General features: G+C 41.7%; 2 protein-coding genes across 4 annotated transcripts in view; both read left to right on the forward strand.

Moving 5' to 3' along the window:
- The first annotated feature begins 10,655 nt into the window (after positions 1 to 10,655).
- On the forward strand, positions 10,656 to 55,304 carry SLC22A15 (solute carrier family 22 member 15). Its single transcript, XM_052794607.1, has 12 exons — positions 10,656 to 10,850; positions 25,288 to 25,500; positions 28,571 to 28,703; positions 30,634 to 30,798; positions 31,805 to 31,934; positions 34,314 to 34,529; positions 35,868 to 36,008; positions 36,785 to 36,870; positions 38,967 to 39,087; positions 40,056 to 40,128; positions 43,465 to 43,653; positions 46,742 to 55,304. Exons 1-12 carry the CDS (start codon positions 10,764 to 10,766, stop codon positions 46,826 to 46,828), a joined length of 1,641 nt encoding a protein of 546 aa, XP_052650567.1. The 5' UTR covers positions 10,656 to 10,763; the 3' UTR covers positions 46,829 to 55,304.
- Positions 55,305 to 65,965: 10,661 nt separating this feature from the next.
- MAB21L3 (mab-21 like 3) overlaps positions 65,966 to 71,410 on the forward strand; it is a 16,842-nt gene continuing 11,397 nt past the window's right edge. Inside the window, exons 1-3 of one of the 3 annotated variants that reach the window (XM_052794878.1) lie at positions 65,966 to 66,080; positions 66,466 to 66,649; positions 69,918 to 70,058. In XM_052794878.1, coding sequence (XP_052650838.1) covers positions 66,602 to 66,649; positions 69,918 to 70,058 — 189 coding nt within the window. In that variant the 5' untranslated portion in view covers positions 65,966 to 66,080; positions 66,466 to 66,601. Of the gene's footprint in view, positions 66,307 to 66,373; positions 66,650 to 69,917; positions 70,059 to 71,410 lie in introns of those variants that run through there. The other 2 variants (XM_052794876.1, XM_052794877.1) reach the window with 2 other exon arrangements.

Below are 71,410 nucleotides of genomic sequence, written 5' to 3' on the forward strand. Positions count from 1 at the left end.
TCCAACAGAGCCGCTTGTGTGAACTGTCTCTTGCTCAGGAAACTTCTTCCCTTGGCTCCACACAGGTGTCCTGGAGATGGGTCTGGGGGTGGATGGGCAGAGCGATCCCAGGAAGAACTGCAGGGTCTGGGGCCAGCTGACAAGCACAGCCTGTGGATGTCCACATTTTTGGGGGGAGGCATGTGTATCCTACCTTCTCTGCTTGCTACTATCAGAAAGAATTCATCCATGGGAAAGCAAACTCGGTTGGATGGGCTATTCTCAAAATCCAGAGCTGCCAGAAGGATGAAATGGAGCAGAAGCACTGCCTGCAACCTTCACTGAGAAGTCTATAGATATGAAGGCTATGTGTAGCTCGAATTCAGCACCACCACTACCTTTGGCAACAAAAGTGCTCTCCACCTTTCATTTCATTTATAGCAACAGTCCTAAATCAGATTGCTCCAACTGGCCAGCTCTGGGCTGAGCAAAGTGGTTTGGGAGCTGGTTACAGAAAATCATGCATCTGAGAACCTTTTACGCACTTTCTCCCTGTGTTTCCAGCTAAGGAGCTTTCCCCGGGAAGTTCTTCCTTTGTGCGCTGTCCCAGAAGAATAGTGGGAGATCTAACAATGCCCACCAAAGTTTATAAAACTACAAGTGGTATGGAGGATGTGAACTCTCCTCCATTTCACCAAATGAAGAACATGGTGTTGGCAGGTGGTGGGTTCCAGGACAACAAAAGGAGGTGCTCTTTCACAAAACACGCAGTTACACGGTGGAAATCCTTGCCGCAGGGCCCAGTGAACAAAAGTGTTGGTAGGACTTCCAAAGGAGATTGCGCAAGGCAGAAAACCTGTCCAGACCTACTAAGCATAAAAGCATCAGCTGTGGCTGAACCAGCCACATGTTGCAAGAAGACTGGGAAAGGGGGCTGGGAAGTCTTGGTGTATGCTTTCCCTCTTCCCTTGATATCTGCAACTGGTCGGTGGTGGAGAGAGTACTGATCTTTGGTCAGACCCAGTACAGCTACTTTTATATGAAGTGCGTACTAATGGTACTCTAAGGGTTAACAGGACTAGGTAGGTCCTAGAATGAGCTCATTTCAAAGTCAGATAGCCTACCCTGGCTGAATTAAGATCTCCCTTTCCTTTATCATACAAATCCAGAAAGACCAGAAATTTGGTTGCTTCTTGCTGAATGTATTTTAAATTCCTCTAGAAATCACTGTACCAGAAGAGCATGTATTTTTAATGCAGAGATATCCTTCTCCTCTTGGAGGACAAAGGTGACTCTCAGATTTCAGCATCGTCCACATTTTCTAAAAAGTCTTTGAATTTGCTGCACAAGACTTGGGTTCTACCATTTCAGTTTTCTGGAAGGATTTCCCCCATTCAGCCTAAGCTAACTCAAATTTGCTTCTGTGCTATAGGCTTAAATAGGTATAAAACCACTGCATGCATTTACATCCAGGAATTCAACTATGTGATTCAGACTTGGAATTGCCACATTCTCTCTCTGCTCCTCTCCCAGGTTTTGCCACCATAAACAAATTTTGCAGCTATTCTGTACCTGTTACAGCAATTTAATATTCCCCAGCAGTCTGGAAAATGTGACCATCGTGGCCAAGTGACCCATATGCTGGTAAGCTTGGTACTTAGCATTGCCACGTTGAGTAAGTCAATCCTCTAAGAGCAGCTGCTTCTCTCACCTCTGGTAGAAAAATGTTTTTTGGCTTTCATTGTATATTATAGCTCCATGCCTGTATAGCGTGGTACAGTGATGGGCACAATGACTGATAGTAACAGCAATTAAGAGCTAGATCTTTACAAGTCTGGATGGCAAATTTGCGTGTCTTTTGCCAGAAACATCTGACGAGGCTGCCTTCGTATTCTGACAGAGATTAATCCGGGCTACGGCATTCAAACCCAGATTTCAGACACGCCAGCGTGGTCATATTTGAATAGCATAGTTAAGCAGCAAGACACGCAGGTTCTTGCAATGCCCAACTCGACAAATAAAACGCGCGGCGACCTGGAGTTCCTCCTTGCTCCCCCGCTTCAATTTTCCTAACTTCAAGGCTGAACTCAAGCACATGCAGAAAACGTGCCGGCTGAGGGAGAAAACCTGCCACAGCGTTACGGGGAGATTGACACAAGGCCGGGGGCCGGCTCCTGCTGTCGGCCCAGGCTTCGTGGAGAGAGCCAGACCCCGGCTCCGACCCCGGCTCCGGCTCCGGCTCCGACCCCGGCCCCGGCCCCGCCGCCCCGGCCCCGGCCCCGCGGGCGCGGCAGCGCTCGGCCGCTCCCTGCTGGCCCCGGCCGGCGCCGCAGGCACTCTTTGTTCCCAGCGCGGAAAAGAACCAGACACAGCCGTTTATTTATTTATGGGGGGTTTTTTGGTGTTTTCTTTCTTTTTTTTTTTTTTTTTCCCCCGGTTCTGAAAAGTGATTTCGGCATCTTCCTCCGTTCTTTTGCCTCCCGCCTTTGTTCCGTCTGCATCGGGCAAGCGTTGTAAGGCTTGGGGGGAGACTCACCCTCACCTCAGAGGGGCACGCTTTGCTTTTTCCTCCCACCCGGTTCTTTTTCCAGCATTGCGGATTGCTGAGGATGCTGAGCAGCAACATGAGAAGCTGTGCCCTGGACAAAAAAAAAAAGGATGCTAATCCTGCCCAGCTGAGTTGCAAAGCCCTATCTTAGGAATTACTTCAGTGGTTAAGCTCAACTTTCGTGTCTGGGTGATTTAAGCTTGTGTCAAAGCTGGTTTTAACTGCATAGTAAAAAAGAGGTGAGACCGAAGTGTTTCCTTCCCAGGCTCACCAAACAGCTACTAATGCTCAGACTGTGAGCGGTGGGACAGCCAGCCTTGGTACAGATCTGACCTTCTCCAAAATTCACATGTAGCCACCTCATTTCTTTGTACAGCCAGCTGAATGTTTTGATCCCAGCTGCATGTCCATCCTATTGCAGTGGTTTGCAGGTTGTCCTGAACCAAATGTATGGGAAGGTCCTGGCTGAGACCTCCGGGCTTCCTGAGGTCCATAGCATATAGGCAGTCAAGCATCTTTCCTGCTGTCAGGGCACTGTAATATCAGCTATCGCACCATCTGCACTTTCACATCCAGGATACGTAACAGCCCCTGCCATTGCCTCTGCTGGAGAAACCCCATATAGTCCAAATCCACTCCATTTGAAAGCCTTCCTCAGGGCCTCTTTCTACCTGAGTGCCTATGGAAATCTGCCAGTACATATTAGCTGTAACGGACAGTTCGGTGCCAGCGTATTTATCTCCTTTATATTGTACCATTTACACTCAGTGGCAAAACCCATTGTCTCCATGTTTTCTGCATCCAGCTAACTTGTGTATTCATTTGGATTCACATGGCTGTCTCCCTGTTTCACTGTCCCTCGTTTCTCTCATTGACTCATGTCTTGCACCAGACTCTAAATTTCTGAGGCAACAATCAACTTGGGAAAATAAAAACTAGGATCGTGGATGGCTGAGAGACCCTTCTGACTGTAGGTGTCCAGGAGCTGCAGGGCAAAGCCAGCTGTTTCTCTGCGATCAGCTGTTTCTCTGGGATGCTGTGCTGGGTAAGGGGTTTGGTGTCTTTCTTTTCCCCACATATCAACTGGAATGTCTGAACACAAGGATGACTTTAAACCTCCTGTTTCCTTGGGTAAAGGGGAAGCACCTGAAATTCTCCTTTTCCACTGCCTATCTGCACAAGCTTCAAAAGCGTCCTTTGCTGTGAAACCCTGTGTGCACTGTCCATTCCTGGTACTACTGAGTGAGGGTCTTCCCTTGCAGACACCTTTTGTTGATGCTCCTACAGGATCCCAAGATCACTTTGAGAACTACAGCTCTTTAGAGAAACGAAGTCCCCAAGACCTTTGTGTCTTGGGAACTCCCCCAAGGTGCAAACCTTTTTGCTGGAGAAATGCCCTACTACTACCTATAGAAAACCTCTCTGTGGCATCCTTATTATTGACATAATGAGTATCCCCTACCTCCCATGTCCAGAGCTAAAAATGCAGAATCCTATCACCCATGGATGCTTTCTCTTTTTTGTGCAGAAGCCTAAGGTATGTCTACACAGTTCAGTAGATTATACTTCGGATAGCCCTGAGCTAGTGCCAGCCAGTGCCTGGCAGTCCCTATAGCACAGTCTGTGCTAACCCATTAGGTCAGACAAATAGGGCCTCATGACACTTTGTATGTCCCTGCCACAGTGCTCTTAGGTCTTCAAACTTCTGCTAATTTTGACTGTGAGCTTCTACCTGACACTCAGCAGCACCTGTCTGATGTCTGGCTGTCTTCACACCTTCATTTCTGAGGGGTTTTCCTAAGTTACCTCACTTCTTTTGCAAAGGCAGGACAGGACCAAAAGCCTTACTTTGCAGTTTGGAGTTGCTGTTGAAGGACAAGTTACTCATGTGATAATGTGCAGCAGCAGTGATTAAGAAATTTGATGGGGGACAAACATACTGAGCAGAATACCAGTACTGCACTACATGGCACACCTGGGGTAGGAATAGGTGCTGAAATCCATGCGGTTGTCCTTGCTAAGGGCTTTTTGTGTTTTGAGGGCATTTTGAGGAAGCTACCACCTGCCAAGTGCCCTCTCTGCCTCCAAATCCAGAGTGCTGTTGCTTCTGCCAGACAAGCCACCTGTAAGTGCTTCTGTGTACTTCTGTGGGATCTTCGGCAGTCTCCAGAGCGAGAGGCACAGTCCAAACAAGTCTTCTGTACACTGGTGATAAGGCAGAGAATGAAGGGTATAAATGTCAAGATTATGAGCACTACTCCAGCCAAAAGATGACTGCTTGGAAAGAAAAGAGCCTAGGAAGAACACATGGGTTCTCTCAAAGGCAGTGCGGCACAACTGTTCGAGACAACCATTTTGAGATACAAGCACTCACCTTTATGTTCAACATTGTTAGTTCTGTCTCAGTCACAATGGCCAATCCTGCCTCTTAGGACTACATTGTTTTTCTTTTTTTATGTCTAAGTTTTTAGTATGTTTCGGCACAAAAGTGTGGTTCGTTATCTCCTTTGCTCAGCCTGAAACCCCTGAAAGTGTTTGTGGTGAAACCAGAGCTCCCACCCCAGGGTAGACACTGCAGGTAATGTCTAAGTGATGGGAAACTGAGCAGGATCAGGACAGTAGTTACAGATGCCGTTGGCCAAGAAGGGTGTTGGATGCAGATGTGCACCTTGGGACATGACCAGGGGAGACACCTTGAGAGCAACTATCCACTGTCAGAGATACGTGATGTGTGAGGAAGCTCAGATCTCTCTGGAACCTGAACTGGAGCTGGTTTGCAACAGACAACCGTCCATCTAGCAAGAGATAGGGAATCAGCTTGTAGCATCATTCACAGTACAGCCAGAAATTCAGCAGCCCCAAGCCTCATCTAAAATTGAAAAGCGCCTCCAAAGGAACTGTTTGTTGCTTTGTTTGTAAAAAGTGCAAACGGCACATCAGAGAAGCAAAAATGCCTTGGTGGATTGTTTGGCTGAACACTTAGTCAGGGTATATTGTAATGAGCCATATGCTAGCTTTGCATAGTATTATGGGGTAAGCCAGCTGCAACGTGCAGCTGATTACTCTGGTTGGAAAAATCTTCATTTTCTGTAACAGGAGGCCAGCAAAGGCAAGCATTCTGGCAGGTACCATCAACCCCTCTGACTGCTCCTGTCATCTTGCTGTGGATCAGATGAAGCTAAGAGAGCAAGAGAACCTCTGCTTTATTTCCACCCTAAAGGAGGGAACCTCCTTTAGCCCTAGGCTTGTTTAATAGTAACTGTTTTTATGAACCATAACCCTTTTATATTTTTATGGAAGAGGTTTCCACCACCTCTTCCCGCAGCTGCCATGCTCATTGCCTCAGTCAGAGCTCAGTCGTTCACCATTCAGCATGCAGCTCAGCTGATGTGGTGGAAAACTCCTGTGAGTTAAGGGGATGGAGGTCAGGAGGGGATGGGAACCTGATGAAGTGCGAGATCACAAAAGTGCCTGTGCAACAAGAAAGCAAATGTCCTTTTTGACCCAAATCCCACCACCTGCTGTGGCCAAAAGCTGATGCCTAGGCAGGAGTATAAGAAGAGAGGGTAAGTATTTCCTCCAGATATCAGCTTTGAACAATTTGTCTCTCAGGGACTTTGCGGAGCCAGAGGTGTTTCCTCTTTGCATTAGACAAACCTTGGTGGACTTTCCTTCTGTGTACCTATCGAGCCTTCATTTGAACCCTCTTGACCTTCTGGCATCCACAGCAGCCTGGGCTAAGGAGTTTCACAGCTTAATCACAACATCCACTGGCGGAGAGGCTGAAAATTCCTCCATCAGGAACAGATCTTCTTTAGATCTCAGCTGTGCTAAGTGCTGAATCAACAATTTTTGTGGCCACCCTTTGAATGGGCCAGAAATCCCCACCTAGAAGGTGGGAACATCAATAGTTCTTTTAAGGTCTTTTTTCAAACTACTGTTGGTTGTGTTTCCAAGGCGAAATTAACAGCCGTGTCAGAATCTACTACAAATGAATACAACAAATCCGGAAACACAATGCCAATGAACCAGAATGAGTTTTTAGCTCTAAGATATCTGATTTAACTTTTTTTTTGAGAGAGGAACTTAGCTTAGGGTTATCCCTTTGCATTTACATATATCTAATGCTTCGAATGCTCTGGGTCGTCATTACATACAGACAGAAAGGGGCTGAACATATATGGAACTATTATTTCAGAAAAGCTGAAAAAGAGGCCATACAGCTGTCTCAGTTTTGGGGTGCCCACGTGAATTTGACATGTAAGCCTCTAAAGACCAACAAAACCATGAAGCCGTAGTAACAGAGGGGGGGTTGGGAGCGATGTGGGAAAACCTAGGGGATACCATATTTATGTCTGAGTAAGAAGCCTGAATTACTCTCATTAAAAGAAAAATTCCCCACAGACAGGATTGTTAAGACTATTCTTATTTGACATGGTTATTAATGAGGAGGAGGAGGGAGCAAATTACACATTAATGAACTTCACAGACAATAATACTCTGGGAAGATCTGAGGGCTCCAGTGAGGACAGATCATTGGCCAAGTGGAGTGCAACGCTATCATTATGTTGACAAAATGCTGAAACCTCTGAACATCGTATCCAATCCTTTCCAAAACCACCGACCTCACGGGGCAGACACCTTGCGTTGTCAGTGAAAATCAGGAAGACAAAAAAGCCTGTTTTCCTCTAAATTCACCGCCTGGCCATTGCAGAATGTGACATGAGGTGACCTGCACGTCTGGGGTTTAGGGTGATGGTGAATGGGTATTTTACTTCACCCAGCCAGTTCTTCCTCTCCACCCTCTACGCTCCACCTGTGTTCCTTGCTTCATACCTCTGGCCGGTGTCCCATAGATACACTCCCGCCGAGAACCATCCTTCAGTCTGAGTCTGAAACACCCCCCTTTCTGCCAACACTCAGGTTTCACTGCAAAAAATGAAAAGCGAAATCAGTAGTAGAATCAGGCATTTTGGTGGTGTGACCAAAATCTGTGAGGTGTAGAATGAAGTGGGAATACAAGAGGCTCAGTCATAGCTGGGACATGCAAACTACAGAATCATAAAATGGTCGAGGTTGGAAGTGACCTCTGGAGATCACCTAGTCCACCCCCTTTGCTCAAGCAGGGTCAGCTAGAGCACGTTGTCCAGGACCATGTCCAGTTGGGTGTTGAATATCTCCACAGCTGGACACTCCATAACCTGTCTAGGCAACTTGTTCCAGTGTTTGACCACCCTCACAGTAAAAAATCGATAATAAATAAATAAAATTATTGTATTCGGATTGAGTTCCATGTTTTTTTAATTTGTGCCCATTGCCTCTTGTCCTGTTGGTGGGCACCACTGGGAAGAGCCTGGGCTCCTCCTCTTCATTCCCTCCCATCAGGTATTTACACACATTGGGAAGTTCTTCCCGGAGCCTTCTCTGCTGCAGGTTGAACAGTCCCGGCTCTCTCAGCCTCTCCTCACATGACAGATGCTCCAGTCCCTTCATCATCTTCATGGTCTTCTGCCGGACTCTGTTTGGGAAGCACCCGCACCAGAGGAGATGGCTCCCCGACAGCTCTTTTCCCCAGGCGTAGGGCATCGCTGCATGGTATGGACATGCCCAAAGCCAACCCGGTGACTTTGGGATGGTCAGGACTGGAAGCTGCCGGAGTCGGAGGTGTTATTTCAGCAGAGCCGCGGCAGGAGCAGAGCAAGGGCATCGTCTGGAAGGCAGCACCACGAGGAGGTGAATACAGCAGACAGCTGCCAGTTCTAACTGCTGCCCACGCAGCAGGCAGAGCCTGTAGCTTGGGTGGCTGTAAGGAAGCAGGGAACGTCGGAGGGAAAACTCCCAGGCAGGGGTGCTGGAGGTCCCAGGCGAGAGGGAGGAGAGCGATTTGGGAGGCAGTACCCTCCTGACCGGGAGCAAGCACCGTGACAGCGCTGCCTCTAATTCTGCTCACCTTGGCTCCAGAGTCGAGGAGGGGCTGAGAGCTGACAGCAAAGGCAACAGCCCTCCCTGCTGCTGGGCAAGCTGGAATAAAGCCGCGGTTGCCACAGAGTGCGGCTGAACTGCCTGGGAGGGTGCAGGGGAGAGGACCGTAGAGCGTCCTGAGCAGCGGGACACCTCCTCTGCATCTTAGCCGAGTAACAGAATGAGACAAGTGCGGCTGGGTGAACGCCAGAAAGGTCCTGACATTTCAGAAATCCTTTGCTGTTTTGCTTTTAATCAATCTGTATTAAGCCTCAAATGTGAAAAGAAGTGCTTAGGGCAAAGGTGAATTTCATATTAAGAGTAAATTGCTCTGATGCTTGTCAATTTGCCGAGATTTTTACGGCAAGGAAATGGTATTATTTCCCAGGCTCCTGGCATGGTCCTAAAGGTCACACCTCATGACACAACTCTCTTCCTTTCTCTTGAGCTGTTGTTCATACAAGAAAAGCCACAAGTATAAAGATGTTGCTGCTGCTTTTTGGTACCAGGTAAAAAAGTCTCAACAGTCTAGGTTGTTACATGTTCTTGGAGCTTTATTGTAAAGGTGGAATGAAAATGGACTGTGAAAAGCTCATTGCCACTTTACATGAATGTTATTATTTCACACATGTATTAATCTCCCTTCCCTTCACGTTCCTTCACAAACCAGCCCCATTACTTCTAAGTGAGAACTTCTACCACACGTTCACAATGAAGGCTCTCCAAATAAATGGCAAATACTTTTCATAAAACACATTACAACTACAGTTTTATGAAGACTGCTGTAACAGAGAGAGGCATGTCCTCACTAGGCATTTAATCAAGAACAGCAAGATTTGTGTAGGTCCAGAACTGTACTCTAGAGGCACCTACACAAAAGTCTCACACCAAATTTGCTTTTTTTCAACTACCAGCAGATACGCTATGAAGTATAATTACAGAATATTCCACAGCTGAGGTATGTCAGCATTTAGGGGTCCTGCATGAATTGACAGAGTTTAAGCAGCGTGTGCTATGTGGGTACAGCTTCCCAGGCACAGGGCTGACGCTGTTCAATGAAGGTGCAAACCCACTGAGCGCAGACTGTAACTTAGCTGTGCTCTTCTGATGAAACTGGATCAGAGCTAAGCTGCTGCATGGAGAATGCCACAAAACCCAGAACCACCTCGCTAGCGTGGACCCACAGCAGCCTTCTGGCCAAGCCCGTAGGCGCTAGCGCGTTGCCTTGGTCTAACCAAGGGTCCAGGGGCAATACCTCTTTCCCCCTCCCCTTCCAAACTACGACCAGAGCTGCTGCACCTCATGAGGAACACCACCCCCTCCGCCCACCACCCACCTCCCCAGTCCTGCGCCCGCTCGCCGCGAGCAACCCAGCCACCCCAGGCACCTCTGTGCTGCTTCCCTGACACCCCGCACAGAACCCTCACAGACCCCCTCAAGTCCTCTCACACACCCCCCCACACACACCCCACCTCACGCCCCCCTCACAGACCGCCGGCAGTGCTCTCACACACCCCTCACGGACCTCCTCAAGTCCTCTCTCACGCACACACCCCCCCCCCCCCACCCCACCTCAGGCCCCCCTCGCTAACCCCTCACAGACCCTCCGCAGTGCTGTCACACACCCCTCACGTCCCCCTCAGAGACCCCCGGCAGTGCTGTCACACACCCCTCACAGACCCCTCACACCCCAACTCACGTCCCCCTCACAGACCGCCGGCAGTGCTGTCTCACACCCCTCACAGACCCCTCACAGACCCCTCACAGACCCCTCGCAAACCTCCTCAAGTCCTCTCACACACCCCCCCTCACACCCCACCTCACGTCCCCCTCACAGACCGCCGGCAGTGCGGTCACACCCCCCTCACAGACGCCTCACACCCCCCTCACAGACCCCTCACACTCCCCTCGCAGACCCCTCTCCTCCCCGCTGGCAGCCAATGGCAACCAGAGGAACGGACGAGCCTCCCTTCCTTCCCCCCCCCCCCCCCAATTCCCCCGCTATTTAAATCGGGAAGGTGCGCGTGCGCCGACGCCCGTTAACGGCACCACGCCGGCCGCTGCGTTTCCGCTTCCCTGGCGGGCGCGCCCTCCCCGGGCGGGCCTCTCCCCGGCGCCTGCGCATGAGCGCCGCCTCGCGCCTCCCGCCCTTTCCTCTTCATCTTCCTCCTCCTCCTCCTCCTCGGCGAGGGCCCGGCCGTTGCTCCCGGGCCCGGGCCGGGGATGCGCTGCTCGGCGGTCCCTCGTAGGAGCTACTCGGCGGGCGGGGAGCGGGATGGAGGTGGAGGAGGCGTTCCCGCTGGTGGGGCAGATGGGGCCCTACCAGGTGTATCTGTGCGTCCTGCTGGCCGTGCTCCTCCAGGTGAGAGGCCGCCTCCCCTCCCGCCCCTTTTCCCGAGGCTCCTGTGGGAGCGCCTGTGGGGGAGGCAATGCCGGGAGGGGGGGTGTGTGTGTGTGTGTGTGTGCCCACCCCGGAGTGTGGGTGCTGTGGGCGGTTGTCCTCTCAAGTGGTTGGGTGGAGGTGCCTGGTGTGAAGGTTGGTGTCGGAGGTCTTCTGCTGGGGGCTGTAATTGGTTTTCTGCTCTGGATTTAGCCTTGCAGCAGTTTGCTGTGCTCCTGGGGCAAAGGTGACCCCCGTCCAAAGGCGGAGCGAACTTCTGCGGGGTGAATTTGGGGCAGATGGCTTGATGCGATCTGTGCTGCGTTGCCTGAGAAGTTATGCCTTGTGTCGCTCGGTGAGCAGATTGGGAGTACGCGGTTTGTCAGGTGAAGGGCTGGTTGAGGTTGAGGGGATTTCCACGCGCTGCACTGGAAGACAGTGACTTCTGTCAGAGACTCTGCTGGGAATCCTACACAACCTAGAGTTAATGGCCAGGCTAGTGATCTCTAGGTTGTGTGTGGCTTGTTTGTGGAGGAAAGGTTTGAAAAGCTACAGCTGGTCGCTGATTCCTGTGTGTGTAGAAGCTCTCATCAAATCAGCTGACAGGCCATGACTGCTTATGGTACTTTGATTTGCCTTAACTTTTAGAATGTAGGGGCAGTGTCTCTACATTAGGTATTTGGATGAGGCTCTACATTTGCGGCAAGGGAGATTTAGGTTAGATATTAGGAAAAATTTATTTACTGAGAGGCTTGTCAGATATTGGAATAGGCTGCCCAGGGAAATGGTTGAGTCACCATCCTTGGAGGTATTCAAAAAGCGAGTAGGAGGGGTACTCCAGAACATGGTTTAGTGGGCATGGATGATGGTTGGACTCAATGATCTTGAAGGTCTTTTCCAACCTAAATGATTCTATGATTCTATGATTTTGGGTAGTCAGGTTTGTATTCTGAGATACAAACCTGCAACTCTTGCGTTTCGTGATGAAAATGGAGTCCACAGTAACAGTGGAGTGCTATAATACCATTCAGAGACTGCATGACCAAGTGATGTGTTCTGTAACAAGGTTTGTAGTCTTTACCTCCAGCTTTGCTTCATCTTTGTGCCTATTCCTATGGGGGTGGGGAGGGGAGATGAGGACAGTATGTGCACCTTCACAGTTAGACCTAGGCATATAGTTTGAATCTGGCAGAAGTTTGGTTTACTCCACGTTAACGCTTCAAAAACTTAATTGTAGTGAATTCAGCTAGGCTGACAAATGCTGGCTTATGGCCATTGTGGAAACTTACCAGCTGCAGGAGGGAAGAGGGGAACTTAAGTGTCCTCCTGCCTCTGCTGGCCACTATTTTGTAGCAATCAAGAACTTCCAGTCATGAGCCATGAGACCGAAGATGTCTTCTCCTGGCAGCTAGGGGACTGACAGAAGTATTAAGAAACTTTGTGAGATGACCAAAGACAATTCAGATGCTCAGTCCTGTCATGTTGGGAATTCTGTACTTGGTTGCAAAGCTATTTAGCTGATTAATCCTTTAAAATTGGATATTGCTTAGAGCTTGTTCTACTGGCTAGAAAATTTGTATGCTCACTGAAGATGAGGGATTAAGGAAGCAATAGTTATTTTTTCTTCCAGTGCTGGTCATGTTCTGGAATGAACTGCAATGATGATGACAAGTGCTCTGTATTCCCCGAGTTTTAAGTAGTATGGGTCAGCTGTTCTGTAATGCTTTTGTTTGTTTTCTTTTTAATGGATTAACTTCATTTCTCATGGGTGAAGTAAACAGAAAGATCTTTACAAATCCTGGAACTAATTCAGAGTAACTAAAGAAAAAAAGGTACCAGGTTTGCAGCTCTGTTTTTTTTTTTTTTCTCATGTTTTCTTAATTCTTGAACTTTACCAGTGAGCATCATCCCCTGACTGATATATTTTGTTTGCTTCAGATCATGCAGGTGCAGGAGTTTGTAAAGGATTTAGATGTGAAGCTTGTTGTCTTTCAGTCTGTGAATAGATTTAGACTTACACAACTGGTTACTGCTTGGGTGGTTGATTGCTCTCTGTGTTCCTTTATTGGTGCCAAGTTACATAATGTGTCACTGGGATGTGCAAGAGCAAGACTGAGGGCAGGTTCCACGACTGGTGTTAGTCTTTTTTCTGGTTTATCGTCAGTCTTTGGAGGATGGACCCAAAGGTAAGTAATGTATCTGGTGTGTGTGATGTAGAATTAGGTAGTCATGGGCTCCTTTAGTGGATTAGATGTGGCTAGACACTGCAGAATGAGAAGTCCTGTTAGTCTATGTCACTGGCTTTGCCATGGACTCATTATTGCTTATTTCCCTGTCCCTTCCCATGTGCTCCCTCAGTTGGCTTGTATTTTCACATAGGCCTATTGGTATAAAAAAAATTCCTATGTTCTTAAAGATAAGAATACCACATGGGTGAAACCTATTTTTGTCTTTGCTCTGTCAAGTCCCTTCATCTCTGATGCTAATGTGCTGAGCTTAAACTTTCTGCTTTCCCTGCCCTGTAAGATTCCCAGCAGATGTTCTTGCTTTCCTTGTAGGCTTTTGTGCTTTTCCATCTCTGCAAGTTTCTAATCCCTTGAGTTTCATACTTTATATGTATTTTCCCCTCATCTTGGTGTTTTTCTTCTCATAAATTTCTACAGTAAGCTCCTTCTGCCATGTAGCCTTACTGATATGCCAACGTATCTGTCTCTGAATTCTAATTACAAACATGGTTTAGCTCACAGAACTTCTTTGAGGCAAGTTGTACCAAACACTTATGTTGGTATGGGTGAGACTTTCTGCATGATAGTCAATTTTCATGTGGGCTTGAGTGAACTGGTACTTGACCTGTGGAATGAGCTTACTGACACTCTGGCAAAAGACCTCCAGGTTGCTTGTAGTCAGAAAAATGGTTTTGTATGTCATCAGTGTAAAACTAGATTAAGTGTAAGTCTTGTGGGCTACTTCTTTCATCTTCTTCACTGATTTGTATTAATTCTCTGCTACCTGATGCTGTTACTCATTAACTGGTTGAGCTGGTACTGTATGCCTGGCTTATTCACTACCAACTTAATAGGACTTTGGAAGACTTTTAGGAATGTTCTGTAGCAGTGGTTGCTAATTATATAATGGAGTGACAACTACATAGCTAATGTAGACCAACATTTTTTCCAAAATCTATGGAATTACGCAAAGACCAAACTTACCTGAAGAATGTGGGGATAGACTAATGATGTGAATTTGAGGCTGGATTAGTCTTGCATTTCCAGTGTATCTTTAAGAGAGTGCATGAGGAATAAAGGGAGCTGATAACTCTTAAAATACTGAGGACTTGACTTTGAACTGAAAGTAATTGCTTGACACCTATTGATTACTAGAAAGGTGCTCACTACCTTTTGAAGAGATTACATTGAAGCATTATTAAAGAATGGTGTCTCTTGGTGTTTGTTTAGTGTGTCTAGCAACATTAGACAAAATCTCACATCTTGATCAGATGCTTGAGAGTGTACAAGCATATTAAAAAAAGTTTCTTGGTCTCTTGTGACTCAACATACAGGGTTGAAAGAGGTTTGCCTTTGACAGTGAATCTGAACTACAGGATTCCAAACTGAACCTGCAAAATGTGAGAATGGAAGTGTGTCCCTACTACATTTTTATTAAAAGTTTTTTTAAAAACATGTTAGAGTTTAAAAAACCCAAAATGTTAGGGTTTAAAAGGGAGGTGGTGTTTGCACAGCTGAAAAAGGCTTTGTCTAAAGTTGGGTAATGTGAGTTGCACAGCAGTATGGATAATTACCAAGGGTGGTGTTTCCCTCTGTCTTGGAGACTTAATACTAACTGCAGAGAAGGTGGAAAAACAGCTAAGATAGTAACATCAAGTTCCTTGAATAATTGTTTTAAGGCAAAGGCATTCTTGATGTAGTGCAGCCATAATGAGTAGTGCTGCTAACACCTCTGCACTGTTGGCAGCAAGATCGTGTATGACTTCTGTCATTAGGATATCCCAATGCAGAAAGCTGGTCTTTAATCAGCCCATCTGCACAAATGTTTTGAGGGAAAGCAGATTCTGGGTCATGTGGCTTAAGTAAGGCAGGCTCATCCCAAATCTTTAGAAATAATTCAAAAGAAGTAGTGTCTGTCTTCAGATAAGATACAGATGTGATCCCATACATAGCCTTGTTTAACTCTGTTTCTTGACATTTCTTATCTACCCCCATACAGGTTCTACCTCTTTAATAGCATGAGACATTACTCTGTAGTTGTAGTAATAGTAATGAAATACTTTGTCAGCGAATCTTCTTTAACACTTGTGTTTGTGTGAGTCTATTAAGCTGTTCTTTGAACTAGCCAGAATTGATCATAAATTGGACATCTTACTCCCGGTTCTTGATGAGGTATACTCTTAGGAATTTATCTGAATAGAAAGTGCAAAACAAATCTGAAATTAGTGAACAATTTAAAATGAAGGAAAGAGATGGGTATTACACAAATTGCATTACAATTTCTAGTATAGGGTGCTGAAGGTGTTCCAGGAGCTTCGTGACAGGCATGCTGTTTACCCCAAGTTACTTGCGCTGTAACTCAGACGTAGTTCAACTGTATCTGTAAGGTATGTAAGCAAGGTGGCAGATATAAAAAGGATTTATAGAATTGCCCTGTAACCTTTCTTCACTTTGATTACCTCACTGTTTGGCTTTTTTCTTTATGTCTGTGGGAGAAGTAAGACTTCTAAGTCCCTCTGGTTCTCAAGAAAGCAGTTGGAGAATGTGTGTCAAATGTGTGCAGCCACTTAGGTGGAAGGCTGGTTTCAAATGAGGCATGAATACAAACATAAGTAGGGGCCCAAATTTTTACTTCTTGCGGTAAGCTGCTTATTCCCATAGCTTTTTGTGCATTGTATCTTACTCAGAACGTGCTTATGCTAAAGGATGGTGTTGCTTGCCTTGTAGAAGTGATGAAGGCTTTTAGTGTAGTTGCATCACTGAATATAATTCCTTGTTCTGATATAGCTTATTCCTGCTTGGGAAGGCTAACTAGGTGGGTGTAAGTATGTAAACTAATCACATGGAAAGATATGCTGCTACTTATTTAGCTAAGAATATTTCTACCTGAAAGTCGGTGTAACTTCTAAGTGAAGACCAATCCTACCATTTGCTCCAATTGGGTGGGAGGAATCTTTTAAGGAAAAAAAGGTAGTTCTTTGGTTGCATGTTACATTTCACTTCAATGATTTGGATGCCAACCAAGACTCCTTGGTCCTTTAATGGCCTGTAAATAAAACATAGCTGCCAGAAGAATCAGAAATATAGTCAAGACCCAGTGTGGTTGGTCTGTCTGTAATTACTCCTTTCAGATCCTTAACTGTTCCTTAAAAGAAACAATCACTTATCTTTTCTGATATTACAGTTATAACTTTAAAAACATGACTGCAGCTGATGCAGACATTATGCTGTATTCTGCAGAAAACCTGAAATAACAATGCTGAGTTGTGACATGCTTCCTTAGCAGTGGGGTCCTTAACTCTCAGATATAACACAGAAGTCTAGATTCTAATAACTGCTTACTCACTGATTAATTTTAAGTAGCTAACTTACTATCATTTTTTCCAAAAATAATCCTGAATGGAGGGGGTCATGAATACCTTATCAGCTGCCTACATCTCCATCTTCTCTCAAAATTATGCTGTGTCTTAATCCAAACCAGTGCATCATCCATATAGCTAAGCTTTAAATTTATGCTTGTATGCCGGGGGAAAGTATGGTCAGAGCAAACTTGAGGTGGAGAAGAAACATGAGCTGTAGCTTTGAGACCTTCCCTTCTTTAGCTGTATCTGAACTACAAAGTACATGTAGTTGAGCTCATATTTAGGTGGTTCTGAGTGTCTTTCACAATTGCTAGGTCTTCTTGCCCTTCTAATGATTACTACATTTGCTCTGACACTGAAACCACATGTTCTGTGTGTAACCATATAAACACATCTAGTCAGCTTTTGCAATTTAACTTACAAGGCTGACTTCAGTTTCTGTGCAGTTCAGTCCTAGAAGACGCCTGTTCAATGTGCTGTTGTAAAGACCTTAACAGAATTATTGCTGATGGGCATAGCAAGAAGCATGAGTTTTGGGAGAAGCACAGAGAAGTAGATAATCTGAAGGCCTAGTAACAGAGGGAAGGCAGCAGATTGTTCTGCCTATTTAAAAGACAAACAAACAAACAAATGAAACTTCTATTAAAAAAGTGAAGGCTACATGCTGTGTAGAGTGCAGTTGTCAGAAGGAACTTGCTCTGGGGCTCTTTAGCTGTAGCTGAATGCCTTGCTTTTGCAATGTCTTTTTAACAACTGGGAGTGGAAGGTGCCTGGGAGGCACCGTGTCAGTGGTGATTGACATCTTTATATGGAGTGTGGGTAAAACATATGGGGAGATATTTTCAGATTATTAACGATAACTTTTTTGTTACATTGAATATTTTGTGCAATGGGATAGTATTTGGATTCAGTGGGAGCTGAAGCAATCCCATCTTCTGCTGTTAATCAAGATGGCTTTAAGCCTGGCAAACTGTTGAAACAATCCATCTAGCCAGTCTGTCCTCTGAGCACCCTCAGAAGATGAGCCTGGGAGTTAACAGGCATAATTCTACTGGACAGGAAGGACTATGGATTGAAAATATTTGTATTATGACACATCATCTCCCTTTCCTTCTTCCCTGCCCATGTGTACACACAGTCTCTAACTTCCCATGTTTTGTAGGCAATAAATTACCTGTATTTTTCCAGTAGCAAGCCACATCATCAAGGCTCTCCTCACTGACGCTTCCTCCATTTTAGAGACTCTGATTTCCTTTTCTCTCAGGTGATAGAACTGGCAGATGTGTAATTGAACTCAGAATAATTGTTTCCAACTCGCACATGACTGTTCCTCTTTATTTCTGACCCAAATAAAGTTTTGTGCTCTCAAATGCTTTTTTTTTTAACTGGTGTAGTTAATATAAGTAGTGCTTCATGTGCGTTGTTTGTGTTAAGTAAAACCTCTGCTTGCTTTTTTGCAGGTACCGGCCTGGTGGGACTGAAGTCCCTCTGGAGCAATAGCATCTGTTTTCTAGGTCTTGTCTGTTTACAATATGATCTCTAAGTTTGGGAGTTAACCTGGTTACACATTGTGTTTGTGTTCACCGGTCATTTTCCTAATCCTGGTGGGCTTGGGGGGCAAAGGGTGTTAAGATTATTTACCTTGTAAGGCACAATGAAGCTTTCAAGATCCTCAGGTTAAGAAAGCTGAAGAGAATTGTATGTATAGCTTATTCCAGCTTTCTGTTTGTGGTATGCTGTTCAGTTATTGGTGTCTTAAAAAATACAGAGAGAAAGACAGGAGCTCTTCAATCTCTTTCAATTTGCAGACCTCCTACAGGTGTCCCACTGAAGATGTGGAATCCTTGTACAGTAAATTTAGGACTGCTGACAGCATTGTGTTTCTTAATTATTTTTCCCAGAATGTTAAGTAATTTGGGGACTTCTGAGGCCTGTAGGCTGTAAGTTGATTGGTTGCTGGTTTAGCAAGTTCCACCACAAAATTGGAAAACTGTTCTTTCAGTTCTGGACCATGATGTTGCTCTGAAATAGCAGTAAACTCAAGACTTTTTTTTAAATTTAAAAAACCCCAAACCAACCAAACAACAAAACACAAGTAGATCCAATTGCTTATCCTCAGGCAAGTCCTTAAAATGAATAAATGAATGAAAGCAGCTTATACAAATGTCAGCGGTGTCTTTTAGTGTGGATACTTAAATAGCAGAAACTTCTGAAGTAATCAGTGTATGCTTTTATTGCATCTTTTTACGAAGTTAACTGCTTTAGTCATTTGGTAGTGAGGAAGTCCAGGCACAGCCTAGAATGAGCTCTTCTCATAGTCTTAGCAGAACTCCCTCTGCGAGACCAAAGATGCTTACCCAATGTTCTTTGGCAGTGTCCCAAACCAGTGTGCTAAGGTGTGAACTTTGATCTCTTATGATGCTGGCTGTGACTCAGATATGTTGATAGCTAAAGCAGGCTGGAAGATATGGAGAGAAAGAGGGACAAAGATGAAATGCAGACAGAAGAATAATCATGCTTGTGGAAGCAGGACTAAACTCTGCCTGATACTTGTCAGCCCACAACTCCTGCTTTTTTTTTTTTTTTTTTACCAGCAGCTGCTGACTTTTTCTTCATGTTATCCTGTAAGGCTATTGAGACGGTTTGTAGTATATTCATAGACTGGAATAAGAACTTCTGGCACTTTTTTGTTCTCCTCTAAGTCCTTTACATAAGAAGAATGGAGTGGCACTTCTGATGTGGTATTGATGAAACTGTATAGCTGGTGTTCAACTGAGGAGTCTTGGCTTTTGATTGCACACTAATGTAATTTAACTTTCTTGAATATTCCTGTTCAAGCACAGGTAGTATTTATAGTGCTTTTCATTAATTTTGGTTCTTGTTTATTGGCTTGGTGCTCTAACTTACCAGTGTGTGAGCATTTTTGGCAGAGAGGAACTGGAAGTTTACGTGTAGGTATTTTAATAAGGCACCTAAGCTTTCTTTCTGCCTTCTGTTTTTAAAGGTAGAAAAATAATACTTCCAGCTTCCTTATTCATGTTTAGAGGCCTGTCAACCTATGATGTGAAGGTGACTTTATTTCCCTTGCTCAGGGTGATCCAGTCGTAGCAGTGGCAAGTCCTGTCGCAGCCCTTTTATATGAGTACATGCTAGATAAGTATGTTTGCCTCTAAGTGTTGCACATAGTCCAGCATACTACAAAAATGCAAATGCTTTAGGCTATACTTCCTGAAGTGGTTCTGGACTCGTTTTCAGTCTACCAGCATGCAGTCAACTGCTGTGCTACCTGTTTAAACATATAGTAAAACTTCTGTTAATTTCTGCCACTGAACTTGATGCTTTGTAGGGCAAGGCTGTGAGTGTTTTTCTCTGGGTGGTGTACTTAGTAACATGCCAGAAGCATTGTAGCACCTGGCTACATTCTAGGTCTCTAGCAAATTCCAGATCTCTATAGTACCATGTGCATTGCCTGTACCTCTTAATGTTATTTTGAAGAAAAAAAAAAGGTACTTGTGGTCATTTTTAATGTTTCTGTGGTAGGTAGCACACTAGGTGTTAATTTATTCAAGAGCCTGGTATACCACCGTAGAGGAATCCTACTGAACTCTTTTCAATCCTGTAAATTGTTTCATCTGTCCTAGAGCAAACCGTGTAGATAATTGTCTTGCAAGATTTTGCTTCAATACAAAACTGACAGCTGACTTAACAGCAAGCTCATTATCTCTATCTGTAGCACTGTGGAGAAATCCAGCTTGCAGGAAGTAATAGCAACCTGTCTCTTGATGGTAAGTTTTCTTATTTGTGTATTCTGGTGTTTGGGAGAATGGGGTGGTGGAAGAGGTAGAAGAATCTTTTGCTATTGACACAATAATTAATGAAGTATGCCTACTCAGAGTTAAATTAATTCATGTAATCTTGTGTGAAGAATATTGTTTTGTTCTTGGAGAATGCTTTGTGAAACTTTGTTTTGACTTTCCTTTGTCACCCTCTGCATTCCACCTTCTGTTTTGCTCTCCAGTTATAAGCAGACTGACAAGCAGTCTTGGGTTCACTGACAATAACTGAGAAATCTCAAATGGTATCAATTTACCTAGAAATACTGGATCTCTAGAATGGCACTAGTGGCAAAAGTGCAGAGCTGAAATTACTTCCCTTAATTTTGCTGGTAAAGATCACTTCTGCGTGTTGGCAGAAAAAGGGTAGATTCATTTTCTCGTGATAGACTACAAAATAATTATTAAAGCAACTTGAGCTGAGGAGGTGAGAGCCTAGGTATGTATCCTGCAGTCCTATCACCAATGCTATAACCAGTTTTGTCATCATTAGGTAGGCAGGAGTACAGGTACAAGGTGTCTGCAGGGTTCCCATGGCCCTGTCAGGCAAAGGTGTGTACACAGGAGTTGGCTATTTGGACTACCTTTGCAGAAAACTTGTGTAATGAAGTTATTTGCTCTTGAGACTCGAATGTTTGCCTGTGCTGATGGGAAGTAAAGCAGGCCTTGTCTGTGTGTGTGTGTGTGCTGTTTGGTGGCAGCAGTTGCTTGACTAATCTGCACATGTGCTGCCTGGCTGGTGTGAGCAGAAGGAGCACTAAACCCCTACTGATGCCACTGCCTGCCAAAATGATACTGAGCATGAAACAGAGTTGATGTGTGTGTTTGGATGTTTGGAACAGAAGAAGGGGAAGCTAAGGGGACGTTTTCCACAAACCTGTAGGAAATGGGGCTCTGAGAGTTGTGGTTTGATGTACAGTGTTAGATTTCAATGTTGATGTTGAAGAATTCTAGGATAAAGCTGTGTATGGGCTTGGGCAGACTTTGGACCTTTTTCTGTGGATTCTGGAGGCCTACGTTGTAAGGTTGAAAACCTCTGAATTGGGTAGGTTTCTCAGTTTCTTTACAGAAACCCTAAGTTCTTTCAAAATATGTGTTGACTTTCTCATTGCACAGACAATAATCAACAGTGGTTACATTCTTCATGGGGAATATTTCCTATCAGAGTGGGGCTGGGTTTAAGTGTCTGAGAGATGACATTGTGTTCTGCACATGATGGTTCTTCGCTTTGTAACTACAACATAGCCTTTCCTTCTGTCTTAAGGTGTTCTCTCATTGTGCTACCGAGAGGGGGAAGATACATTGCTAGAAGAGTGTGTTGTTAGCAGCAGGTAAAAATTTTGCAGCAGAAAGATGTTTTAGGGCTTTCCCACACAAGACTTGGGGGGGGAAATCATGTGAATTTAAAGGCAAATCACCCTTTTGAAATAACTTGGAACAGATGAGATCATCAGACTTTCAAAAATAAGGTGGCCCTCCAGCTTTTCAGCTGCTTGTCATGGGTTCAGGAAAAAATGACTCTAATCCTAAAATGTTACCATCTCTTAATTGTAGGCATCTACCAGAGCCAGGTTCTTCTTTAATTTCTATCTTTCCTCAAGGTGCAGTTTTAATGTTTCTGTATTTGAAAGATCAGAAGTTAGTGGCTTACTCATTATTTTGTTCAGCAGTGAATGCTTCAGCTGATACTTGTCTAGAATGACCAGGCTGGTTGTGAATTGCTAATGAGCTGATTAAAAAGGTTGAAAGCACTTCCTAGTAGAATTTAAGTCTTGCTTTTGTTTTTCATTTGTGCTTCATAATGGGTAAAGTATGAGGTCTAAAAGAGTTTCCTAAATTATTTTTGTGGAGTTTCATTATACATAAATGTAACTAAGTTCTTCCTCTCCCTCCCTTGCTAGTCTTATTAGAGATTCTACATTTTTCTTGGTGTTATTTTCATAATAAATTACTTCCAACAAAGCTGGTCAAGACATTCCAGGTATTTCTATTAATATTAATTTTAAAATGTTAATTTTAAGTTAATTTCAAAATCTGTTAATGAAATAGCTATAAATGGCTAACTAAAACTCCTTCTACTTACCAGAGAAAGTGAAAGTTTACAGGTTATTAGTGTGTTGCCTTTTAATAAATCTCCTTACACCATGGACTTCTAATCTAGACAACTATAAAATTTTAACCTACAGAGAATATAAACAAACAGGAGAAACTTAAACCAAACTAACAAAAGTCTCAGCATTTCATCATCAGTGACTATGAGCTGCTGCCTCTTCCCCCTGTGCTTGGTGTTCATCTTGATTAATACAGATCAGTGCAGGGAATTTGGTGGGGAACTGTTAACATCCATGCAGAGCCAATTAAAAAATCTTTAATGAATAGAAGGTATACATTAAATGACATAAATTTGACTTGACTTGCACTATATGGGTTGTAGAACAAATGAGAAATGAAATGCTTTGTTTGCCACGGTGTGTATAATGTAGCCATTTTATACCTTATAAAGTTGTTATATTTCTATTCTGATTTGATAGCATTTTATATTGATTACCAGCCCACACAACGATGATTGCTCAGTGCAAGCATTTTGAATTCTTAGAAGGGGAATTTCCAGGTTCATTAACAGAAACCCCTGCCTTTTATTTGAATATTAAAAACTGTATTCTGAATGTCTTTAAGTTTGCACTTCATCATATTTAAGACTACTTCTAGAAAACATTTCTGGTCTTCAGAAGTGTAAATTTTGGGGGGTGTTTTGCGGGTGTTTGTTTTGTTTTGATTTTGCAATGAAATGAAGAAGGTTTACCATGCCTGTTAGCCAAAGTACAAGGCAGATGATCACTAGGAAAAACAGTCTTGTGGCAGCAGTGACTCCAGTGAAATTCAGTATAGAACAATACTATTTGATAACATAAAACATGTCTCCATCTTCATACATTTTTCTGATTCAACAGATCCATTGAAAGTGTTTCTATCTTTGTTATATCCTTGCTTGCTGCAGCCACTAGGATGCTTAAGGCTGGATTTTTTTATTGAAAAAATATCTGTAGTGTTTCTTTGTGTGCCTGCCATCATTTATTTTTTGATTTAGTTTTCTGTAGCTGGGGTGGGTTTCACCTACAGCAAAAATGAAAAGTGTTATGCTTTCTTTCTCTAAACTAAATGCCTTGAGGATTTCATTTCCTGAACTACTTCAAAAATAATGTTTATTATTTCACAAGACAAAAGCAAGGATGTTATCACTTAGTCCTGACATGGATTGTCTGAGAGAGTTGGAATACAGGGATGCATCACAGATCATGACCTGTAATTCTCATTTCTCAGTAATTTCAAACTGTTCTTGAGAGTACCGTATCCATACATCCCTAGCAACATGGCCACTCAGCTTCGTAACACCTCTTTCCCCATGTAATCTTAGTCATTGCCTTCTTTTGTAGACGAAGTCTTTTACTTTCACCATTGTCTATCTAGAAGTTATTTAGTTTAAATAATAACATCGTTAACAGATTGTGGTTTTTCTTCCAAATTCCTTTTGATATTCAATAATTCTATATTAAAAAATGGGAAGAGAATGATTTTTTGAAATATTTACCTCCTGCCACTACAGTAGCAGTTATCATGTAGAATGCAAAAAGGAGCTGATGGAAAGGACATGCTTTCAGGTAATAACTCAGGGGTCTCTATGTTAATTTAGTAGTAATTCTCATTCAGACCTGGGTGTAACTCTGCTCAGCTGTTGAACAGAATAGGATTATGTGGTGTTGCTTGCATCGGAATTCAGAGGTCCTCAGACTTTTTTTTTTGTGCCTATCTATGGTCTTCCCAGTTTTGAGAATTATTTATGTAGCAGCTTTCTGAGAGAACACACTTCCTGCTGGTAAATTTTTCCCAAGAACATACGGAGGAGGTGCTGGGAGCAGAGCAGGGACTGTATTCAGGAGGTAGCTGAAGTGGGGTTTGAGGAACGGAGTGGCATGGCTGAGGATTTTTTTTTAGTGGAGGTAGTAGTAGCCAGGAGAAGCAACAGAATTTTTTTTTTTTTTTTGTCAGGAGCTACTGTGCTGAGTTACTGTTCTTCAGTGAGGGCTTGTGACAAGAGGCATTGTTATTTGGAGAGTGGGGGGGGTCTTTGTGTTGTTGCCAGCAACTCCTTTTGTCTCAGAAGATGTTGTCATCTGTCTTCTCTTGCTGAACTCGTGGCACTTCTATGTTCAAACAGGTCTAAAACCACTGGGTTTTAAGATGGAGTTGTAATGTAGCCTGTTAAAGCAGTGGCCTGTGAATGTTCTTCTGAGCAAGCGGCAGTGACCCAGCTCTAAACCAGGCTTGAAATGTCTGGGTTTCCAGCAGTTGTATTTATTCTTTCCTAAACAAAGCCAGCTGTTAACTGTGGTATTTAGACCTTGTGCGTCTGTATAAATGTGTAGATATATAAAAAAATGCATATGTATGTTCACATGTGTGCCTTTATCTCTTTTTAAGAGTAAAACAGGTTCACAGAAGATTAAAAAATAGGAAAGAATTGATTTTGGTAAAACTGGGAAAGATTAGATATGAAACAGTGAGGAGGAAATTTATTCCAAATATCCAAGTAGAGGAATGAACACCACAGGTGGAAGGAGGGGATATAGTAGAATAATATACTTGCATTAATGGATAGTTTTATTTTGTCTCCTTAGTATTACTAACAACTTTTCATGCATGCAGGAGGTGTACTTACTATGTGTGAGAGTTGGGGGGCCTCTGACTGAGGGAAGGGTGTTGGGAGGGGAACTTTTTTTCTCTCAAATAATCAATGTATCAAAAGTGCAAGAACCACCATCTTGAAGTTATGGTTCTTTAGCGTCTGATATTTGGTAGGTGGGGGCTATACGTGGCATCTTGTAGTGGTAGAAGGTGAATATAAAATATGAGTATTTTTTAATACTGATTTGATTCAGCTTCAGAGGAAACATTGCTTGGACGTATGTTTAGCATCTTTGGTTTTTGTCTTTCATGCTAGCTCTATGTGGCCACTGAAGCCATCCTCATTGCATTGGTGGGCGCAACTCCTCCCTACCACTGGGATCTCCAAGAGCTCTCAGCTAATCGGAGCCATAGCAACCAGTCAGTGAGTGAGCAGAGAGCTTTTGGGGAATGGCTTCTGACTGCCAATGGCAGTGAGGTGCATAAGCACATACACTTCAGCAGCAGCTTCACATCAATAGTCTCAGAGGTAAGTCTGAAATGTGCTTCGTTGCCTTGTGTTGAGTAGTAAATCTTATTGGGTTGATTGCAGGGGCCTGGTTGTACTGCTTCTTTCTTCCATACCAATGCATGTTTTGATTAGCAAATGAAACAGGTGCTGCCTCCAGGTAGGGAACAGGTTATCTATTCATATCTTTACTGGCAAGAAAAACTAGCTTTTTTTTATGCAAATCTTGACCAAAGTTCTGCTCCAAAACTTCTAACCTTCTTCATGTGGAAGTTATGTATTGGATCCTGTAGCCTGGTTCCACAACTGAGCTGGAATCATGCTATTTGTTGTACTAATGTGCTCAAAATCCCTTATGGACCCTGAGCTCCTTCTGGCCACCTCTTGTGATTCCCTTGCTAAGGTCAAATGCATGTAGTGCATCCATCATGCAGTTAGCAAGCAGGAGAGGAACTGGCTTCTGCAGTCTTTGCAACTCCAGGTATGAGGGAAGACATGGGCAGTAGGGAGTCAGGTGGACAAAGCAACTCTCCCTGTTCTATCCCAAAACAAGTTTTAGCTTTATTGGTGTGGCCTCTGTGTTCTGTAAGTGTCTTTTGTGGTCTAGCCACAGTCCCTACAGAAATGATTCCAGACTCTGCACTGTGCAACACCTGCCCTTCCTGGGGCTTTCAGAATCTGTTAATGTCAAATTGTTCTGTGCAAGAGCCCTATCTGAGTGCATCTGTTACAAGACCTGAATTTAGAGCTGTACAGTTGAGTGAAGTGTAGTACCACTTGATAATTCATGGCTATTGTCTGGAGGCATTAATGCTATCTGAATTAGCCCTGTAAAGCACTTTATTGGTTACAAGCATATTAATAAAATCTGCCAGCTTTAGAATAGTACCAAACAGTTGTGTACAACAGGCATTGCTTCTTATTCTGGTAATAAAGAGGATATGAGTACTTATGCCACTATTTAAATTAAAATCCTAATGGATGGTGGATTTTTTTTTAGCATTATTTAAAGCTCAGTAAGGTTTTCAAACTTTCTCTGCATTTTTCTTTTTTGCTTTTTAATTTTTCCAAGATTCTTTTATTCTCTTAAACTTGACAAGTCAGATGTGTGTGGAGCCTAGCAATGTTTTAGGACATAAATTTTATAAAGATTCTTAGGCATTTTAGTTGAATGAATATGAAATGCAGATGAAGAACAAAGTTTACTTGAAAAGTACAAAACTGAAAAAAAAAATCCCAAGGCAACTTGTGTAGATTCTGCTTTGTAGTTCTTTAACATACTTCTCAGTAAAAGCCCAGGTGTATAAAAGTCTTGTTACCTCTCCCGTTTCCCACTGTTAAAATAGTTTTTTTCAGAATTTTAGCTGAATGTGTGGTATATTTGGAAGTTGAGTTATGTGCTAAATATAAAGATGTTAGTGAGATCACACTTATTGGGGTATATCTCATCACTATCTAATTTCATTACTGATGTGTACAGAAGCTTTTTCTACATTTGAGGAGGAGTAATGCTTAACTTGTGGCATCACTTACTAATAATATGACCATTGCAAATTTACACTGAAAAATAATGTAAAAAGCTTGATTTATGAATATCAAGCATATACATGTAACATGCTTTATGTGGAAGCCCTTTAGAGGCCTTCTTAGCTGTTGAGATTAATTTGCAGAACAAATTTTGCTTCGCAACCAAATTATCCCTTAATCCCCGAATGATTCAGAAAGCATCTAATGTCGCTGAGTTTCAGTGTTGGCAGGTTTTTTAATGTTTATACCAAAAGTTAGGGCATGATTCTTGTAGCTTGTATAAAACAAACTGACCATGTTATTTCAAGATAAAATTAATCTCATGCTGTTATTATACAAATGTATTTTTCTGGGAATTGTTTTTAAAATCTAGAGAAGCTTCAAAAACTGATTTGTTGTCACATGGTTAGTTTTAGAATTGAATTTTGTTAGTCTTGTCGCTTTATGGGCACATTACCTACTGTATCAGTAAACACCTCACCATTAAAGTGACAATTCAAAATGAAGCATATACTGAGAGTAAGCAAGTTATGTTCTTGGAGCTTCTGAATGATTTTTTTTGTTAGCTCCCTAATCTTGGTGAGGTTTAATTGCATGGCTCTGTTCTCATGGTGAGGTAGTTTATAACTGAGCTTTGAAATAATATAAGCTTTGCTAGAAAGGATATCTAATGGGATTTTGGTAGAGGAAGAGAAGATTATGAGGAGAAGATTAGAGTGTTATTGCAGGGATAATGACATAATCACCAGCTTACCAGCACAGGAAGAAAAGTTGGGTATCACTAAAAGGAAACATTATCTCAGGGTGCAAGAGGAGTAGAAAATTAAAGAACAGAAGATGTGGAGTTTTTAAAATAGAAAAGGAAATAACTTTAGAACAGTGAGAACATGGCATATTTTCATTCTACAGTTTTGTGGGGGAAAGAATTTCCTGTCAGGTTCAACCTGAGACATTAATTCTGTAAGAAGCAAACATGAAGATCAGGTTTGTATTTGGAATTGAGAAGAACTGGAAATGACACAAATTACACTGTGAAAAATATGAGTATTTGCAATACCAGAAAACCTGTCTAATGCTACCAAAGTGTTTCTCAGTGACAAGACAGTTCATAAGGAGGAACATATGCAGGGTTACCTTTGGACATAAACCACAATTTTTATTTTTGAGTAATGTGCCTACACACTGCGGCAACATAGGTCAGGAGGTAGGACTGAGTGTATTTATGCTAGTAGATTTATGTGAGAAAAGGCAATAAAAGGGAGAGTGGGAGAAGGCTGCAAAAATTACAATATTCTGAGGGATCTGTCCTTGGTTTCGGAATCAAAGACTGCATGTGATTTGGGGGAACTGTGTAATTGGTTAGTACCACCCGGTGAGTCCGAGACAGCAGTTGTGTTTTGGTGACTATCTGATGCCTGACTGAATGTGATGCTTAGGAGATTTATGCAAAGTTTGATTTTCCTTAAATTATGTGTCATCTTCCTCCAGCTATTAGCTGTTGGTGAACTGCTGAACTGTTTGGATTCTGGTTAATTAGCCTTTTCTTTTTTTTCCCTCCATCCAGTGGTTTTTAATTGGCAACACATCATACAAAGTCAGTGCTGCCAGTTCTTTCTACTTCAGTGGTGTGTTTGTGGGAGCAATCTCCTTTGGCCAGCTCTCAGATCGCTTTGGGAGGAAGAAAGTCTATCTCACAGGTAACCACTGCCACCTAACAAAATGAATGAAGTGGAGGTGTTGTGTCTCTGAAGATCGGTGGCAAGAGCCCAGTTTCTGCTGAGAGCTTGATATGCAGCAGTGAATCATGTGCTGTGACTTTTTTTTTTAATTTTTTTTGTCCTTCCGGTATACTTCAGGAATAGAAGTAGGGACAAGAAATTAATATTTGACTATTCAATCACCATCTGAATATCTGGGAGGTGTTCTGGACTTAAGAATCATACCATAAGGACTTACACTCATGCATGTCATGCTCATGGGATCTCCATGTGTTGCAATTAATATTCCTAGTAACCTGCTAGGAATTTGTTGCACATTTTATCTCCTGTCACCATGACTTAATTTTTATGTATTTGTGATCCTCATCGTGTTTTAAAGCTCATAAGCTTTTTTTACTGTCCCCAGATCAGACAACATTTGGAACTTCAAATTTTGTGTATGTATTTATAAAGTTGTGTGTCAATGGATGAGCATGTAGAATTAAAAAATGGATTATTTTTTTAAAGGAACAACCTCGTTCAAAGCAGATAAAGGTGGGCCTGCTATGCAGTGTAAACTCCCCATGTACTGTCCCCAGTAATGTTTCTGTTCTCTAGTTTGTATAGACTATTTTCTAAGAATGAGGGGAGATACCAAGTTCCATTTAATATCTTTATCAATGATCTGGACGAGGGGATTGAGTGCACCCTCAGTAAGTTTGAGATGACACCAAGGTGGGTGGGAGTGTTGATCTGCTGGAGGGTAGGAAGGCTCTACAGAGGGATCTGGACAGGCTGGACCGATGGGCCGAGGCCAGTTGTATGAGATTCAACAAGGCCAAGTGCCGGGTCCTGCACCTGGGTCACAACAACCCCATGCAGCGCTACAGGCTTGGGGAAGAGCGGCTGGAAAGCTGCCCAGCAGAGAAAGACCTGGGCGTGCTGGTTGACAGCCGGCTGAATATGAGCCAGCAGTGTGCCCAGGTGGCCAAGAAGGCCAACGGCATCCTGGCCTGTATCAGAAATGGTGTGGCCAGCAGGAGCAGGGAGGTGGTTGTTCCCCTGTACTGGGCACTGGTGAGGCCGCACCTCGAGTGCTGTGTTCAGTTTTGGGCACCTCGCTACAGGGAAGATGTTGAGGTGCTAGAGCATGTCCAGAGAAGGGCAATGAAGCTGGTGAGGGGCCTGGAGCTCAAGTCTTATGAGGAGCTGCTGAGGGAACTGGGCTTGTTTAGCCTGGAGAAAAGGAGGCTGTGGGGAGACCTTATTGCTCTCTACAACTACCTGAAAGGAGGTTGTAGCGAGGTGGGTGCTGGTCTCTTCTGTCAAGTAACTCAGTGATAGGACAAGATGAAATGGTCTCAAGTTGTGCCAGGGGAGGTTTAGATTGGATATTAGAAAAAATTTCTTTACTGAAAGGGTTGTCATGCATTAGAACAGGCTGCCCAGGGAAGTGGTGGAGTCACCATCCCTGGAGGTATTTAAAAGACGTGTAGATGTGGTGCTTAGGGACATGGTTTAGTGGGCATGGTTGACAGTTGGACTCGATCTTAAAGGTCTTTTCCAACCTAAATGATTCTATGATTCTGTTTGGTCATATATTTAATCTGTGGTTTCTGTATGGGGATAAATATCAAGCCATCTTAACTGGAGCCAGACAGTAATTCTGAGTATATGAAAAAATTGTCTGCCGTGAACTGAATTTGAAGGTTTGGTACTGCAAATTATGTATCAGAAACCGCTCCTTTTTTGTCCCCCCTTTTATGATACTGACTTTAAGTACTTAAATTTCTGCTCAAACCTGTGTTGTAGTTGTTGACTGTGATTGCTTGGGACAGATGCCACTGAACATCAAGTAAAGATACTGATAAATGCTTCTGTTTTAACTGAAGTACTCTTCTGAAATGAAACCTTTTGCCTTGTTTTCCAGGTTTTGCTCTTGACATCTTGTTTGCCATTGCAAATGGATTCTCACCCTCGTATGAATTCTTTGCCATCTCTCGCTTCTTGGTAGGGATGATGAATGGTGGGATGTCACTGGTGGCCTTTGTTCTACTGAATGAGTGTGTGGGTACTGCCTACTGGGCATTAGCAGGTAAAGTTTGAGTGCCAGTGTCTTTATTGTCAGAACTTATAAATTTCAGTCTCTCGTACTGCTTGAGACACACCACAGCTAACACCATAGCAGTTGTGAATTTAACTGCTTGAGCATCTGTGTGACCACACTCTTTGAGCCTGGCTTTGTTTAATACGAACCTTAGACAGGCACAGTAGATGGCTTGGGGCCACTCAGTTTTCTGCATCACTCAAGTTGACAAAGGTCCTGTTGAAACATCCCCTGTGAATGTTATGCAGCTAAATACTAATCCAAGGTTCATGATTGCTGAGCTCTATCCATTGGAATTTTGGACTCTGCTAAACAGAGCTTAGTGTTTGTATGCTAAATATCAATTCTTTCATTCCTGGCAGTTCTTCAAAAGAAATCAAAAGTGTTTTTATATAATGGGAAAATAAGACAACTGTTGTTTATGTGTTTAAAAAAAAAAAAAAATTGTCCCATGTGGTGATCAACCTTAGAATTTAGAACAAAAGATCCAGACACCCTTAACTGTCTTGGTTGCTAGTGTTGAACCTGTCCTTCAGATGTGCCTATAAATTGTACTGTTACAGCTCTGGGGCCTGACTTACCCAGTCTGTGACAAGTGCCAAAGAAGGGCTATGCTGAGACTGTTTTAAAACAGGGTATCTTGCAAATCATGAGCTACAAATGGATACTATACATTCCTAAAAATACCAGTTTTTCAATGGTTTGTAGTATTTATTTTTACACATAGAAAGCTAAAACATTTATATTTGGAATTACAAGACTTAATTGTTTATGGGGCTTTGGACTGGTATTGATCTTTGCAATTAGATGTAATACTTCTGTCCTGCATGGGTAAAGGACAGAATATTCTTTCGTTGAATAGCTGTGGTTTTGCCTGTATCGCTCAGTGAATTTTTCTTAATGAAGTGTTAGTTTCTGTCTGATCCCATGTGTTGAGATTTAATGTCCCTTAAAGGTGTCATAATGTTTTGTTTTGTTTTTAATTGTATGTTAGGATCTATTGGTGGCTTGTTCTTTGCTGTGGGAATTGCCCAGTATGCTTTATTAGGGTACTTCATTCGTTCCTGGAGAACTCTGGCTGTTGTGGTTAACCTGGAAGGAACAATCGTCTTTCTTCTCTCTCTGTAAGTTATTTTTCAAACTGAGTTTCATCAAGAAAGATGTCAAAAATAAGAAAAAAAACAAAACAAAAAAAAAACCCCCAAAAACCCAAAACCCAACCCAAAAACCCCAATGAGCAAACCAAACTAAGTCAAGGTGCCTTTCTAGGATGGCATGAAATGGTGTAACTAAGGTATTTCTCTCAACCTCTACCACCCCATGCTCTGTTCTTTCTTTAAATAGCAGTGCTGCAGTATTTGAAAATGTAAGTGTACATTGTATTGTATATGCATTATTACTGTAGATGGGAACAGTCTCTAGAGTGGTGTAGAAGCCCATCTTGTTCTTTAACTGGTATATGTAGATGATCTAAACTGTTGTCTGGTATGCTACAAGACACTATATATACATGTTGAAAGATACAAAAATGTTTTTGTGGTTATGTGATAACATGATGTTTCTCTTACAATTGTGCTTACACAGAAGGAACAGCATCAAAATTGCTTGCACAAAAGTCTTAAAGGTGACATGCAAAAAAAAAATGGGCAGGTTCCTTTTATTTTTCAAATGTGTTTGGGAAAGAATAGGAAGAAGGCTTCTTTATTAAGTGTCATGGTTTAACCCCAGCCAGCAACTAAGCACCACGCAGCCGCACACTCACTTCCCCCCCCCCCTTCCAGTGGGATGGGGGAAAAAATGGGGAAAAGAAATAAAACTCGTGGGTTGAGATAAGAATGGTTTAATAGAACAGAAAAGAAGAAACTAATAATGATAACACTAATAAAATGACAACAGTAATAATAAAAGGATTGGAATATACAAATGATGCACAGTGCAATTGCTTACCACCCGCTGATTGATGCTCAGTTAGTCCCTGAGTGGTGATTCCCCCCTGCCCCCGCTCCCCCCAGTTTATATACTGGGCATGACATCACATGGTATGGAATACCCCAGTGGCCACTTTGGGTCAGCTGCCCTGGCCGTGTCCCCTCCCAACTTCTTGTGCCCTTCCAGCCTTCTTGCTGGCTGGGCATCAGAAGCTGAAAAATCCTTGATTTTGGATTAAACATTACTTAGCAACAACTGAAAACATCAGTGTTATCACCATTCTTCTCATACCTAGCTCAAAAACATAGCACTGTACCAGCTACTAGGAAGACAATTAACTCTATCCCAGCTGAAACCAGGACATTAAGATAGTAGGGGTTTTGTGTTTGTGGACTTCAGCACTGAAAGTTATATGATGCAGTGTGCTCTTCTTGCATACTTCCTGACAGCAAAATCTCAGTAACTTGAAAGAAGAAAATAACTTTAGCTGCTGTTTAAACTTAAGGCTTTTTTTCCTTCTAACATCTATTTAACTTCAGTAACTAACTTTATTCAAAAAGTTCTTTGCTAAAGAGTCAACACATCCTTTTGAAGGAAGCATCAGAACTCAGGGAAAAGTCTTAGAGGCTGTTCATGAGGTGAAAGGCAGAGATGACACTTCTGATATTTCAAAACTTAATGGTGTTTGGGGCCTTTGGAGAAAAATTTTAACTTTCAGATCGATATGTACAATTTTTTTGAAGTGCTTTGTGCTTGGGACTTCAGAGCTGTGCTCAGAGGCCTATCTTACTGTAAGAAAAGATTTTTTTTTTATTTCAAATTTCACACTGCCTCCTTCCCACATTGCTTAAAAATTACTCTGTGCAGAAAATACTACCAGATTTTTTTTTTATCATGGGGAAGAAAACATGTTCCTTTCTAAGCTCTTTTTTTTTATAAAAGCACAGAATCACTTCCTTTAAATTTAAAGGAAAAATGTCACTTCTGGTCAGAGGCAAGAATCTTAAAAAGCTTCTGGCAAAAGACTAAAGTTTAAATTAGTTCTGGGAATCTGAAAGTAATAGAAGATTTGTTTTTTACGCTGTGTTGGAGTTATAGGCCTATCAAATTAACAGTACACATGGGGGAGCAAGAGCATGACCTTTGCACAGCCTCTGTCTTCCTGTCTGCAGGAGAGAATTTGGGGAAGAAGTTGGAAAATGAGGAATGGAAGACAACTAGTTGGTGTTACAAAAACGTCCTGTGTTACCTGTAGTAATGTGGTGCATCCTTAATTCTGAATTCTCCGAAGACAGGGTCTTAATGATACTGCAACTTGTAGTATTGTGTATGTATGTGTGTATATATGTATATACTCAGTGTAATTTCTTGGTATCTAAATTACATGTGGCTTACGTTCCCTTTCCTTTCAAAATGCTTTGCTTCTGTTTCTGTAAGTGAATTTTATACCTGAAGGGTTGTTTGAGAAATTTTGTTATACTGAAGTGTATTTCAGCCTTATTTCCATAGACGAGTCCAACCTCATAGAAAAGAAAAGCCCTAAAGCTGTCTGTGTATGTATGTGTGTTTTTCAGATTCATTCCAGAGTCTCCCCGCTGGCTCTATTCACAAGGCCGGCTGAATGAAGCAGAAGATGCCCTCTACCTCATTGCGAAGAGGAACCGCAAGCAGAAGTGCACTTTTTCGTTGAAACTCCCAGCAGAGAGGAGCTCCAGAGAGGCGGGCAGCTTCTTGGATCTGTTCCGATACAAGATTCTCTTGGGACGCACCTTGATCATGATGTTTACCTGGTACTTGAAATACTTTGTAGGCCCAGCTGTGCTACTACTGTTGCCTCTTTTTAAGTCTTTGAGAGAACATGTTGCTGAGAATTGGCTCATCCTGCAGATAGTACTTTGTCTCAGCCTGTATTATTAGGGACATTGTATCTAAAAAGGATCCTTGTATTATAATATTTCCTTAATGCATTTCTAACATGAAGCCATTTTTACAGTCTAGTTCTGAGGTGTGTTATCTTTGCATTTGTCGTGCTTTTTGAGTCTCAAAATAGTTCAGAACTACTTCTTCCTTTCTGACCCTCAAAGGCTGCTGAGATTAGTCGTGCTGTCCTCCTCTTTGGCCCAGTGCTGTGTCAGTACTTTCAGTCACATGGATTATTCTTTGTTTTCTGTGTAAGGAGCCCATTAGCAGGTGGGTGGTCTACCTTGTCTAATGAGTGTGTTTATTTTCTTAAGAGAAGGTGCTGCCAGTGCTAGCAGTTGCTGTAGTAAGGAGCAGGAACCCATGATGCTACCTCTAGTCACTAGCAGAAATTTAATGCCAAAAGTCCCTGTTTTGTTTCAGATAGTTCTGCTAGCCCTGAGTCTTTTGCTGCTACTTTGAAATAAACCTTTATATATGATGTAGTATGTGAGTCCTCTGGAGTTACTGTTCATATAGTTGCTTTTATAATGCATATATTTGGGGAAGATGTATTGATTAAGAAAAAAACAAATGGCATTATTTTGTCAGCAGACAACATAGAGCTGTTTTCCTGTTGCTTTTCCAAATGCTTATTGCAGAATAGTTGACTTTTCTGTTCCTTAAATGAGAATTGCTGATTTCCTGCAGAATGAATTAGTGACCTGTTCCTTTCCTATCTGTAAAGACAACAGCCAGTCAGGGTTACAAAAGAAAAGTGAAAAATCAGAATTGGAGAGTGAATAAAACTGGACCAGGGTGTAGAAATTATAAGAAGGTGGAAGTGTCATCTGAACTGTTTGAGAACGGGTTTGCACACAATTGGAAAAGTATGGATGAAAGTGAAACCTGATAAAAACAAAAAGGACAAAGACATCATTCCTCAAGTCAAATAATATAATCATGATCATATTTTAACTTTATTCTGGTTTATGCACATTCTTCTTAAGTGTATTCTTAAGTTTAACTGAGTTGTAAGTCTGGAATTGGGTCTGTGGAGAGACAAAATGGTTTCTTTACCTAGAAAGCATCGTGCGCTTCTAGAGAAACATTTTAGACCTATCTTCTGAAACACTAAATATAGTTTATAGTGTATTGTGCCAGACCAGTGCTGTGATTTGGCAGGCAAAGCAGCATCTTTGATTTTATTCTTTTTCTGTCTTTTGCAGGTTTGTGTGCAGTTTGGTTTACTATGGTCTTACTCTTAATGTGGGTGACTTGGGTGGAAGTATTTATGCCAATTTAGCCCTTTCAGGGCTGATAGAAATCCCAGCATACCCAATATGTATTTACTTGATTAACCAAAAATGGTAAGTATGAAATTTATTTACCCATTCAGGGTTTTGTTTTGTGACAATTTTTCTCAAAGATAAGTTTCCTGTGTATTGCATCTCCTAGCTTGTATCTGTCGTGTGGGGCTTTCTGCTTCAATCCGAAAGTGCCATTGATATATCTTTATTTCAAGTAACAGTTTAACTTGTTCTCAGTAGCTCACTTATTAATGAGCCATTTGAATTTGGCTCATAGATGAGGCTGATCTCCTGGATCAGTAGAACCTAGCTGTGCTGACTCCATGCTAACACAAGATGGCGTTCTTCCCACCTCTGTCTTGTAATCCCCATTCTCACTGTTATGTCAAAGCTATTGCAACTAAACTCAGCTGAAGCTATCGTGTGGTTTCGTGTAATAGTTGCTGTGTGCACTAGTGTGTGAGCAGAGCTGTTGATTCAGATATTTAGCCTTTTCCTGAGCCATGATACTCTGGACAATGTCTTTCACTTTTTGTAGAATTCACCTCCCAATCTCTTCTCTACGTGTCTCCTGAGGAGCTTTACAAATGTGCACACACAGCGGGAAGCAAATCAAAATCCTAGAAATTGTCAGCCACTGCATAAAGGCTTCTTGGTGCTCATTTTAAGAGTGCAATAGAAACTTGTTTAAAAACAGTGTGAGAGGAAGTGTTTGTGGGAGATGACATTCAGAATTTCCAACTGCAAATAAAGAGACAACGTGAATTTAGAGGACTCATTGCTCTGCAAACTACAGATCTAATGCAGAATAAAGCTTTGTTATCCTTGCACATCAGGTTTGGTCGGAAGCGAACATTGAGTGCGTTTCTGTTCCTGGGAGGATTGGCTTGTCTTATTGTCATGTTTCTTCCTAAAAAGAAAGGTAAATATTTCCTTTCGTTTCTGGAGTATGGGATTAAAAATTGGTAAATACAGTGTCCTACAGCCTAAGAATTTGATGGTTGCCAGTAGATTACGCTCATACCACGTGTGAGTCTCAATTTTTGAAGCCAGAGAAGCTAACTTGCAAAAAGGATAAGCAGCAGCCTTCCTAAAATCTTAAGGAAATCTTGTTAGAAAGGTTTGGATTTCAACTTTTGTCTTTGGATTCTGCCATTTACTTCTGATCATATCAATCACTCCTTTCCAGTGTTTCTGACTTAATCCCAAAGAATCATGTTTCTTGGGGTATCTCATTAGCCAAATGATATGTCAGTGTAAGTAGTACCCATGCAACTTGTATGTATCTCTCCAAGTGAAAGACCAATGCCAAAAGATCCTAAGAATTTAATATTGGGGCAAGTTTCCATCTTTTCCTCACTGTTCTGTAATGTTCAAGACTGCTGTGATTGTGGTATTAGTAATGTGGCCACATAACTTTTAGTTCAGAGAGCAGTCTGAAAGTCTTCTGAAGCAAGGGGTCTTTAAGAAATGTGAAACGAAATATCTTTTTTGTAAAGGGACACTAACATTCATTTCTTCATTTTTCAATGTTTTTCAAAACAATAGAAACAAAACTGCAAAGTGAGCAATTTTTCCTTTTAAAACTAGCTACATAAATTCATCTCAGCTTGTTAAGATTTGTGCGTGTATAACACATGTCATAAGGAGAGAAAATGCTTCAAATGTTTGAAGCATGATTCAAAAATATTAAATATTTATGATGAGAGAGTGCATAAACTGTTTTAGGTGGCAATGAGTCTAATAGGTGAAACTTTCTTTAAAGGGCTGCAACTCAAGTTTCCAGAAATATTCCAGATGCTAGACCCTGGACACTCAGAGATATTCTGGTTAGGCTGATACCAGTCATCAAGTAGTTTTTGTGTATCAGTCGAAGTACAATGTGAAAAGAAAAAGATTTTCAGAGTCTAGAACTGTGAGACCCCAGGAAATCAGCTGTGCTGAACTGCCAAAGTCAGCCAGGAGCTAAGTGCCCTAGGAAGCAAAATGGCTAACTGGCCAGAAGCAAGCACCTGTCTCTACTGAGCATGATTTGTTCAAAGCAGTTATGGCTTATGCTGTAGCCTTCCTTGGTAGGCATTTAATGCATGTTCTGATGTGCCTGGTATAAGTGAATAAGCACTGGCTGTTCAGACAAAACTTAGCTGGGTGGGATATTTGGTATGGTTCTTTGCAGCATCTTCTTGTCTTTTGTTTTTCTTCTAAAGTAATAATGTTAGAAGCATGTTATCATACTATGGAATTGACACTGAATAGGGCTCTTTTTAGTAAAACAACCTTGCTCACTTTTGAAAAATGTATCCGTTATTCTATTCTTAAACTACTTCCAAGTTCAGTATTTTATTAGTGGTAGACTCAGAAAATGTTGAGTTTTAGTTTCAGCTTTTACTATGTTTATAGGATTTTTATCTTACGTTTCTAAAATTTGATATTCTAGTAGAGCCTTAATGTAGGATTTCAATGCTTTAAAGATGTCACTTACTGGAACACCAAGGACAAGGAAAGGAAAACTCAGTTTCTCTTTTTTCTGGTATTGAGCAATAGTTCCATTCTGTAGTCTCTGGGACTGTTCAGTCATTTAACCCAGTCTTTTTCTATTAGATTATATTTAATAGAATGGAAACAATTTTGGGCTAGTTAGCAAGTCTGCTGTGAATTTGAAATCCATTTTTTCAGTTATTTTTTCACAGTGTGTTAGATGGAGAGTTTTCCTCTTTGTACAAATTTGATTGCACAGATAAAGGTAATAAATCTGTAGACATAGAATATAAATTATGTTGGATGATTTCTGCCATTGCTGCCTAAAAGAAAGCTCCTTGGATTCTCTCGAGTTTTGAGTTCTCCTGAAGGTACAGATCACCTCTGACAGATGCTGTCCTTTAATAGAAGAACGCTTGGCTGCCATAGCAGATTCTTCAGTAGATTCCTTTTTACTCCGTACTGTTGTGTGATTTAAATGATTATAGAGATGTATTTGAGTGCTCGAAAGCCTTACAAGGGTCACATTTTCTCTATCAGATACTGGAGTGTTCGCAGTGGTGAATAGTCGCTCTCTGTCTTTGCTGGGGAAACTGACAATCAGTGCTGCATTTAACATTGTCTACATCTACACATCAGAACTTTATCCCACAGTGATCAGGTAACACAAGTTAATTTTAAGGTCTTCATTTTTCTGGTTCTCTTACCTGATCACATTTTACTTCTCTATTTTTTTTCTATTAACTGTACCTTTTCATTTGAGATTTTCAGTTATTTATAATGATTATCTGTAGTTCTATATGCAAAATTTCTTCCTTTATCCTCTTCTCACTTCCTCCTCCCTCAAATTTGCAGTGTTCTCTTCAGACTAACCATATTCTTTATATAACAGTAAAACAGTCCTTTGGTTGCTTGGTATGCCCACAGCCCCTCTCCACTAATGAGGATGACAATAGTATTGCTGATATTTCTTTAATGAGTGATATCTGTAACTTTTTCAGTGCTTTATAAGCCAGACAACTCTATTAAACATTCACACTTGCTTAACCAGCAACATGAAGATGACTGGTCAATAAGCTTTGTAAAAGTAACTTAATGCTTCATAGGCTATATGTAAGCAACAGTAAAGTTTCACTCACTAGAGGCAGATGTACCTTGTGCTTGTGCTGACAGAGCAGACAAAAGCATCTATCATATGGGTCCAATTTTTAATAGATATTTTAACCAGGTGTTATTGTTGATGATCAGCCACCAGTGAAACTATACTGTGGTGTTTTTCATAGGTGGGCAAATCTGCTGATACATAGGATTTGGATAAAGGAACTTAGCCAAAGTTTCAGGCAGAGACAAGATGCATTAACTGAAATTGCACTTTCTTTGCCTCTCTATATGTGTGTGTATGTTAGAATTCTGAATGCGCAGAGGATTTTTGCTTCTCTTTAAGCACAAAGTGTATGTTTTAATTCCTGTCTTGGGATGCTTTCAGTTATATTTGACTTCTCTTTTCCAGTTAATGTGGTCAGGGTCATGACTGAGGGGGTGTTTTTTCTTTGCTCATTGGCACTTTTCAAGTCATAATTTCTCCTATGCAAATGTCACTGATTAATGATTTTTTTTTTTTCTTCTTAGGAATGTTGGAATGGGTGCCTGCTCCATGTTTTCCCGTGTTGGTGGAATCATTGCTCCTTTCGTCCCTTCATTGGTTTGTCTGAACTTCTCACTGTTATATATGTTTTTTTGTGACTCTGTGTCAGAGGCTTATAGAAGTGGAAATATTTTGGATAAATTATGTATATAAACTAAGATATGTAAATTTCATGTCCTAACAGTATTGTGGTAGGCCAAAGGCATTGCAATATATTCTGTGTGATTAGACAAAAACTCAACATTATTTAGTTCGGGTATTTTAAGTCCTGTAAGAATTTTGGGACTTAGCTAGTGGACTTTAGCAATATAGTATTTTCAAAATACCAAGATGGTGATACCCAATTTTAAGCCTGAAGCAAGTAATAGCAAAAAACCCACATAGTTAAAAGATCTACTGCATCAAGATAAAGCATATGGGCTTAATAACTAAGTGTTTCTGAGAATAAATTAGTTTTGCCATAAGTACACTTCATTGAATATCCATGGATTATAATTATCAGCAAAGTGGTTCATCTTTCAATGAATGAAGATGATGATGTGGAGACCTGATATACTGGCAAGGTTTTTGAGCACAAACTTCACAGCAGTCTGTCAAGGCAAAGAAAAATTCTGAAGAATGAAACATGGGGATGATACTGTTATTTTCCTCTATGTTCATCGTCTCATGTGTATGCAGGTAAAAGAGTGTGCTGGTTTTTCACACAAACTGCTTGCTGAGGTCAAGTGACAATTCCTTTAATGTGACAGGTTTCACCTGGAATAACTTTCCTCTCTGCCATTTGCCATCTTGTTAGGTCAGGCAGAAGGGCAGCAAAAGGGCAGGTGAGCACAGTGAGCCTTTTAATCTGCAGAATGAAACATGGGGTAGGTGAGAGTGTGAGCACCTCCGGGGTACAACAGGCAAAGCCAAGACTGGTGCAGGTCTCCCAGGCAGATGTAATAGGCAGCTTTTATGTAGCAGTTGGGGCATCCATTATGTTGTATCTGGCAGAGATTTGGCACTGCAGGAGACACAAATCTTGGATCATCATGTTTGAAGGGGTCCCATGAAAGTGAAAATAGCTCTGGTTAAATAATGAATGAATGTTGATTTGAGGAAAGAATGAACTATTTCTGTGTTGTGGAATTTCTTCAACTATTTTAATGCATTTTTTCAGTGTCTTTTGTCTGGGGATCTTATAAGAAGGGTAGGAATGGGAAAAGTTAGTTGCTGAACTAAGAGATGAAATGTTGCTCTTGAATTTGATCACAGCCTGTTACTTTCTCAATTTAGAATTGCTCTTTACTATACAAAGTGAGTTTTTGAAACAAACAGCTAAACTCTTGCCTTTTTTAAAATGAGCCTACTTTACTGGTTGTCTGAAAGTGAATGTACACATTTTGGAGCTATATTGTAGATGACTCATATTTTTGCATACACCTTTCCCCAGTGTAGTTTTGCTTGTAACAAGCTATGTGAAAACAGGGACAGACATCAAAGGAGGAGTATAAACATTGCTTAGGCTGTCAGGAGTGATAACAGGAGGGCCAGAGCTCAGTTGAAGCTAAAACTAGCACAGAGCATAAATAGGGATTCTATCAGCTAAAGGAAATTTGGAGAAAATGTTTAGCCAGTCGTTGAATGGGATGGACATCCTATTGGCAAATGAGATGGAATAAGCTGAAATACTTAACGCTTTTGCTTTAGTCTTCATAGGCAAAGCCTGACCCCAGGACTCTGTGCATATCAGCACAGTTGAGGAAGCAGAGGGCCAGCAAACAGTGGAGGAGCAATAGGTTCAAGAACACTTAAAGTTGAAAGCTTTCCTTCCATGGAATAGGATTCCCTAAGAGGTGGTGAAAGAGCTGGCTGTGATAGTGAGGCAAGTGTCCATCATCTGTGACAAACCATTGTTGTAGAGACAGGTCACTGATAACTGTGGGGAAAAAAAAAAGCTGATGCTATGTGCATCTTTAAGATCAGAAAGTGGATCCAGGAAGTTACAGGCTAGGCAGCTCAAACTCAGTCTCTGGGACATGACCTCTCAGTCTGTTTCTGAGCATGTGAAGGCCAAGAAGGTAATCAGGATCAGTGAACGTGCATTTACAAAGGACAATTCATTCTCAGCCAGTTTGATTTGATAGTCAGCTATTTCGTTGCAGAAGGTGATATGGATGAGGAGAGGGAGGAGAGCAGAAAAGGGGTTTGTAAGGCTTTTGACACTGTCCCACAGCATTCTTGATTGGAAGCTGAGGAAGCGTGTCCTGCATGAAAGGAATACTAGATATGAATGTTGCATGGACCACCAGGCTCAAAGGGATAGTGACAGGCTCAGTATTTGGTGGCTGGTGACAAGTGGAAGATAAGACAGAATACATCCTCCTCATATTTTTAGAGGATGGAAAGTAAGGAGGAGTGATTGGCACACCACATGGTAGATCTTGAGTCCAGTGGGACCTTTTGGGCCAACAGAAGTCCCATGAAGGCCAACAAGAAGAGTAAAATTCTGTTTCTGGTGTGGACCAATTACATGGTCAGTACAGGCTGGGAACCAACTGGCTGAGTAGCAGCCTTGCTGGAAGAGACCAAGGTATGACAGAGGATGGCAAGTTAAATGGGAGCTAGCAGTGTCCTCTCATCACAAACGGGCAAACTTCACGCTGAGCTACATCAGGCCAAATTCAGTATGTGGCCCACAGATTAAGTGCCTCCCAGTTCTAGAGGGATGTTGAAAAATCTGGGGAGAGCCCAGTGGAAGGGTAACCAAGATGGTCAGGGGCCTAGAGCACATGGCTTTGAGGGAATATTGCACCTCTGATCTTCCCAGCAGTGTGGAACAGTTCAGCAGGGGTCAATGGCCACAAGTTTTGGCTTGGGGGTTAGATAGGAAATTTGGAAAATATTCTTTTTGAGAGGCTTAATGCAGCCCTGGAACAGTTACTCAGAGGGGGAATCTCCATCCTTGGAGCTTTTTCAATACTTGGTTACACAAAACTATGATTGACCCGGTCTAGTGCTGGCTGTAGTCGTGCGTAGAGTAGGTGGTTGGCCTAGATGACCTCAGGAGATCTCTTCCAACCAGTGTGTCTGTGATTCTGTGATATCTCTTCCCTACTACAAAGTGATGTTGCGTTTGTGAAAAAGTATATATGTTATGGACAAGAATTGAATATAAATTCAGCAGGCATTTCTTTTTAACGTCCATTCCCAAAATCTGTGTGAATCTTATAGTATTGACAAGATACAATTGACAATAGTGGGTAAAAAAGACCAGTAGGATTGGTAACCGTTATGCTAAATGTGAACACAAACACTTGCCACATGGAATGGCTGTAAAGGTTAAGTGCTTTAATATGCAGTATGAACTAGAGGGAACCAATCTCAACCTAACTCTCTGTTCTTTTTTTCCAGAAATCTGTACAGTGGTCTCTGCCTTATATTGTGTTTGGAGCAACTGGTCTTTTGTCTGGGCTCTTAAGTTTATTGTTGCCAGAGACCTTAAACAGCCCTTTGCTAGAAACTATTTCAGACCTGCAGGTATGCTCGTACTGGAGGCTGGGTGATGAAGCGATGTCATTGCAAGCCCTAGATGGCTCACAGGTATATTCATTTTTTTTCCTAGTACTTTTCTGTTGTGTTTATTTCAGCTGTCAGCTTGAATATGCCACTCTAAATAGGTTAGGATAGTGATTCTTGGCCTGTGGAGGATAGGCCCCAAGGAGATACAGAAGATAGTTTAGTAACCTTACCATCATGTCTGAAATGTTGTCTGGAAATGCAGGCTGAAACATAGCTGGGTTAATTCATCCCTTCCAGTCCAAAAGCTTACAATCTTTTCCTTTGGAATAAAGGACTCGGTGGTGTCTGTGCCTCTCTAATCTTTACGATGGATTGCTGCAGCATGCTTCTTGCAAAGCTGGCCATTGAAGTTTGAGAAGCCTTAGATGTTAAAGAAAACAGAAGCCTGTTTGTGAAGGGCTGTTCTCAAAGGCAGCACACTGTATTTCTGCCCTGACCTGCACTGGCTGTTCTGCAATGTCAATTATTAGGTCTATCCTAGAGAGTCTTTAAATGGGTTGAAGCTAGACTAACCTCTGAGATCTGTCCCACTGTTGATTCTGGGAAATGAGATTTGTTGAAAACTTTGGAACTACAAAACTCCTAGACATAAGTTTAAATGTGGTAGCAGGATGTTTTTCAGTGAGGTTTCCTCAAATGTTGTTTTTTCATGTCATTTTATACTTCATTTTGTCAAACTCCTGGACACCTCTTGAGGTGTGTACATCTTAGTCGTGTGGAGGGTTTTTTTTTTTACATGGCTGCTCCTCTGTGAGTGGAGTAGGATTAGAGAAAAGTAGCTAGCGAGCTGGAAGTGGGTGTTTGAATTTGGGTAAGGTTTTAATGTTTAAATCCTAGTCCCAAAATTTTAGGTATCGATGGACTAATAAAAATTGAGTAAGTGGTCAGAAGACTTGAAGGGCAACTCAAAAAGATGTTAGTTGTCCCATCAGGCTGGGATGAGACAGGATCCTTATAACACCTTTTACTTTCATTTGATTAATTTTTGGTCAAGCAGTCTGAGATTCACAGCTAGTCATAAACTTATTTTTACAGAAATCAGGAAGCAGAGTAACATTTATTTCTAGAATGACAACAGTTGCTTCCTTTCAAAGGCTTCAACATGCTGCCTTGTTTACCAGTTTTAGCTGTAATAATTCTTGACAGGACAGTACAGTTTAGTGACAAAAGCACCCTTGAAGAAAGCTTGAAAGAGGCAGCCCTGTAACAATTAATTTTATGCTTTAGCTACTTTACATGCACATTTTATAGACATTTTTAACCGTACTGGATAATGTGTTATGGCACCACATTCTTGCTGGTTACACAGATCCATCATATACATTTACCTCAAGTTTACACCAGCTGTTATTTTGGTAATTACATCACTATTGCATCTTAACTGTGCAGATGGTTTACTAACAAAAAACAATTCTAGCAAACAGTGCAGGTGTTACAACTTAGACGGGGCAAGTCACATTTTTATTTTCCTTTGTAACCAAGTAAGGTCAGTATTGCCCTTTGAGGAGACAAGTATTGTTTGTCTATCAGTATTTGCACAACTTGGTTTGCTTATGTCAAGCAGCCTTCTCAGGTTTAAATCTTCCCTGCTTGCACTTCTGCAGGCTTCTTAAAAATCTCAACCTGAACAGGATCTGCAAAATAAAAAAAATTAATTTGAGAATGTTCTTCAGGAACACTTTTCCCCAGATGGATTAAAATTATTGAATCCAAATAAAAAAAAAAGTCGTTGGTTCAGGGCTGAAGTAATCATATCTTCACTGAAGTTACGGATCTGGAATGTCTGTGACATATTAAGGCTTTATTTTAAAGCTCATAAAGAAAGCACTGATAAAATGAAAAGCTGCTAAACATTAACCCTATTTGACAGGGCCATGGAGAGGTCTTACAAAGCTGCTATAAGAAAGATGTAGAATTTATTTGGCATACCCTGAATTTCCCCCTGTGGAATCCATTGTCCTTTTGTACCACTTTAAAGATAACATGCATTCTAGTTGCCCAGAATAGAGGTTTTGTCTCTGTTAACATACATGAATGTGATATTCAAGTTGGACAGCATCCAGTGATAGCCTGACTTTCCTCAAATAATTTTAGAAATCCAGAAAAAGGCATAACATGATTCCCTTTATATTTTCTGACAGGTCTTAGTGCTCAAACTGTTTGAAATTCCTTTGCAGTTAACGCACGTCGCTGTAGCAAAACTCCTCTGAAGACAGATCTAAAGCTACAGATTTTGCTTGCATGGTACTGTCAGTCAGGAACATGATTTCCATTTCTCTATTTTTCACCTTCTCTCTCACCCTTCTTTGCATATGACTAGGCAGGCAGAAGTCTTAGGGTGGATGCAAGCATACTGGAAAAAAAAATCCTAAATACTCAAACTAAATGGAGTTCATATTAGCAAGAGAATCTTTTTAACTGGAATAATTTGTATCGGTTTCATGGAAAAATGCTATAGTGGCCAAATAAAAATCAATTAGCTGTAATAGCTGACTTTAGTTTGGGTATATGATATAAATTATGTTGTTAAAAGGACTCTGGCTGGAGTAGTTATGCCTATAATAGGGAGTTTACTTTCTGAACATATGAAGTGGTAATTTTTTTCCCTTTTCCATAACACCTTTAATTAGTATTGCAGGGGATCTTTTTAATTGAAAACTTGTATAGGAAAATGCCCATGGTACACATGGAGAAAGAATAATTCAGGATGGAGAAGCTTTTACCTAATCAAGTAACCTGTGTGTTCTGAGCCTGTTTCCAGTAGCTCACTACTGAGTAGGGACCTTAGACTTAAATTAAGAAAGCGGAGTAGATTATCACTTCAGAACTGTTCTAGCTGGTCTCTCTCCTGCATGTATTCTCTAGTGTACTGATGGAGCAGAGAAAGTCCATCCACTAGAAGTCTCTCTCTTTTAAAGAACCGAGGACACAAAGAAATCTTAATTCACATGATGTCTTTTACGAAGTTTTAATACAGTGATTTGACCTGTCTTTTCTTACTTTTTTCCTCTACCAGCATTCCAACAGAAGTGTAATGGTTCATGCTTGCTTATTTTGAGATTGATGTAGTGGCTTTTGCACTAACCAATGACTTCATTTTTGTTTCTAGTCTGGAGACAAAGACAGTTCTGCAGGGAGTGGAAGTGAAGATGAGGAGTTTTATGATGCTGATGAAGAGACTCATATGATCAAGTAATGAAAAGAAGAAACACTGGTCTATTTTATGCCTTTTCTTACTTGTCTTACAGCTGGACTGACTGGATGAGTACTGGGGACCTCACCTGTCAGGGAATGTAATTGGGCAAGTGCTTGTGTTTTTCCTGACTAGGAGATGGGTTTGAGTACTGTTCAGACTAATTACACCACTGATGCTCTCCATATGAGACAGCTGTTCAAATTCTTGTGGTTCAGAATGACAGTGCATGGACTGCACTTGAAGCCAGGTGAGACAGTAAGGGTGGGATCATGTATTTCTGAAGCCTAGGAAATTACTTAGGCTTAGACAGATTTGGACAGCTCATCAATGCACATGCTTGTATTTTATTTTCAAGGTGGTTGATTTTGATTCAGTACAAACTGATAAACTGGAAAACATCCACTGTTCTTTTTCTGTAGAGTGAAAGTGGTCACAATGTGCTGTGTGCTACTCCAGTGGGAACAAATTCCTGAAACTGTATGTTAAAATGGTTTCTGTGTATTGAATAGGGGAGAGGCAACTATGAACATAAGGTTTCTCTATCTGCACATAGACACCTGTATAAAGTTATAGGGTGCAGCTGGTTAGTCATGTGCATTAACTTAGTGATAATGGGAGGCCGGGAGGAGGGACTACAGAAAAGAACAACCATAAAGCCTGCAGACATAAAGGGCATTACTGATTTTTTTCCCTTTTCATCCACTGAGCATTTTCTTGGGCTGTCTTATGCATACGTTTGCCACATGTTCCCCACATCTCAGCACTGCTGTTTATAGCTTTGCCTACTTTTACCTTGCCCTCACTTTGCCATAAATATTGAAGCTCCACAACTTCTCTGTGCAGTGAAATAATTATGTGAAGGATATAGTTTCATGGGTGGGACATAGGTGAGGTATTTATCACATACTGTGTGTGTGAGGTGTGTGTTAGAATATATAGCTCATTTTTGTGGACCTATCTGTGTCTTTATTTCTGGAAGAAACTTAACTCTGAAGTGATAAGAGCAACTATGGGTTGCTGTTACATTTTGGGGGTTATTGACAGGAAGCTGCTAGTATTTATTTTAAAATCTTGTGTGTAAATAAAGTTCTCATTTAAAAAAAAAAAGGCAAACCTCTTTAAGACAGAATTTGGTTACCTGTTTCTTAACCAGGTGCTTGAACAAGCACTTGGTTACTTGACCATGTTGAGGAAGACAACTTCACTCTCCTGATTACACTGAACTTTCTGTAAGTGCTTCATTAGAGGGATTTGGAATCTTGAAATATGAAACATGAACATATGAAATGTTCCAGCTACAAAGATGAGTCCTTACAAGGATTCAGTTTTCTTGATTACATTGTCATCTTCATCCTCTAACCTGTGGCATTCTATTTAAGATTGATTTCCATAAAATGTTTGTTAGTCTTTATACTTGGAGTTCCTAGCAAAGTGCCGCACAATGGCAGCAAGTATATTGTTAGGCTTGCTAGCCATTTTTGTGGATGTTAAAGTAAAAAAAAAAAAAGGATCAAAAAAAAAAAATCTGAAAGTTGACTGCTGAGTAGTTTCTGGGTAAACTGGGAAGCTCCTTTTCTCTGAAAGGAAAGGAAAGGAAACAGCATCAGAAGTTTGCAGCTAGCTGCTTGAACTTTGTTCACTGGGAACTGTAATGCTGAACGAAGGGCCAGTACCCTGGCTGGTGCAGAGGGCAGCCCAGAGACTGCAGACTCGCACAAGTCCACTTGGCCTGGACTTGATCCAGGCATTGACTGTGAGCAAAGTTGGAAACCTCAATCCCTGTGGACAATGTGTCAGTATTGTTGTGGTTTTCATCTGCGTTAAGAGCTTCACTAGAAGAATTCCAGCCTGCAGTCTTCACTTTGTTTTTTCCAGACTGTTGAGTAGTTGTAGATGTGGCAGGGCACTTTTTAAATGCAGCCAGTTAGTCTTTCTGCCTTATTTGGCCCTTCTGTATGCAAGAAAATTGCTCCAAATAAGGTACGTGGAAAGGTTGAATCTATTTGTTCAAAGAATTTTTTTTTAGTTTTGCATTTATGTTTTGAATTATGGACAGCTGGAAAACTGACTTTTTGTTGCTGATGGCTTCTAAATAAATGAAACCTGTTTGCTTAGAAGCAAACAGTGGTAAGCCTGATGGTATTAACATGCTGCCAAGACCCAACAGGTTCTCTTAGGTGTTTGCTGCCTCTGTCCCCCTTTGGATGGTAGGTTGAGTAAGTCACCTGAGAGGCAGACAGGAACTGTTAGCCTTCCTCTCTCCATAGTTTTCCTGTCATTATCTGCTACTGGCAACCCTGGTCGTGCCATGGGAGGGACACCTCAGCATAACTTTCATTAGAACAGTAGGATGCTGTAATGATTCAGGTGGAGGAGATCACTCTCTGCAGGACCTGAGCTGTGTTTTGTGACAGTCTTCAACTAGGCCCAGTTAATAAATCTCAGTGTTTGGGCAGTAAGCTTGCCCTGAGGAGCTACTGGAGAGCAGAGGCTAATACAGTACTAGACATACCACAGTTCATGACATACTGTAATGTGAAGAGTCTGAGACCTAACATCCTTGCTTTAGTTGAGTGAAGTATGACAACCTTACCCACATTTTTTGCTAGAGTAGCTTTGTATACGAAGCAGCCTATACTGTTAGTTGGTTTTTGTGTTGTGCAGGCACTAGCATACCTACCCCCAAGATGGGAAGTCCATCCCTGGATTCCTTTGGTTTTGTAGCTGTTGTTTTTTTCAGCCAGCTCACTTAGTGGGATTATGCTAGAGATGAGAGAGGCTTTCCCATGGTGCTGATTAGTCAGATCTTAATACTGTCTCAGGTGAGGTATGTTTGGGATTTTGCTATCTGGGGACCTCACAAGTGATACTTGAATACAGCTAGGAGTGAAGGAGAGTGACAGGTCATGTGAGACAGTGTGAGGGAGAATCAGCTGGAGGGAGTTGAAAGAATAGAGGATTCAACAGAAACACTTTAGGGCAAGGGTAAGTGAAAACACAAGATAGTAGCCGTTGGGTGGAAATACCCTTCTAGCTGCTTGTGTTGACTTCAAGCTTCTCCTTTCAGAGCTAGCATTGGTTCCAGGATGTCTTATTGGGGACACTAGTTTCGTGATTTCCTTTTTAGTGTCAGCTTTGTTCAGCACTACTACTTCAGTGATGAAATATTTCTTTTGATGCTTATAAAATGTGGAACACTTCTGTTTTCTTTTGGACTCAGCTTTTCTATGAAATGGCGTGTCACTGAAATCATTAAAATTTGTAAAGCCCTGTTTTGGAGAATGCTGTATAACTGGTCATCACTTAATTTGCCTTTAGAAAGACAGGAAGATGAGACTTATTTGATGCATTTTTGTCACACAACTTCTTGTGAAGTGATACTTCAGCCTTCTAAAAGGATTTTACTACCTGGCTATTCTTGATAGGCTGAAGAGAGTAGAATAGGGAAGTGATTTGACAAGTTTATTTTTTAAACTACTTCCCCTGAAAACAAAGCTAGTGCTCCCCATTTAGGGATTGGGGAAGTGCTGTTCAGAGACTCCCTGACACACCAGAAACTTAGAAGTTCTGTGTTAAAGGAGGGCCACAGGTGACTTGGTGTTCAGGTCAGGGTGCTGAGTGAAGAACATGTCCACACCTCTCCAGAGACACCTAATTAACATGGAGCAGGTTGTGGCTAGTTACCACCTTTGTTACAGTCAAGGCTTTAAGTATTGCAGCCACATGTTCCTCTGCTCACAGTGCATAATCCATGCCAGGGTTTCCAGACTGTATGGATGTATAGAGGCTAGCAGAATATCCTTTGCAGAACCACGGGGAATGCAGTTAAGCTGTACGTTTTCCAGCCTATTTCACCTAAGTGTATAAAAGCCATTCGCAAGAGAATGTTTTTGTTGTACTAGGAAAAGGGGAAAGTGAGGAACAAACTTACTTTTCCTAGAGTGTGTTAATGGAAACATTTGAGCTAAAACTCTTGTTCCTGAGTCTTCCGCATAATCACCGAATGCAGATTTGGTTAGTATTTTGTTTTAGCTGAAGGATATGTATACCTTTTCCCACCCTGTTAGAGCTTCTTTGATCATGCTCTTTGACACAGCTGAATCTAGGCATCTGCACATGCAAGCTGTGAGCCTTGCAGTAAGTATGTCAGAAAAGCCCAAGAGCGGTGCTGTCATTTGATGGTGGAAGTTAGTCTGGCCTGACACATTTAATGCCTGCATCAGAAATGTCTATATTCAGCTGTTTACCAAATGGGAGACTTAGGGTATAGCTGTATTTTGAGTCTTGTTGCTTGTATCTTACTACGAGATATATTAAGTGGAAGAAAGATACGTACATAAGAAAACCTGTGACAGATCTAACTGTAGAATTGGAGGGTGAACAAACTTATACAGAATTTTTTCCATGCTATGTATTTTTAATGCCTTGTCCAGTCTATTGTAGCCTTCAGATTTTCCAGGTGCTACTGTTATTTAAGTCTAATAGAGCTGGATAAAACTTTTACCCTGATAGTCTGAATTTACTGAACTCTCTCATGTTATTTTTGGTACTACTTGCTGTTTCTGTCATTCTGAAAAAAGCTCCTGTATTGCCTAATGGGGAGCAGACTTTTCTGTTCTAATTTAAAGTGCCTGTTTTACAAAAGTTGTCTTTAATTTCCTCGGTCAACTTGATACGGGACTGTGTGTAAAGTAACATCATGGAATTGGATTATATAAGTGCCAAAGACAGTTTTTGCTGGAAAGCAATGGTCCAAAACTAGTTCTAGCTACATTCATTTGGAATTCTTCCATGCAACCTGCTAAAACTGGTATTTACAAGCATCTCCAGAGCTTTAGGGGACAGAAAGAGAGTTACTTTTGCTTGTCTTTCATTGCTCAGTTCACTTAAGTAGCTTTTGTTTCTGGGAAACCAAAGAAATTAAATGAAGGATTTAAGATAAAGTGTAGGTTTTGTAGAACATGCAGAATTTATACCATGTAGCCATTATAGAGAAATCTGCAGAGTCTGTTTGCTTCTGAGTTGGAAGTGTCAAAGCTTACTCTAAGACTGATAAAACCTAGTTAAAAACTGCACACTGGAATTTGTTAGTTCATTCATCAGCCTTACAAATGAGCATTGCTAATAACAGCTTGCCTGGAGCTTCATAGGATCTAGCAGATTTCTATAAAATGCACAGTCTGTTTGAGGTATTACTAAATAATAATGTCTAGAGTTTAAATCCCTATTGCAACTAGAATTCACTGCAAGTCAGCCCTATCATGGCTGCTTGTTTGCCAGTCAGTAAATAGGCAGATGGCTAACTGTTTATGCAGCAAGAGCTGGCTGCCCCCAGAAGAATGGTTTAAAAGAAATAATCTTTCTCCAGTGTGTATGCAGAATGAAGCGGGACCGTGGGGTGTCAGGGTCCTCTCATACAGCAAGCTTATAAAAGGGAGTATGTTTAAATAAGTACTTGCCCACCCTTATTTACAAAAGGTTTGTAGAGGAAGCAGGTCTTTAGCATGCATGTTACAGCCTCCCTCCAACACATCTGAGGTGCTCATATTATACCTAGTTTGTCAGGAGGCAGGCAGAAAGTATGGCAGTAAGAAAACCTTTGCCAATATTGAAAGTTACATTTACTTAAAGATGTCCGATAAGAGTTATCTGGCACATCTGTGTTCAAACAAAATGTTTTTAAATGATGGAAACTTGATTGGGAGACAGGCATTTCTCATGTTAGTTTGTCAGGGGGAAAAAAAAAAATCAGTGTTGCAGACACTGATGAAAGTTGTTATAGAGCAGAAAACTGCTGGGCAATTTGTGATAAAAGAATTTATTGTGGTTGTGATTTTACATATGCCTCTAAAAGACTGGTTTCAAGTATTTGATCTTTGTCACTCCCCAAAGTCTAATCCAAACTTTATTTTGTTCTTGTTAAAAGTTAAGTCATGTAGAAATTGGAAGTATATTTTTCATATGGATACTTTTATTGCACTACCTGTCCTTCCTGAATCTAATAATACTTTGATTTTTTTAAGCTACCTCTTTATGTTGAGCTTTTTTGTCAATTTTGTATTTAATTGATTTTTAAGAAACTACAAAATATTTCCTTCTTTTATTTATGTGGGAATCCATAACTTAAAGACCACAAGTCTTCCTTCTGTTTTTTAAGTTTTTCTTAAGGGCCTTTTAAATTTAAAGACTTAAGCTTTTGAAGGAGCAGCATAATTACACACTTAGAACATGGATTTTCCTGTGTGTACTGTTTGCTTTTAGAAGGGCCAGAAGCCCTTAATTTTATACTAACCTTGGTTGAGGATGTGACTCTTTGGGGGCAATAAAAAGTTTTGAGTTGGGAAATTTTAATCCATTTAATTTATTGCCAATTAAAGAGCTTCTAGTTACTGGTTTTGGTGTTGAAAGAAAAAATAAAGCATGTAGGGAAAACACTGCTGCTTTTTTCCAGACACCACTCTTCTCTCTCTCACCCCATGGTGGTCTCCAGTTCCTTGGCTGCATGTTATGCTCAGTCCCTTCAGCAAGGCAACAGGCAGCACAGGAGATTGGGACCAGTCTGTTGTGCTTGCTGTTCTTTCACTGCTCCTTGTTTCTTACTCAGCTGCTCTCGTGTGGGTTTTTTCACCAGCCACAGTCCCTTCGGCGCTGTAGCTCCTTCTGAGTCTACTCTCAGCCTCTGCTCAGGCTATGATTTTCCTTTGGCATTTCTCCTGCTCAGCTGCCTCTCCTTTCGGCTCCTCTTGTGCTGGCATGGTCTTCTCCTTTTTTCCTCCTACTGCTATAGCACTGTAATCTTTTTCTTGGCATTTACTGCCCTTTCTTAAACATGCTTTTGCAGAAGTACCAGAAACCCCTCTGACAGCGTTGGAGTGCAGTGGGTCAGTCCCCACTGTGCCCAAGAGGCAATGGACACTAACTGAAACACAGGAGGATCCATCTGAACATAGGGAAGCACTTTTTTACGGTGAGGGTGACAGAACACTGGCACGGGTTGCCTGGAGAGGTTGTGGAGTCTCCATGCGTGGAGATATTCAAAAGCCATCTGGACATAGTCCTGGGCAGCCTGCTTTAGTAGGTGGCCCTGCTTGAGCAGGGGGGTTGGATCAGATGGCCTCCAGAGGTCCTTTCCGACCTCAACTGTTCCATGATTTCTGAGCTGGCTGGAACCAGCATAGGGCAGTCCTGGGCTTCTTCCCACACAAGGCACCCTGCAGCCCCCAAACCCTAACAGTTACGCTCAATACGTGACTGTAGAGGGTTTTCTTGCAAATCAAGTCCTCACAGTTTGAGCTGACAGTTTTTGTGAGTGGTAGTTGGTACTGTATTCCCTTTCTGTGTTACTGTTGTCTTAGGTCAAGTAAATGAAACTCCTAAGGATATAATCAGACATTTGTAGCAGAGTTCTGTGTCTGGTTACATTTGCATCCCTGCTGATTTTGGAAGACAGAACTTAGATCTCCACTTGACCAGAGGAGCAGCCAAAGGGGTAAACTACTTTCTGTTCAACCCTGCATCATCATGAAAACAAATCTTCGTATAGTCTCTATATCCTGTAGACTTTGTATTGTTTCCTCATGCCAGTTTAATTTGAACCAACAATCAAAAGTCCTTGCCAGTTGAGAGTTGAGTAACAGGAAAGTGGGCATAGGGGGGAATAGATTCACTGCGTCAAACAAAAATCCAGTTGTATATAGTTAGTGTGTGTATTTTTAAATATTTGATTTGGATTACTTGAATACTGAGTGTTATGAGCCTTCCTGTGTAAAAAAATACTTCCTGTATTAGTGTGCTGTTGTTAACTCAGAGTTGTACTGCTGAAAAGTCTGTTTTTAGAATACTTGATCTGAGAAGTGGCAACTAAAGACAGCATAAGCTTTTCCACAATAGACCTTTTATGGTGGTATATTCATATGTTCTGTGAACAGCTGTTGGATCCATCTTTTTAAGATGTTCTTTACCATAGGTGAGGGGCCATAACAAATGTTGAAATATTCAGAATAATTGCACTTACCTATTCTGTTTTCTTAATGTATTTCCTATGCATACTGCCTTACCTGTATGTACTGTATTTCATTGGAGGTACGAAAGGTAAATATCAGGTTCTTAATTTATAAAATGTAAATGAGTTTTAAAAATAATTCTGTAATACTACATATTTTCCAGTGATATCTGTCTTCTAAGAGAGGGTGATGGTGGTAAGGCCAGGTGAATTTAGTCAAAAGTTAATATTGGTGGTCTTTACATTCTCACTTAATTTCTGAATGATTTTGATCATTTGAAATATATTTTTTTCTTTTAAGATTTTTGTAGAGGCTAACCTATGTTAGTAAGCCAACTTTTAGATGATTTGTAACAGCTCTGATACTGCCTCTGACTCATACAGTTCATTTAATGTCTTTGTAACTTATTTTGTGCCTTTTCTTCCCCTGACACAATCTCTCAATAAAAACAAGCTCTTTTGCAACACTGCAAACCTATTTTATTGTAGTGATTTTTTTTACTTGCCTGACCCTTTTGTTTTGTTTTCTGGAGGGGGCTGAAGCTCTCATAATAGAATAGATATTTATAACGGACTCTGCAGAAGAAAATTGACAAGGTGGAAAGCAGGTCATTTTGGAATGGCAGTGCTACAAAGCGCCTGGGAAACTGGGACTGTCAGTACTAATCAATATATTCCACCATATCTATCACAAATCATTTTTAACAAAAACCGGCACCAGTGGAATGTGAGAATCAATTTACTACTGGCTTCAGTTGTGCTGATTGATGTTGAAAGACTGGAAACACTTTGGGGGGTTTAGCATAGCAAAATGTCTGTGGTGGTGTTACAAACATTTGTACTGGGGGAGTTCCCACGAACGCTGGTTGGCACTTAACACCCCTTCTTTAAAGTGCTATGCAAATGCACAAAAACAGTCCCTGTCCTCAGGGCTTGTGCCTAAACTTCTTGGCAGGGAATGGCAGAATTTGAACATTTGTCTTCATTACCTGGAAATGAGGTGATGAATAGCTTGACTGCGTTTCCTGTCCCCTGTCCAGCAACAAAGAAAATATTGTCTGAATCTGAAAAAAGTGACTGTGGGAAATAGGGATCAGTGCTCTGTTTTAAACTGCTGGGTACCAGAGCTTTCATACCTCTGTATATGCTTTAAAAAAAAAATATATATATATTCTCCTTGAATAGCTAGTCCCTTGAGCAGATGCCAAAGCACTTCATCTATCAGTATTTTAAAGTGTACATACCAAAGGTGATAGGTGGTCTACATGTTAGATAATATTACCAGACCTTGTGTTATGTTGCATTTTACTCTTCCTCAACATGGAGCTAAGAACAATAATCCAGCCAGACTCCCTATTTGTGCTTCCTGGGCACAAACCACTGCAAAAATCATCCTTTGCCCTTCTATTGCTTGCTGCAAAAGAAAAATGCAACCATCTTAACTATCTTTTCTGAGATGCTTTCTAGAATCTCCTGAACCCTTCAACAGTGTATTTTGAAGTCTTTTGAACTCAAATGTTTTAATCAGCAGCCTTTCCAGAATGAGTAATTAGAATATGAGGCATATACCAGTATCCAAAATAACTTGTATTGTTCATCCCTTGATCTAAAGTTACCAGACAAAGGTCATCTTTTCTTCTTGTTATTTCTGATCCTGTGAGCCTTACTCTTATTTTTGGTACTTGAGATACTTAGGATTTTACTGTAGTTTTCACTTTTGCTGCTGTTTCACCATGGAGGTGATGATTGAAGGCTGACTTTTTAGATGCGTCCAGTTGTGTGCTCAGCATAGTTCCACCCATAGCCACTCAAATTTGTTGTTCCCTCCTCTCTGTTTCAATTACATGCTGCAGGGAACTGCTGGCCTGAGAGACTTTGATGGTTGTCATCTACGCGAGGACAAGGAGCGCTTCTGTGAGCTGCCACCGGGTCTGGCAGTATGATCTGCCATACCCAAGGGCTGATTTACATTGACGCACCTTTCTTTTGATACTGTGTTAACTTGGGCTGCTCTTAAATGCAGCTTTGCTTGCCTATGCTTTGTCTGGGAACTGGCTGTATCTTGCTGTAACTGGAGCCTGTTTGCCTACCAAGCCATTGCGTTACATGCACTCTTTGTGGAAAAACAGGGTGAGACGCCAAGAATGGAGGAGGGGGCCACAAATTACATATGGGAAGGACTGTGGTTCACATGGCTGTGAGATTTATTTTTTAGTCAGTGTAGCTTTAACTTTTGCTTTGTTGTGATGCTTCTGCTGTCAGTAATTTTTCACACTGACAAGAGGAAGGCACCTCTGGAAGTCATCAAATGGCAAGTGTGGAACTAAAGTGCCATCCCTTGAAAGCAGGGATGTTTCGAGAAATGTGCTTGTCCCTTGCCAATAACAGCCAGTACTGGTGTTGAGATGGCAGTAGGAAGCATTGCCTACAAGCAGCTATCAGGCAAAATTACTCAGTTCTTCCAAACTGCACCAGCCTCAAATTTAACTGAAGTTACCTTACTTCTACTGGGCTCATAAAACTATTTCCAAGCAGTGCGCTTCTGAGAGAGACTCAACTCTGCCTTTTCCAGCATTGTCATCTTGCATCTCGTTGGTTACACAGAGACAAGACAAATACTTGTTGTCAAATTCTCTCTGTCTTGGTGAATAAAGGTCTCTAATCCTGATGTATTACTTATTTAAGAGCACTTTCAATGAACAGTCCTTGCTGCAGGGAGGTGGGGGGGACCCTCAACTTATTGATCAAACTTGGTAACAGCAGGTGATATAATGTCATACTTGGAAAAGTGGTTCTTGGGTGACTTAATCTTGCTGTTTCTTTTTCTAGTAAGGATCACAAAGATGCAACTGATCAGATTTACCTCCATCCTGGAGAGGGAGGAGGTAATAGGCACCAGAAAAATTGTAGCATGCTTTTTGATCTCATTTTCCCTTCCACACTTCTGCTACCGAAAGGTAGCTAAAATATGACAATCCTGCAATCTTTTCTGCATCTAAAAGTGGGCAATTTTGTTCATTTCTCTGCACTTTGTATAATCCATGCAGTAGCTTGGCAAAACTACAATGGGGAATGTCATGAGGGCTCACTGAAGGGAAGGCTGACTGATCCATGCAGATGGGATTACTTGGAAGTTTGCAAGTTCAGAAACAATTAAAAATCTAATTCAGCTTTATTTTGATTCAGCTATGGTTTGAGCCATGGACCAGCTCCCAAAGCTGGAGTGCTCTCATATGGGGGGGGGGAGGGGGTTGGTTTTTGGGTTTTTTTTTTAGAATTGTCGTTAGCTCTCAGATGCTGCATCTTACAACATGAGACTCATGATCCCTAACCTGTCTTCCAGCAGCTCTGCTTACCAGCTGTGCCAGGACGAGGTGATGCCTTTGCTAATGTCGTGATGGAGCTGTCTGCTGGGTGTGCTTAACGTAAGCAGAGAAACAAGCATAAGCAGCATAAAGGCACTTTGTGCAAGTAGAAACTACTGTTAATGGAAGTTGTTCAGTGTAGGGTAATTCTTCTCTCGATCAACTGCTGCTTGTTCCAAGAGCTCCTGCAGAGCTTTGTCACCTCCCAAAGCTATTAGTAGCACTTGGATTTGGTAGAAATCCTCTACCTCATTTTGGGTAGTGGGTGCACCAAATAGTAGAGGCTACTTCTGCACAAGTCCTAGCAATTGACTGGCGGTTTCTCCCTCTTCCCCAAATATGAGGTGCTATCTTCCAAACTCTGGGCTCGAGTAGAAGTAGAAGCTGCTAGAAGAAGTATTCTGTCTACAGTTAGATCAAGGAGCCAAATGCAGGTCAGTGCAGAGCTCCCTTGTGTGACAGGAGGGCAGCGGGGCTCCATCCTTCAGCATGCCTGTACTACTTTTTGTGAAGATCTGTCCTGCCAGCTTGAGCCTGCACTGTTGATTTTTTTTTTTTTTTTAATGGTTCTGGTTTCCTGCTCTGCCATCACCCTTGTTTTTCTGTAACAGTGGAAGTGGCTACTTGTACTTCACATACTGGTTTTTCTCCTATGATTTTAAACCTGCATCAAGGCACCTCACCAGCTGTTGTTTATACTGACCCATGGATACGCTTGCAGTGGGTACCAGATACCCACCCTGCTGTATATTGGTTCTTAAACAACAGTGAGAGTCTTGTGCTTGCACAGACCCTATTCTGTTTGGGTCAAGCTCTCTTTCTGGTTTGTTTGATATTCACATTGAAATGTTTGATTAATATCTTGTTAAAGGAAGTGGAGAAAAATTCTCTCAAGCCTCTGCAAGCCCTGTCAACGCATACAGTGCCAATGCAGTGATTAGGACAGAACCTTTGAATACTACAGCTGAAATTGTTGCCAGCTCTGGGTAAGTCACTTTTTCTCACCAAAGTTTGTTGCTTTCTTGAACCCTCCACCCTCACTTCCATCTATAAAATGGAGCCAGCGTGAATTCGCCAGATCACAGGTTATGTTCAGTGTTTATAATGGTGATGCTGGGCAGGGTGCATCTCTGTTAAAGTTGGCATGAAGATGTTGTAGAGAAACTGAAAATTCCTAGGAAATTAATTTTTAATGCTTTGATGCTTGCATGGTACATAGGGAGGGTGAGCTTTTAGGATGGTGTGGCTTTCAGAAACAGTATACGCAAGGGCAGGAGAAAGCAGTGCTTGCATAGTGGCCTTTTCTCAGGGATATTGGGTTGTTTGAGAGTCTATTATCTTCTCCAGAGTTTTGAATTACAGCTGTGGCCATCTGATGTTTTTATCTACTAGCCTTTGGTTTGTTAGAGAGCAGTGAATGGAGTAGAAGTTCCCTCAGATGAGATCTTTGTTGTCCCAGACAGCAGGAACTGGACTGAACGTCCCTGTGCTCCTGTGAATGCTGTTCCGCTTCCTCTTCCCTTCTGACCCAAATTCAGCATGGTGGAAAAGCAGTCCTGCCCTCTCCTACCAGACAACTGGTAGCTTTATTTGCCTCATTTCCCCTCCTAAATGCAGACACACTCACATATACGTATCTGCCTGCCCTCCCCTCCCTCCATGAAAGCCCAAGGTGTGAAGAGATGGCTTGCGCCTTCGAGCACTAGCCTGGCCAAGCAACTTATTCTGCATATTCCCAGTGCTTTTATTGCAGGATTGTTTCTCCTCCCTCACTCCTCCTTTCAGTGCCCTGTATCTGCATTTAACTAGTTCTAGCCCTAAATATCTACCCTGTGTCCTCTCACTGCCTGGAGCAGATGCAGCGCAAATGATTGACCCTCTCCCTTTGGCAATTTGACTTTGACCGCACGAAACAGCCAATAAAGTGGAAACAGCTGGGCAGCTGATTATGGGGATTAGCTTGAAGCTGTACAGTTTTATGGTCTAAGATAGAGGAGGAAGCGTTTGCTTGAAGAATGCAATTGCATTCTTCCTTTCGCCTGCTGCCTGCTCTTGACAAGTTTTTAGAAGTCCCTGACTAAAAGAATAGCATGCGTATTTGCCAGACACAGCTTGGACTGGAGGCTGTTAGCTCATTTTCCAGTGACTGAAGCTGGAGTGTGTAGCAATGCAGGGTCATGATCTGATCTGTCTAGAAATTCTCTGAAAAGACTTGACTGAAGCCTCTGTTAAAATTCTCAGGCAAGGCTGGTTGTCACTAGTTTGTCTGCTGAATCTCTTGATCTGCTTTGTGATACATATATCATTCTTCTAATGAAGAACATCTCTTTTCTCACTTCTCCTGGTGCTCTCATTCTTGTCTGTATAGTAATTCTTCCCTCATAGCAATTGTTTCTCTCCAGGCCCTCGCACTATAGAGTCTCAATGATTCTCTCCTCCCCTCCTTTCTTCCCACCCAAAGCATGCAGCTGTCTTGCCCTTTCCTCGTGCTTTTCTTGAGACGCTTCTACCGATATACTGACAAAACCTTCCTTTATCCTGATTGCTTCTTCAGCTTCTCCTTTCCATCCTCTCCCTGATGCCATGTTAGCCTCGGAACACAACACAGTGTCCAAGTTGACATATCCTAGGGATCACCTATTAGTTGTAAGTTTGATATCTGTTACCTGTGTGTGTGAGATGACACAAGCTGAGAAGTTTGATCAGACAGCTTTTACAGTAGATTGGCCATACAGCTAACCAAGATTGTACAAAACCACAGCTGCTTTAATATGGTTCAGGCTCTTGCAGAATGTGGTTGTCCAGCCCTCTTCACTCTTTTTTTTCTTTTTCTTTTTTTTCTTCTTCTTTTTTTTTTCTTTTTTGTTTTTTTTAATCTTACTCCCCTCCCCTAGAAGTGTACATCCTAGCACTCAGAAGTAGCTCCCAAGGACCAGGCTCTTTGGGTCTGGAGACCCTTCTCAACTGCTTGCTGAAGCTGACCTATTCGTTCTGCAATAATTATATTTTCATCAAGAGAAAGCAATACGGGTACGTAGCTGTCATTGGCCTGTGAGATATGAGACCTAGTTTCTAGTTCTGGCTCCAAGGAACACTTGTATGTTTTTTACTAGTCAGTCACTGGATGAAGCACATAAACAGGGATGCCAGTCTCAGTCTTCTCTCTCCCAAGTGAGTTTGTGCTGGAGTGACTATTCTCACTTAGCACTGTTGATTTATTCAATTTGCTTCAAACTGCCATATACTCAAGCAATAAGTTCTGAATCGGATCAATTTGGACACAACAGCAAAGTGTAAAAATAATACAAGCTAACATTGTTTGTGCTCTGGAGGGCAGCCACAGAAAAAATACCAGCTCCTGGAAGTGCTGTGGTCCAGTCTGATTCAGCCTCTTGCTTGCAGTGATGCTCTGTCTATACATGCTTCTTGTTTTGGCTCTTGTAAATCTCAGCTGTGGTCTGTCTCTCCCAGAGTTACTGTGCTTCTAGATTTAAAGTCCTTTTCTTGACAGCTGAAAATAATCAGTCTACCAAGAGCCAAGCAAACCTATGCTGAGATCAAAAATGAGGCAGCTTTTTCTCACTTGCCAAGGCTTCCAGTGCTAAATGTTTTTCCAGTTGCACTGTGCTCTGCCAAACACCGTGTTTTCTCCAGATGCTGTTCTTCTAACCATGTGTTTAAATCAGTGAGAGCTTCTTGGTATTGAGTATTTCCTTTCTGGCGTTCAGGCCATTTACCTAGGCATATAAATAAATGTGCTGGAAGGCTCCTGGTTTTATGAATGTTGGCCACAGGTAGTTTTTTAAGACGGTGGGACATCCTGATTGAAACAATAGATCAGTAGTAGTTTAGTGATGGATAAAACATAGTGATAGAGGGAGAATATCCTTCGCAGATGCTTGGAAATGGTCTAGTGGAATACTTTGTTTAAATCACGATGCACTGAATTTGTACTATTTCAGTGAACTTCCAGAGGACAATACATGGATTTAGAACTCAAAATGCCAGTTTTCCTGCCCAACATCTCAGTCAACTCTCCTGGGAGCCTTAGAGCTGATGCAGCTACGACTCCCACCTTCTGTCCCCCTGCCACACTCTGAGCTGACCATTATGAACTTGGAAATTTCCAGACTCTGAACAGCTCACCACACTGGGTACCAGTGATCTTGGCAATACTAGAAGCCCTGCTGTATGATTTACATTTGCTGCCCAGTGGCTTGCTTAACACCAGCTGCAAAACTGACTGGATTCTTGTGAACTTGCTGGTTGAGGCTGGTCAGTGGTGAGTAGCAGCATCATAACCTCAGCATTTTCAGAATTTCCTGCATTCTCAGCTAGTGATGCTGGAGTGATCACTTTCTTTGGAAATCCTACGCTGCAGCCTGAAAAGATTCAAGTTGTAAATAATTTTGGGTTTCAAGACTCTTCCCAGGTTAAGAGAACTCATTTCTAGCAAAAGCTATCTGCCTTTTTCTGATATGTCCGGTCTGGCCACGAATGGAAAAAAGATGTCAGGGTTGATAAACTACTGGACCTGATCCAATGCTGTGCTTAGTTTGGAAAGGATATAAACCTTTAACTTACTTGATATGAAGTGCAGGCCCAAGGCTAATGTGAAAACGTGTGGCAGCGAGAACAAGCAGCATAGGCATTTGGAGCATTTTTGAGCCTGCCAAGTATTGATCGGTGAGGGGTGGGAATGAGTGGAGAAGCATTTCAATTTGGCATCCATATGTGATTCTGATGCTGTCACAGTGAATTAGCAACACTTTCTTTTCCCTGTAGTCCATCCCAGGCTTTTGTCATTGAAGCATCCCCTTTGCCCGTATCTACTTGTTAAAAGACAAAGTGAAAAAAACCCAAATAAATTCACAGAACTTGTGCCCTCAAAAAGCCTGATTATGTTATGCTAGTATCTTCTGAATGGAGACTGAACAGTACTGAACCATCACTGCTAAAGTCTGTTACAGCATAAATGTTACAGGGGATTCAAGCTACAATTACTCATTTTGTACAGTCACTTAATCCACTAATGGGGAGAAATGGGGCAACAGTTTAAGAAGGCAAGAGAACTGTCAGAGATTATTAAATCTGCTGGGATGATTTGTTTTGGTAGTCTCTCTTGACCCAAGTACATGCTTCAGCTAATGCAACAGACTTAATGCCTCTGGTAATTAGAGCAAGAAGTGATGGGTCATCATTAGGAACTGCAAATTAAGGGTTGTATTTCATCTGGAAGGCAGCATCTTCAGTGCGGCTTATTTGTTGCCACTGCAGATCATCTGTGAGTCACAAGTGGTACATTGGACTGACTCATTTGTGTGATTTAGTAGAGGCTTTTTAATACATGCTTACTGTTCCGTATGAGTAGTTTTTCTAAATAGTTGCCAAACAGAAAAAGCCACAATATTGGACTTCCCCATACAGTTAATGCTACTGCTCTTATTTACACGATGTTGGTGATTGTTTTATTGTTGTGCAGTTCACAGTTCAGATTATTTTTTGATTGTAGGTTTGAAATATATTTGTCATATCTATGAAACTGAAGAGTGAAGAAAGGAAAGCCAGGCAAGCATGGAAAGCATCAGTAATTGGCAGCTTCAGAAGATACAAGAGCCGATCTAATACCATTCAAGGTATATATTCACAGAATACTTTTGTGTGGGTTTCGCAGATCCACAATCATATTCAATTCTGGATATTGACAAAAGCATGAATGAAGATGATATATCAGATTTTGCAGATTCTTCCCACTTTGGGTCTATGTCCTCTTTTCTCTCTGCAGATGTTCCCCTCTCTGCACTCCCCTTTCTCTGTATTCTTCCCTTCTGATGCAGGTTTTTCCCACAGTAATATTCCCTCCTCACACATGGCCATCTGCCTCTACTTTTCTCCTGTGTTCTGTGCTATCTGGTCCTCATGGAACAAACGAGAGTCCTGGTGATGTCTGTTTTCCTCAGTGAGGTCAAGACGGGCTGCTGTCTCCCATAACACCATGCTGGTTTTGCCTTTATAGAAGGGCCTATTGCCACTCTAACCTGTACTGTATTTTGCTGGTGGTGTAAGGGCCTTTATCAGTTGCAGTATTTTCTGTTGGTCAAATAGTTCTCTTCTCATCCTGTAAGCAGCGTAATAAAATCCACGGGCACTCGGTGCAAGTTGTCCATCTGCTATTATCTCCTGCATCCAGTTCTTATAACTGTTCTTCTTCTTTCTTTCTTTGGATTCATTGAAGTCCAAGGAAATTACAAAGCAGCAAATTCTTACAGCTGGAGCAAGGAGTTCTCGGGGTTGAGAAAAGCCTGTGTTTGATGTTACTTTTGATACTGGATTTCTTGTTGCTTTTTCCTCTGCCATCTCCCCTTGCACCTCCTTAACAGTGACGATAAGGGAGAGTTATTTATTCATTTCAGATGGCAGGAGCAGGTAGAAACCGTTGCTGAGATCCTTGGACTTCAGCATAAACTCGGACTTGAACTTAAATATTCTTGAACATAAAACAAAAAGATGGTCCTTGTCCAAGACTTTATGCCACCTTCCCTCACTATGAGGAGGGGACGCTGGGGACATCCAGACCCTCTTGGGGAAGTGCTTTCCAATAGAAAAGGATTATAAACATAAGGTGTGTTATTGTATACATGAAAAATGACCAAAACAACTCCATCTGTCTGCCAGCACCTGTGACTCTGGACAGCTGTCACGAGGAGAGACCTTATAGGTGCAAGAAAGAGACACCCTTAATCTCTTCTTTCTTCCTAATACACATCTGAAGTTCTGGGTATTAAAGGAATGTACGGTATCAGGAGCATTAAGGAAGCTGCCTGAGGGGGCACAAGGGAGTTAATGTTTTAGGGACACACTTTTAACTGAATCTGACCATTTAAAAGGCTCATTCTCCTCCCTTGCACACTCTGCTTGGACTTAATGCCATCCAACCTGCCCCTACAAGTCCTTCCTAACCTATTGTTCCACTCACCTTCTTTCAGAACCTGCCTTTTGTCTGGCTTCCCTAGCAGAGCTCGCATACGCCGCTAGCCCCTCAGGTGAAAGATAGCCAGTAAGTCTTGACGTGAGCAAGAATGAGGTACGGTTCCCTAAAAATTGAGGGGGGGGCTCATCTTTTTCAGTGCCCAACTCCCATGGAAGCTGGTTTGGGAAATAAATGCCTACATGTCTTTGTGAAGGAGTCCTCAAGTCCCTCAGCAAAAAGATACAGGCACAGAGAGCCTGGGAGGCACAGAGAAAGGTTTGATTTGTAGATTCTGGGGAATCAGATGTCCTGCAGGTATTGGTACTCCACTCATGTACTTAGTATTTGATTGTTAATAAGGAACATCATGAAGGATAACTAGCAACATCAGTGCCTGCCCTGAGGTAGCACCCAGTGCCTACCAAAGTGCTGCCTTTTGCCAGCTGCTGTAGAAGTAATAAATCAGTCAAGGGATGTCCAAGTTCAGCTTCCAGGGGGAAATAATGATTTTACTCAAGTGGAGTGTGCCTTCCTTAATAAGGGACACTTAGCAGCATGGGACCTCATCTCTGTACTCTGTCACTCCCTTCCATGTGCTGATGTACCCTTTTTTTCTAAAAGCCACCAACCCTCGCTGGATCAATGAGGCCTGATCAATTGTTTTTCCCTCTGAATTATCCATATGGGGTTGTTAGCTGAGCTGCTGGCAGAAAACGAGAGACAGCTTTCTGTCTGTTTACTGTAAAGAAAGCAAAGCAAACTACAGGAGGGGACAGGCTGCGGGATATTTACTGTCAATACAGCCGGAGAGAGAGGAGATATAAGGAGAGGGGAGGAGAGGGGAGCAGAGGCTGCAGACTGCAACCCAAATGAATGATCTGAGTGTAAAAATACCCATGCAGTTTCAGACAGAAAGTGGGTGGATTGAAGTCAACAAGGGATAGCTGAGGGTGTTTAACAAATGGTTTAGTGAAGGGCTAGTGAGGCAGGAAAGTACTTGAGGCACACAGAATAATAATGCTGTGCACGAGCATACTGAATCTGCAGTGCAATCTGAAGGGCACTTCCAGATCTGCCCTGAGACAGAGCAGTAGCTGGGATATTTTTGTGTGTGCCTGCATGCAAGACCCATCATTTACAAGTAATAAGATGAATAATAATGATTGAACTTAGAAAATAGTAATTGGAGCTAGTTTTCCAAAGCAGCTGGATATCACCATTGTAGCTCACACCAGAAAAAAAAAAATCTAAAAAAAATAGGCATACTTCATTGCTTCTCTCTCCTCTTCTTTATCCACAGAGGAATTAGGTGGCCTGAGCTTCACAGGGCAGGAAGGCTCTGAGCAGCTTGCTCTGAGTATCCCTCTACTTCCAGAGGCAGGTGAACGAGTGAAGAGTGAATTCACACTTTAGAGAGCAGCGAAGACCATCTTGCCATGAAACCATTCACAGATGAAGATGTAGAAATCTACATCCAGAGCAAGGTAAGGCTTTATCTGTCCAGATTTTCTGTCTCCCACACTAGGTGTTGATTCTGAAGGGTGCCAAACTTGACAGTTAGTTGCTCGCCTGCTGTCTTCATTTCTGAGACAAGACTGGGTGAAGTTTCATGAGAACTGTATTTCTAATGAGATTTCTAGGTTTCTGTTGCAGAATGTTATCAGGGATCTGAGCTGGTAGCCTAATTTTCCAAGGTGCTTGTCCTCTTCTTCTTCAGATGTCCTGAATTTTTGCTCCTGATCTGGAATTCCCGATATGAGACTAGCTGTAATTGCCAGCATTTAATCTAAGGAAAGGTCCTTGCCCTCTCCCTGTCCAGTGGTCTTGGCTTGACAGAAACAAGACTGAAACCACACCAAGGGTTGCCTCTAAGAAAGATTCATGTAGGAACTAGAGAGAGAGACAGAGAGACAGACAGACAGATATTGTTAGAATTCGCCCATCAGTCTGTCACCTCAGCTAAGGATACTTCTCTATATAGCATGATTAAAATAACATGCCTTATTAGCACATGTGGGCTGGAACCACGTTTTCTATTTTATGAGATGTTCCAGCACTCCATTTTTTTTTCCCATTATGAAATGAAGTAAAACAGAATAAAATCATCAATGAAACAATACTGTTTAATAAAAGCAACTCTAAGTGAGCCATAACATTTTTTAAAGCTGACGTGTTTCATCACAGTACTTAGCTAGGTCCTGTTTTATAGTCTGCTTTCCCCAACAAAATGCAAGACACCAAAGTGAAAAATCATTTCAAAATGGAAAACTGTAAAGCTTTCTTTTCTGTAAAGGAAGAAGTATTCTGGTACCATGAAGGGGCTGGTAAGAAAGGTTTGTTTTCTCTATGGAAATGTTTTGGTGACAAGTAGGTGTATTTCTTTGAGAACTTTCGTTTTCAGCCATGCAGTGTTGTGCACCGGAAAATCATTCCATGAGAATCTGTTCAGTAAGCTATAATAGCGAACACTTCTCTGAAGGTTTATAAAGCAGAGCTACAAAGGAGGGAACAGAGGGAAGCCATGCACAGGAAGATGCTCATATGACAGCCATAAGTACAGGGAACAGAAGCAGAGTGCAGTTAAGTGAGGCTCATAGTTGCCAATATTTTAGGTTCTACAGAAAGTCTGTTTTCTAGCAGCCCTCCAGCTCTGATGGATTCCTAGTTTCTGCCTACTCCTGAGCCTCCTGTCCAAGTGAGGCTGCCTAACCTTCAGGCAGCCCCAGTGCTGCTTGTCAAATGCTGCTTGTCTTTGAAAATAAGTCAACCACCTGGTGCAATGAATCTCTATGATACCAAAGATTTCTTCCTTAAGCTGCTCAGCAAAGGAAAAACTCAAGTGCATACGGAGTTGATGTGACTGGGCAAATAAGAACAAACACGAATGTTCTTAGCAATCCTCAGTAAATCCCAGTCCTGCTTTTTTCCTCCATAATAAAACCTTAACTGACCTTGTTGTTCTGGTTTTGTGCATTTGTTTTGGCATGATTTCCAAAGTTAAGACCTGGTAAGGGGAATGCCAGTAGGTAGTAGAAGCGGCTATCCAACAAAGAGCTTATTCTGTGTCTTCTCCCAACATGTCTGTGCCGGTGCTAAAGACATCTTAGATAAATGCCTTGGCTCTTCAGAAGCTGCATTCACTCACTCATGTTCTGTCTTCTGATTTTTATGCCTTCCCTTCTGTAGGAAGGTTATATTTTCCAATAGCATGATTAGGGAGCTAATTATGGTTAGCAAAAGTTAGCACCATCTGTCACATGCCCTTTGTTCTTTATCCCTGCCCCAGCGATGAGGAGTACATGCAGAAAGAGGTGTTTAGTGGTACCTTCCTTAACAGGTTTTTTGAGAGTCTATATTCTCTTAAAGATTTCATGACAACTGCTGTAACCTAGCCAGTAGGTGATGAAGGCACAATTAAATAAGGCCAGGCTGGGTTGGATGGATTCTCCCAGGATACTGGAGCTGGCAGAAAGTGTTTCTAGCAGGTGGCCCTTAGAGAGAACATAGTGTGAGCAATGCGTACAGAGGCACTCTTAGATCTCCGTTTGAGCTGACCCACAGCGATTTTATACTTTCAACAGAAAAAGTCTGCTTTTTGTGTCTAAAAGCTCTTAGAAGTGGACAACTTTCTCTACCGCTCATACCTTTTGCTTGTTTGAGAAACCATTAGGTATCTTGCTGAGCAAGTCAAGCTTATTGGACTGCTCTAAGGATTTCTTCTGGATGAGCAAAAACATGGTGGAGGAAATAGCTATAGCTATAGGTGGAGAAGTACTGTAAATGAAAGCTGAGATGAGGTGAAAATTAACATGGGCTAAAATTTTCCAGTGTAAATTTTCTTAAAAAAAAAAAAAAAAACGTACATGTAAGCTAGCTAAAACTGGTCTCGGAGGACAAGGATGAATTGGAATGAGGAGGAGGAGGGTGAATTACTAGGGAAATTAAAGGGTATTATATAAACATAAGGGACTACGCGTTGTTAGCATAGCAAAGAATCAGGATGTCAAGGGTAGATGACAGCCCAGCAAAGGGAATAATATGATACTACAGTCTGATGTATTTCCCACTTCCAAAAACTATTCAGGCTTAGTAAAAATACTGTTAACTTTGTTGGCTGGTGGGGGAGATAGTCAAACTCTGCTCATCTTCAAGCGCAGTGTTAGTCAATTGCTATTCATTGGTTAATTGATCTTTGACAAGCACTAGTCCTTTTTAGTCCATTGTATGGTCTGTTGTTGTGAAGAAGTGAATCTTTTTTGTCACCTCCCAGGGCTTGGGGACACATTTCAACACATTTGAGTGTTTTGTCTGACAGGTCAACATGTGACATAAAGGTGTCCAAAAGGGCTTTTCATGAAGTCCTTGTCAGTGGTATTTTCTAAAAGGGAGAAGAGTGTTATTTAGATGCTGAAGAAGATGCTAAGCAAGCAGGACACAGGAGTTTTAGAACAGAATCACAGAATGGTTTAGGTTGAAAGGGACCTTTAAAGATCATCTAATGCAACCTCCCTGCTGTGGGCAGTGACATCTTTCCTTAGATCAGGTTGCTCAAAGGCCCATCCAACCTGGCTTTTGGTGTTTACCAGCTCTGTCTCATGGTAAGTTGGTTGTAACACAAAGGGAACGATAAATTTTATTCCCAGTGCAGCACAGGCACAAATGTTTCAGGATGCTTTAAGTTGATTCTGTTTCCCACCAGAGACAGAGACTGCACTTACCTGTAATATGAAGTGTCTTTCTTGGAACTGACAGGTAGAACAGCGACGTTATCTGGTTTCCAAAGCGGTGGAGGAGGTGCAGAAAACCATCCAGCAACTGACCACAGAAATCAGCTGTAAGGCCACACGATTCCAGGCTATCTCCAACTCTGGCATTCACAATGAGAATATTAAGGTATGAACAAGAGCTCTAATATACTCTCTGGCAGCTTGTAGGCAGTCAGTAAGTGATTTCTCCATTGCACAAGTGTTTGTACGGACAGGTACTTCACCCAAAATGCCACAGATGATGTGTTGACACTTCACTGTGGAAGTTCTGGTGGCTGACTGGGTCATAGGGACATACTTGTGGACATCTTACAACTAGAGGAGCATCAGAGAGGGCTGGGTAAATCAGGCACAGCCTCTTTTTACAGCTGCTGCTTTTACAAAGAGCGTCTATTGCCAGAGCTGTCAATCTGCAAGCAGAAGCCAAAGCTCTTTGGGAGACAGAAAGAAAAAACTTGTACAGCAGTAACATAAGAAGACAAAAATGCTCATGCTTTCATGAGCTATGACTCATATTTTTCACAGGTGGAAAACCTGTCACCTCACTAAAAAAAGAAAAAAAAAAATCAAAAATCCTTCTTCCGCTATGAACATTAGAAAGCTTCTTCAGAAAAATATGTTTTTTCTTGGTCATGGATTGGAACTTCTTTTTTACTGGGAAGATATATGCTTATTAGTGGGAGAAGTTAAATGCCTCCCCATTTTAGACCATCAAATACCAAAATGATAATGTCCTGTCCCAGCTGTAACAGGAGAAGACTGGTTATTTCCTATGATACTTAACACAAGAATAACTAGAGTAAGGGTATAAGAAACAATCATAGCAATGGCAACTTCGGATGAAAATGATCTTTTTCATCTGAACTTGTTTACACACTCTAGCTATGTCAACCCTTATACTGAAATGCAGCCAGTTACGAAAGCAAACATGTAAAAGCATGAGGCAACTTTTGCAGCTGTCTAGGATTGAAAGGGAAGAATTTCACGTACCCCAGGGCTTGTGGTCTTGCCCATAGGAATGACCACAGTGATGTAAAACAGTGCCACATCCTGGTCTACGTGTTCCTTAGTGCCGTGGTCTGCCATCCGCCTCTCATACTGGAACGAACCTGCTTGGCTAATGAGGTCTGACAGGAGCAGGGTCAGGGTAAAATTGGTGTTCTGCAAAACAAAGCAGAACAACACCAAGGCGATCTATTCTGAGCAGTAATTTGGTATTACGGTAGGCTGATCTGAACAACTTCTGCTGAAAAGAAATCCTCAAAATATGTTTTCTTAAAAAGTGGCAGATTTGTTATTCATACTTAACTGAACCCAGTGCTATAAATCTGTGGAAGTCACACTGGGAGGGCCTGGCTAACTTTGTCCTGTAGGTATGAGTCAGCAAAGAATGGGTTAATAAGAAATTTTTTTTGTCTTGGGCTCTTCTGCTTCCAAAAAATAGAATCTTTAATATCATTGCTGACATAACTCAACCTA

Source organism: Harpia harpyja, chromosome 8, assembly GCF_026419915.1.
Source record: "Harpia harpyja isolate bHarHar1 chromosome 8, bHarHar1 primary haplotype, whole genome shotgun sequence".
In the NCBI taxonomy this organism is placed as follows: Eukaryota; Metazoa; Chordata; class Aves; order Accipitriformes; family Accipitridae; genus Harpia; species Harpia harpyja.

What these genes read in the sequence shown, in the direction of transcription:
- SLC22A15 (XM_052794607.1), top strand. Translation starts at nt 10,764, where the DNA reads ATGGAGGTGGAGGAGGCGTTCCCGCTGGTGGGGCAGATGGGGCCCTAC. An exon ending in ATCGTCTTTCTTCTCTCTCT is followed by an intron (nt 31,935 to 34,313) that starts GTAAGTTATTTT and finishes TGTGTTTTTCAG; the next exon opens with ATTCATTCCAGAGTCTCCCC. An exon ending in CTCCTTTCGTCCCTTCATTG is followed by an intron (nt 40,129 to 43,464) that starts GTTTGTCTGAAC and finishes CTTTTTTTCCAG; the next exon opens with AAATCTGTACAGTGGTCTCT.